At 35.1% G+C, this 72,089-nt stretch overlaps 3 protein-coding genes across 5 annotated transcripts in view; 1 reads left to right on the top strand and 2 right to left on the bottom strand.

The window, feature by feature from the left end:
• Positions 1-12,345: 12,345 nt before the first annotated feature.
• LOC148943565 (actin maturation protease) lies at positions 12,346-16,990 on the bottom strand. Of its 3 annotated transcripts, none has more exons than XM_089101064.1 (2): positions 16,883-16,990; positions 12,346-13,736 (listed from the first exon to the last, which is right to left on the bottom strand). In XM_089101064.1, the coding sequence occupies exon 2, from the start codon at positions 13,651-13,653 to the stop codon at positions 12,820-12,822; it is 834 nt and encodes a 277-aa protein (XP_088957190.1). In that variant the 5' UTR covers positions 13,654-13,736; positions 16,883-16,990; the 3' UTR covers positions 12,346-12,819. The 3 variants fall into 3 exon arrangements, with proteins under 3 accessions (XP_088957190.1, XP_088957193.1, XP_088957192.1); XM_089101067.1 differs by having other exon boundaries at positions 16,946-16,967; XM_089101066.1 differs by having other exon boundaries at positions 16,876-16,939.
• A 98-nt stretch (positions 16,991-17,088) lies between these two features.
• LOC148943564 (uncharacterized) lies at positions 17,089-48,341 on the top strand. The gene is made up of 6 exons (XM_089101853.1): positions 17,089-17,220; positions 36,858-37,046; positions 40,079-40,217; positions 41,983-42,147; positions 46,052-46,177; positions 48,088-48,341. Exons 1-6 carry the CDS (start codon positions 17,094-17,096, stop codon positions 48,245-48,247), a joined length of 906 nt encoding a protein of 301 aa, XP_088957979.1. The 5' UTR covers positions 17,089-17,093; the 3' UTR covers positions 48,248-48,341.
• Positions 48,342-62,184: 13,843 nt separating this feature from the next.
• Positions 62,185-72,089, bottom strand: part of LOC148943563 (ras-related protein Rab-11A-like) — a 16,188-nt gene continuing 6,283 nt past the window's right edge. Inside the window, exon 3 of the mRNA XM_089101167.1 lies at positions 62,185-65,493. Coding sequence (XP_088957293.1) covers positions 65,366-65,493 — 128 coding nt within the window. The 3' untranslated portion in view covers positions 62,185-65,365. The remainder of the gene's footprint in view (positions 65,494-72,089) is intronic.

Below are 72,089 nucleotides of genomic sequence, written 5' to 3'. Positions count from 1 at the left end.
CGTCTCAGAAATGTGTATCTCACCCCCTGAGTGATATAGGGTTCTATCTGATGGTATTTTTCTTAGGGTATTTCCAGCGGGAGTCGCATACAATTGCATGTCTGAATTCGAGTGTTGTTTTACCGCGATAGATCTTGTCTGAATTCTCCCTTTTCCACCATTATTTCAAGGTTTACTTAACGTCTTCCGTCCACATGAAAATCCTTTTACCATTGTCTCTTTTATCTTTTAGGGAAAAATTGTTGTGTTTTAATTTGCCGATTCTACGTGCGCGGCACAGCCTCCCTTGTCTCACAAGTTAATTATTCGTTTGGAATATTGATTCGTAAATTTTATTACTTATTATTATCTAACTAGGCACAGCCCGGATAAAAAAATATCTCTGTGCGATTTTTTTTATGTAACCACAATAGGCTACTATGTAGGCTAACTCAACTTGCCTCTTCGAAAACGTGGAATTCTTTTACTATTAGGTTTACTGATAGGACCTTTTCTTGCGGCCACCAATGTTAGTGTTGATAGTCACCAATATTATACCGGTAGGCCACGATGCCACCAGTGTTATAGTGATAAGATACAATGCCCCAATATTGGCGTGGCAATGTACGGGTGTCACCACTTATTGGAGGGGAAAGCCCCGGCCCCAAATTATAATGTGATGCCCACGTCTACCACACCGGTTCTGCAAATATCAGGTTTGGTACTGCCCTATTTACAGTATACCCTGTCCCAGCTTTAGATAACGTGAACGAGTGGTCATATGACCACTTTCTAAGGCCAAGTGTACCCGCCCTGGGATACCACTGAAAATCTCTAACTCTCTCCTTGGAGGTAACAAACCCCCCTGTCAATATAATAATGACGGTATTTCGTAACTCTGCTCCTACCCTGTCTGGGTTCCGTAAAAACTAGTACACAATTTATATAAAATACCTTATTTGTATTCTTCCAAACGGTCACATATAACAACCAAAAAAATATGCCTCCCTGAACGGGGTCTAGATGCAGACTAACTAAAAAAAATATTCTTTACAGCAACTGTTCATAGGGGTGGACTTTCGCTTGGCCCAGCTAATCCTCTCCATCCCCATTCAAACCCATTCTACTTCCTTAGCTTTATCTTTCAATGACTCACCAGAAAGTCCAAAATAGAATTTAGTTCAAAGCTTACTTATTGCAAAACCACTGTAGCAACGAGACCTTAAATTGTCATTGAAAATTATACTGTGGGCAAATCTACGCAAATGTAATTACGGAACAAAAACAGGTTATTTATCTGAAAAGAAAAGAAACAGGGGTCGAACCCCAATATACATGCTACTAAAATCATACTCGGTACAAATTATTTGTTTTAGAGTCTGCTCTCTATTTGCTAAAAATACCCTCTGTCCGTGAGCACAGATAAGAATTTATCTTCAAATCTGGACCCTCACTACTCGCCAGTTAGAAGCATCGTTTGTTGTCGCCAACTTCTTGCGCAAAGCGTCTGCCTACCCAAAGCTTGAATAATAAATCGAACCGTCGAGATGCCGTACCAACCGTTTTACAAATTACTTTTTCACCAGTGCTTTTAATCGTTCGTAATTCATGAACCTGACGTTGTAAAAAAATACCGTAATTTAGTTATGGCTTAGGCCAAAATTATGAGAGCTTTTTTTATTAAAAGAACCTTGAATATTTTTTAAGCCCATATTATTGACAGATTATTCATTAAATTAACGGCTACATTGTATACCAGCCAGGCTGACGTGAAACAGGCCCTTCCTAGTAATTTAAATTATAGGAACAATCTGATTATAACATATAAGTTTTCAAAAACGATAGGACAAGTGATTTTTAATTATAATTTAATACTTAAGAATTTTTACACGGATAGTAATTGGAAACCTATTTGTAAGTGTGACCAATTGTTATCATTTGTTAATCCAGCTTACGAACATATTATTACAGGTGATTTAGCAATAATAAAACAAATTGATTTGCAGAATATAATGAAAATGGGGGCTAAATGCCGTCTTTCAAATCATCTAAAACCCTCGAATCTGCTTAGTGGGTTAAATAATAATCTAGAAATATTTATCGGTAATTGGTACAAAAAAGAGAAAATTAATAAAAATAGTTTTCAGAATTGGAAAAATTTGATTATTAATAAGGTTAGAAATAAGATATATAAGAGGACAAATAAACATAATAATGAGGTCGTTTTTTATAATTCTAAGATAAAACAAGCGATTGCTAATATAAAGAAGGGATTTATAATTGTACCCATTGATAAAGCGAATAATAATTTTGCAACAATTTGTCAGAAGCTATATTGTGATGTTTTAACAAAGGAGCTTAGTACAACAAATACATGTAAAAAGGTTCAAGATGTTAATAATAGTCTATTGAATGGAATAGAGGATACACTTTTTAAAAAATTTAATATTAAGATTAATGATAATGATAAAAATTTTCCGTTTTTATATCGGACGGCGTCCTGGGGATGTGCTTACGCAACCAGTAAGGCGTTAGAGAAATTATTTTTACAATTTGGCGTTCCAAATAAAGTTTTAAGTGACAACGGAAGCAATTTTGTTTCAAAAGACTTAATGAGTTTTCTTAATATAAACAAAATGGTGACATCTCCGTATCACCCACAAGCTAATGGTAAAATAGAAAATAGGCATAAAATAATTTCGAACGTATTAAGCATTTATACAAAAGACAATAGGAACGATTGGGATCAATTCTTACCTTATTTAACTAACGTAATCAATACTGCTTATTCAGAAACAACTAAAGATAATCCATTTTATTTGCTTTTTGGTCGTGATTTAAGAGTCCCGTATGATGAGATTATTGAATCTCGGCAGTATTATAATAGCTCGGAAGATCACAAACAAGAATTCATCAATAGGATGAGGAAAACTAATAAAATAGCTAAGGAAGAGTTGGAAAAATATAAAAGAAACCAAGAGCTAAGAAACCAACCTAAAGTAAAGGGGAGTATAGATTTCAAAGTAGGAGACTGCGTCCACCTAAAGAACGAGGCAAAAGCGGAAGGCAAAAAACTTTCCAACAAATATTCTGGACCGTACAGAATAGTCAAAAAGTACGATAACGATTACACTTTTAAAATGGTGAACCCCGATAGCGGAAGAACTTACAAGACACATGTTAGCCGAATAAAAAGAACCAAATTTCCGGAAAGACGGGTACCGCGTCTCTCCTCTACTGATTCGTAAGATGCAGAAAATAAGCCCCCTAGAAAAAGATTGGCAGAGCTAAAACCCTTTAATTTCAAGCAAGACTATTTCGAGGATGAGAGCGATGAGAAAAATTTTGAAGAATTTTTAGCAATGAAAAATTTAGTTGTTCCTAAAGGAAAATCTCTACTACCAGAGAGAATAGAAACACCAAAAAATTCAAAAAGTTCATCATCAGAGAGCGCGGGAGATTGAGATTATACAATATCTCCAAAAACCCAATTTTTCCCCGATAGAATTTCGACCCCTTGTCCCCCCAAAAGATTTCCAGACGATATGGTTTCCCCCGCAACACCAATAGAAAGGCCCTTGTCTTTACAGGAGGAATTAAACAGAGCTGTAGAAACCCCCGGTATTATTGTAATGAAAACTCCTCCCAAAGATTCAACTAAAACAAATCTGCGAGAAGCTAGGGATTTAATAAATTTCCCCATAAAAACGAGTCAAAGTACATTGCCCGAGAATAAAACCCAAGGATGACCAGCAAGGACAATATCATGATATAACTGTGTCCAAGGTCAAACCTAATCAATGGACTTTACGGAGGGAAACACTAGTGCAAAGAATCCCCCGTCCCCCCGAAGACATGGCATTCAAACAGTAGAGGAAACCCGCAAAAAATCTTGATTCCTCTCAAAGCTCTCAAGAATTTTTCAAATCTCCCGAGTTGAAAACTCAAGGCGAGGATTTAGAGAATAAACCTTCTACTTCCAGAGGAGTAGAAATTTACGAAGCAAGGGGAGGTGATACCTCAAAAACGCGAGGTGCAACCTCTAAAAGTTCTAATGCGGAATCATTGAAAACTAGTTCCAAAAAGTCTGTCGGTGAATCAGAACATATGGTAGTCAAAGGAACATGAAATTCAAAACCGTATTCAGCAGACACTATCAAAAAGGAAACGAAATTTAAAGGGCAATAGTTTTTGAAAAAACAATACAAAAAGTTTGATAGTAATTCGATAACGGAACCGAAATAGAAAAAACCGCAAGAAACAGAAGAGAAAGTAACGACACAGTCAGGTAAAACGGTTTAGAAACCGGACAGATTAAAATACCCATAAAAATACAAAAAAAAAGATTTTTATGGATAGGCGTCATAAAGGAATAATAATTTAAAAAACTTTTAGCTCACAAGTAAAAATCATACAATTATAAAAAATGCTGTAGAAAAATTTTGTTCAACGTATATCATGGCTTCGCATGAATCAAAATCGTCTGATACCGTATGTTCAACATATATAAATTCCCGAAAATAAATTCTAATTAAAATCCAACACTGCATATGACTAATTTGAATAATTTCCTTTAATATAAAAAGTGTACCTTTTCTCAGTCTACATCGTTATAATATGATTTATCCAGTCCAGATAAAAGAAGCCGTGAAAGGAATTAACAAGCGAGAAATCTTCATACACCTTAGAAATGTCATTTCGCTATTTTCTGTTCCAAGAGAAACTGTTGGAACTATGTCTTGTTATAATAATACAGAAAGATTAGACCCAAGTTACAAAACAGAATTACTGTTACAAAATGTGGGTACGATAACCATAAGAAAAGGATTTTGATTTACAACTAAGGTGTCAATTGTTCGAACGCAGTTGATTACCACGAGCAAAAAGGTAATAAGTCCCAAAATAATCAATTTCAAAGCAATTAACCTGTCGTACACTATTCCCAATGTAGAAAACGAGGAAATAAAAACCTCGATATGGTCCAAAATAGAAAAGAACAAAGGGGCACTAAAACTTACAAAAATCAGAGAAGCATTAGACTCACAGATCCTCGTTTTACGAATGAAGACCAGAGATTAACGTATGTGGATGATAGATACGGGTTATTCTCAACTAATTTTTTGTGGAACATACTATTGACCGCATGTTTCGTATTCGTGATATCCCTGACCATGAGAACCTTACTGACTTTTAATTATAGAAAAATCCTGAGACTAGAAGGTGAAAACCAAGAGAATAACACGAGGAAATAGCTGAAATGCAGATGTTAAACCCGGAACCCCATGAGAACGTCTAAGCCAAGAAAAAGGGAAGACATTAGAAAACGAGTGGGTATAGAGGTCTCCATTCGTCCTTGCTATGTCTTGTTCCCTCATTGTAAGGTTGTTTGCGTAAAACCGTGTGGTTATGACGCTGCAACATGCATTTCTTAAACAGCACGGACTTGCGTGAACAATGCAGGCATGAAATTTTGTATAAAATTATACTTCAAACTTGATAATATAGAGTAACTTATGTTTAAAGGATTTTTTTCAATTTCAGGTAGAATTAAATATGTGTTAAAGAATAAATAAACTTTTTATCGGTGTTTCCTTTTTCAAAACAAATTTGTATGCATCTTTGTTTTAGATTTCACAATAGGACTTCTACGTTTATGAAACCAATATAATAATAATGTTATTTTATGTAGTAATACAAGTGTATCCTTATATCATCTTGTAGGGTAATCTTCACCCTGAAATGCACCTACTTTTATTGTCTATTATATATTATGACTATTTGTTTTAAAGAGCGTGTGATTCTGCCTCGTTGTTTTTATTACAGGAAGTGGATTGACATATTGGAAATCGATTATTACAATGCGTAGTCCAGCGCAGATACAACCTAGTAGCATCTATTTTCATCATACCTCAACCAACGAAGAGTAATCACCATAGACTCCAGCCAATTTTCATCCCAGCTACGTCCACGGAAATTACAGTTACCTTTTGATCGTTGTTCCCTCGACCATGAACCATATTACGTATCAGGTAACATTATATTTGAATCTCAGTATCCAGTGCATTATCGAACGATATAATCACATAAATTCTGAGAACAGTACAAGATATAAGTACATAAATATCGCCTTTGATAATCATTATGGACCCATATACCATATGACCGTATAGTTATGATATTTGATGACCCCAAAAATTATTTATGTGTCACAGACTCACGTGTCGAATCCCTTTCGACCATCTCTCGGAATCCATCCTAGCCCCTCTTTGTGGAATGTTCATATATCTGCTATCCCATAAATGTTACGAGATAATTTCTGAAAAATGGACCTGGAAACCAAAATTAACCCCAGTGACTAACCCCTCAGTGACATACCCCTCCCACAAGTTAAAGACAATATGTTGAAGGAGTCAATATAGTTTGATGTCGACCTGTTCCAAATCCAAACTTCAATTCCCCCGTGATTAACCTAGGAATCACCGCAAAGGTTAATAGACGCAAGCGATGAACTAACAATTTTATAAGAGACACAAATGAACAATGTTATACGAGAATACATTCTCTGTGCCTCAAAATATCCCAAAAATGATATGCTGAGAAGAAAATAAACGCACTCCCAGTGTTCGACCCCTTGATGATAAGGCACCCTATGAACTATCAATAAGCAGGTGAGAATGAACTCTGATAGCATATTCCCACATCTTTAATTAGAAGCATCATTTCCCAGTTAACAATTAGAGAAAGCTTATCGTGTCAACACAATTGTGCCTGAGCTGTACAATGAAAAAACCATAGCGTCAGTGTTTAAAAAATTTTGCCAAAACGAAAAGAGTGAAGGACAATAATTTAGAGACTCGAAGGTGATGAAATAGATGTGAATTTACATATGTTACTTCTTAATAACTTTGATAACTCAAAAATTCCAATATTCTATCATTAATATTACATAGGAAACATCCCCAGTGAAAGTGTTTTAATATTATCAGTAAACATGGTAAACCCAATATTGTGTGTTTTAAATCGTACTTGTATGTAGTGTTAGATGTCCAGATAGAGTTAGGTGTAGCGTTGTCGAGCTATTGATTTAATGTGGCGTAGAGAGAAAGCAGTGTGCCCTATAGACAGCAAAAAAAAAAAAATCTTATATAAAGGTAGAATAGCCCCAACCTTGTTTGAAATGTAAAATTAATCAGTGTTAGATGTAGAAAAAAAATCTTTAGTATAGTAGCTAGCCTAGAACCATGAATAATCTTAGTCCGGTAAATGAATTTTAGACAGGGATGTAGAGCAAAATAAGAATGGTAATAGAAAAAATTTTTAGCACTCCTGATTAAGCCAAAATATAAACATAAAATAAAACAATGTCAATTAAAATTATGTACAATAAATAGTTTGTAAATTGTGAAAATTTCAAAAGCCCAAAGGCAAGCATGTCCTAATGACGGGACGTCATTAAATAATGGGAAGGGTAATATGTACCGTGAGTAATATGCGATATATTTAAAATACAAAAATTCATTCCTTCTGAAGATAATTCCGACTTCCTCTAATTAAGTTTAAATCCAGTTTCAAAAAAGAAAAGTTCTTAATCAGCAAAGAGAAAAATTGCAGTTTGGCCTCAGACAAGAACGGCGCTATCCAGCTTTGGATTTCGCTAAGATAGTGGGCAATAAAAAAGATGCTACACACACAATGTTTCTCAGGAAGTTTAAATTATAAGAGCCGTGTGAACGTTTGAATCATCAGAAATATTTAAGACTGATTATTGGACGGAGGGTTTGGCCCGCCTCAGGACTTGGGCCAATTGTGAGTCGTCAATTAGAGCGCAGGACAAACCTACGTTTGATAGTGGGGTAAAAGTGCTTTTTGAAAAGATTCGTAAATCAGATTCAGAATCATTAAGAGGAGAATTATATTGGCGTTCAGGCATTGCGATTCAAATTATTATGCAGTCATTGTAGAGACTTGGTTATTATTTGCCGTCAATTGAAGCGAGCATTACTGTACACCTAAATATGTAAGTCATAATAAAACTATTATCTTTCTATTTGCGTTCATTATATTTCATATGTCTGTATCTAGTCGCACGACAGGTAGCTAGTTCGCATATCTCCAAGGTACGTTCCCAGGGATCTGATCTCCAGATAGCTCGAGGAAAAGAGGTTACACTTATATAGCTACACATCTTATTTTCTCTCAATAATTGAGGGTGGCGCGGTAATAAATTTACTTTACTCCCCATTGCTGTGGCACGATCATAAACTTAATTTTCTCATTATTTTTATAGCCTGCCTAGCCTTTTAAGTAGCCAAAGAAAAATCACCCCGGAAGAACTGGTGCGATCGGTACACCGCTTTAAATCATAATATTACATACGGCACAGTCCTTGGCGCTATAAGTGGCGCTATCAAAGAACTTATAAGGCGTAAGTTCACAGCTTCAAAGTACAATTTTAGACTTGACCCGGTCAATTTTCATTACCGCAATTGTCTCAGTCCTTTCTTTTATCGCTATAAATTTTTTTTATCGCTACAATACCTATCAAATACAAGAATAACAAACACATAATAATTTGTGTTTTAAGGAGTATTTCGACTCATATACTTTATTTGAAGCACGTAACTACATACATCTCTGTTATAGTTCATATTTTTTCTGACGGTTTTGGTCTTTATTCGAATACTTTAGGATGAGTAGAAGAGGAAATACTAACGAAGAGCTCTAAACTGACAGGACTCTAGACTGACAGGACTAGCCATTATAAACGTTCAATGAAATATTGAGGTAGACATTGACCGTGTAATAAATAGATATGGTGGGAAAATAAATAAAGAAATAGACTTTTTCTTATAAAATTGTGAATTCTGTAATTTAAGCAAAATATATCAAACTTTAAAAAATGGAAAGATACGCAACAACACTATTTTTAAAAAGAAATATTGATTAGTTAATGCGTTATTGCCTATACTTAAAAGTCTCGTTTTAAATGTCTTCTATGTATTTCTATCTCTTTGTTCTTTTTCTTGTTACACCCCTAAAAGAACTGGTATTTAATGTTTAATACATCTTTTACGAATATACAAGTTGTATCTTAATCCTCATTTCCTACTCTTCATTGCTATCATAATTACTAAGCGATGTCACAAAGTTAGATGACATGCTAAATGGTTCGACCTATACAAATATTCACAAAGAATGCATGATCCCAAAAGATGGTTCAAGACCAATTTTTTTTTTTTTTTTTTTTTTTTTTTTTTTTGACAATACAAAGCTTAAATCACTTGCTATAGTGGTCAGAAGTACAAAGGCGAAAAATGATGCAGACAATATTAAATATCATAATTTTTTTTAGATGGTGAACAACTTTTCTTTTAAGGCGGGGTGGTTTTTCTAACTTACTATTTTTTGTATCAGTATATTTATACCATTTTAATTTCAACAGATTTATTAGAACTTTAACCCTCACCAGATTTTAGAGTAAATTGCCGACCATTTCCACTACCTACCTACGACACACAATTGTCGAAGTTCCGTTTAAATTGCTGGTATTTCTTTGTTTACAAGTTTAATGAAGCAACCTATTATGCGCCCCTGCTAAAAATAAAATCCTGGATCCGCCCCTGGCTCCAGCAAGCTAAACGGATTGCCACGAAAGTCAAAGTCGGTTCTTTGGTGCCTGGATTAGTTTTTGAATCTAATGTCATGTCAGCATGTTGCTGATTTTGGTACCCAAGAAATTTAAAACTACACAGAATCAAGGATGCAAATAGCTATTTTAGTGCTCAGAATAGCAGGATAGTACCTCTATGTAACAAGGTACCAGTGGAACCATTGCTAGGTAAAACCCTTACGTTATGGAAAACGAAAGCGTTAGTATAAACAGAAGAAAACTGGGTAAAAGTCTTCATTCATGTACTAACTCCATTCTCCCCACCCAAGAGTCAGAAATGTAAACCCATACAGGGTTGCCAAAATTTTGGCGGCCAAAGTCTCAAAATGAGCAAAAAAAAGACACTTTTAGTGTCCCTCCATAAAGCCAGCTTGTCTTAAACTGGCTGCTTAGCTTGATTCAAGATCAAGACCTTTATTTCTAGCTGCTTGGTTACGTTTTTTTTAGTGGTCAAAGAACGCGTTTCTTCAAGTTAAAACTTTTCGATAGGGTAGGCATCTTATGGAAAGCAAGGAAAAATGAGAACTTGAGAAACCTTGAGCTACTTGATATCATTGACCAACTAAAACAGCACAAGGAGAAGAAACAAATAATAAAAGCCTCTACTGAAACTCGTTTGAGTAAAGAAAAGAAATGTAATTTGACAAGGATTCACAGAAGAATGAACATCAGACTTTCTAATATATGTTCCTCATAGCAGGGCCTGATAAAGGGCGATTGGAACGATTGGGTCGAATCGGCCCTGTTCTGCCATCAAAATGGACAATTTTTTGAAATTGTGAAATATTCTTACCAATTCCAATAATCGTTGCTGTTGGAGAAAGATCATTTTTCATGTTAAAAGCGAAAAAAATTATCTGATATCTACAGTGAATCATGACAGATTCATTAATCTAGCAATTATGTGGATTGAAAGTGAAAAGTTGAGGAAATTAGATTCTCAATCAGTTTTATAAGAATTTACAGACAAAAACTTAGAAATATAAAAACTCATGTATTCATATTCGGTGATATAAATTTCAAAAGGTATTTTCAACAGCTTCATAATATGTAGAGGACAAAGACATGATTAACGTAAGCTCAAAATGAGGACAAAAGAGGACGAAAACATAAGCTCAAAATGAACAAACTGGACCATCAAATGACACAAGATCAAGAGAACAACCTGAGAAATGTAGATGTGTGAAACGGATGAAAATGAACAACGTAGACCATCAAAAGTGACAAGACCAGTCCAAACAGCTAAGGGAAAGGGCATTGAAAAAATGTCTGAAGCAATGATAAACGAAAATGAAGAACAAAGAAATATGTAGTTAGAATACTTGCGAACACGACAATTACAACGAGTCAAAAACGAAGTTGAAGAACAAAGAATTATGTGGTTGAAAGATAAGCATCAGCAAGAATTACAACAAATCAAAAATGAAAATGAAGAACAAAAACATATGTGACAAAGAGGATCAGAACGAATCGAAATTTCAAATAAAGAACAAAAAAAAGTATGGGTTAGAAGATATACGACGGCGAGAACAAAGAAACATGCAGTTAGAAGATAAGCGGCAGCAAGAATCACGAGCAACAGCGGGAATCCAGAACATGTCAAAAATGAAAAAGAAGAACAGAGATTCGTAGGGTTAATAGACACGCGAAAGTGAGTATCAGAACGTGTTAAAAATGACAGTGAAGATCAAAGAATTATTCTGCTCGAAGACAAGCGACAGCGAGAATCAGAACGAGTAAAAAATGAAAGGGAAGTAGAAATAAATATTACATTATAAGAACAATGCCATCGTGATCTTCGATGCCAATAAACTGTGACGCAAAGCCCAGTTAAAACCTTCAAAGACGCCGTCAACTTCGCTAGTGTTAATTACAAGTCATTGGGATCTTCAACATTGTATGTATTCACTGTGGAGTCCTCCGATGTTCCAAGGAAAGAGTGGTCAACAAATGTAATTTATTTGGAGGTTACTGCCTGCTTTGTCGAATTGCATTGCCACCTCCACAATTTCCAAATGAATTGGTTTGGCCAGTTATAGGATATCGCTTGCTCTCCAAAGAGTTCCAAAAACAAATACTTCTTCTTAAAATGCAAAACCTGAACTGATGTCTTGTGTTAGTTTCATTCAACGAAAGCGATGATTGAGCCAGTAATAGTCGTAATGTTTTCAGCTTCAAAGTAGTTGGACGAATTTATCACAAAATCAGTTTAGCAGCACATCCATCACAGACTCCTGAAGGTGATTTTGAATCACACTAAAATAGCCAAATGTACTTTTTAGACCCCAATGAAGCTCTTAAAGAACACCTTGCACATCCTTTAAATAATGGGATCTCTCGTAACCCAATGGATCTCTAGTAAGAAATATTTCAATACAAAAATAACTATACTAAAGGTTACATGAAAATGCAAGAAGTGGAGGATGATTTAAAGCAACCTGTTGCTTTACTGGGTCAACAGGCTTGGATAGAAGACAAATAAAAATGCCTGCCGCGTAGCGTTCGGCCCCCCGGTACTATAAACTCACATACACACACACTCACTATAGAGAGAGTCCCGCAGAAAAACTTCCAATCAGGCGCCGCACCTAGTCAATCTGGGCCTGCCTCAAAGCGCATGATGCCGATGCCAATCATTTTTAAAAGTACTCATTTTTTTCTGTTCAGCCTTAAAAAAAACAACGCATTGATAAGATTTTCTATAATGGAGTCACTTTATTTTCCAGAATCATAACAGCAAAAGTCAACAAGCCATTATCATCAATGAAAGATCATTAATTGAATCCACTACTGTGATCACAATACCAGAGGGATCAGTCATTTTTGTCTTTTCTTTTAAAGCTAAGGGAGACACATGGTCAGAAAAAAAAAATCACAAATCCAATTATTACAGCCCAGTGAGACTTGTGACCTTTTTTTCAAAGCAGGTTTATGATTGTAGTCACAGTCTTATGGCATAAGAATAATTTCTTTATTGAGTAAGGAACTCAAAATTGTGTCAACTTTTTCAGATAGATTTAGACTATTTTTCAAATTACCTGCTTTCTCTAACAGATTGTGCATCTTAAATAATTTTGCATACTTTCCAATCGTATGAACAACAAGTTGTAATTTCTTTTCTTATTAACAAATATTAGCAATAAAAAATAAGTTTTAATATTAAAATATATCTAGCCCACAATTTCTTTGCTTATAACTACAAATGTGTCTTTCAGAGCTATGTCTATACCTTCACTGGGTAAGATATAATTACCGTCTTCCAAAAGGGAAGGTGGATATTCCACTAAATTCGAATTACTTGCTAATAAGCTCAGCAAAGGCCAAACCCCCAAATGTTTACTTTTTCCTTGTCTACATACAACATATATATATTCCTTGGATATACTTGAAAGATCATCAACTGAATCCACTACTGTAATCACAATACCAGAGGGATGAGTTATTTTCGTCTTTTCTTTTAAAGCTAGTTGAGACACATGGTCAGAAAAAATCACAAATCCAACTATTACAGCCCAGTGAGACTTGTGACCTTTTTTCAAAGCAGGTTCATGATTGTAGTCACAGTCGTATGGCATAAGAATAATTTCTTTCTTGAGTAAGGAACTCAAAATTGTGTCAACTTTTTCAGATAGATTTAGACTATTTTTTAAATTATCTGCTTTCTCTAACAAATTGTGTATCTTAAATAATTTTGCATGCTTCCCAATCTTATGATTAACAAGATCAACAATATACTGGGAGGAAAAGAGTTCTCCTTGCTTTGTATAACCTTTAGCCTTTGCTTCATCAAACCATTCTTGTACTCTAACTTTCTGCTTTAGATCTAATATTGCTACAGCTGTAGATAAAGCCACAAGTCCACACTGAGGTCCATTTTGGACTAAAGGCATGCTTTCGTGAATGCATATCACAGGATTCACACAGGAATCACTACAAGCTTTTGAGTAATAGTTATAAGCCTTTTCTGTGACAAGTGAAATCTCCTTTTCAAACTCTGGTGACATAGCAACTGAAGAATTCCTAGATATTATGAAAATATATATAAATGGACCATAATATAACTGGATTTGGACTTGCTGATAGAAACCTAAAAGAAACATAAATTAAAATGAATAATCCAATACAACTTACAACAAAACAGATATTGCCACAAACAAAATCTATACTACTACTCCCTCAAATCCTTCTAAAGAGAAATCATTTTCTGCTTTACTGAAACTAAATATTTGGACAGATGTCCTTTTTCATAACCATAAAAAAAAAACTAAATCAAAATACTAATCAAGTTCACAGGAAACAATAAAATATCTTCTTTTAAATCCATTCCATTTGAAAGCATAAAAAATTGACTCCTAAACAAAAGTTTCAACTGATAATTTTTGAACAAATGATGTTAATGCCTTTATCTTTTGTAGAATTTTTTCAATTAGTTATTTTAGTTTATGCTTGTCTTAGGTATCATTTCATCCATTTATACATTAGCTTCAATTTGATTTAAATTTTACTTATTTTGTGATTTTATTTCAACTTGTCTTTGGTTTTAATTTTACTCTTTACTTTTCTTTCAAAAGCCTTCTTTTGGTTTTGATACACATTGGTCAAAGGAATATTTAGAATGTGTGTTTTTTTTTATATATTTTTGCTTAAGACCAAAACTATTTGATCACAACTTAAAACTGACATAAGATTTGAGCACAGAATCAAAATTTTTCAGTCAGTATCTAGCTCCTGTTTGTACCAAGTCAAAACTTTGATGCTTGTTTTTGTACTGAATTACAAATCAGCTTGTTCTTGCCCTGGGTCATTTTACAGCAATGCTGCAAAATTCAGCACTTGGGTTGTTAGCATACCAATACAGTCTTCAGCAATGCTGCAAAGTTCCTTACAATAACTTGGACTATTTCCTTAAGGGTCATCATATAGATGGATCCTTTTCAACAGTTAAGGAAAGACTATTTTGATTGAAAACTGAATTTTAATGACCTTTTAAGGGGAAAAGTTTCTCAGAGGGCAACTTCCTCCTACCAGGCATTTTGCCCAAAGCATTAAATAGAAATTTTGAAACAGCTATTTTCCTTGGAATGGTAAGTAGATCCAGAAATTCAGCTCCAGGGGACATGACCCCTTCAGCCCAAGGATCAGGGCCATAATTATGCAAATGGCATATTCTTCCCAAGAACATTGTAGCATAAAAAGTGGGCATGTTGCACCTTGTTGAAACTGGAATAATGGAAATAGCTTAAGCTTGTGAGGCTAAAATTGTACCATTTACAGTAATCCTTCAACAACATATCTCCCCTCTACTGCCATGCATTTACAAAACAATGCATCTTGTTCAAACTAGAATCATGCAAGGAATTTCAATTGGTAGGAATGGATGGCAAAAGGAGGTCCCTGGAAACTTGCTAAAAAATAAGTCATGACTTTCTGCAAGGTGAAAGCTGGAAACTAACTTGATGAAAACCAGCTATTATTATTGTTAGGAGGGGTGGACCTACTACCTGTGGGTTGAGGCTCAGAAGGCCCATTGCCTCTATACCCCAAAAACTAAGCTCTATTTATGGTTGGGTGGACCAATGATGGGCTTGGCCTCCCCACCTTTACCATATATCTTGCCAGCTGTCAGACTTCTCCTTCCCTTACTATGTCCTCCAGCTTAACAATAACATTATGAAATATCTCAAGCTGGTGCCTAATCCTAGCTAGACATTCTTCTATCATATGCCTTCTTGTTTCCATCAGGCTCCTCTCAAATTTTTGGCATAATAGGATTCACCCCTCCTTATTCAGGAAAGATCTTTCCCAAAATTTCCCAACTTCTGTTATGGCTTTGGTAACCATTCTTGTCTTGGACCTTTTTAGTCATGGCAAATGTTTAGTCAGGGTGGGGTTGAACTTTGGGAGTAATTCCTTTGTTTCCTTACACCCAGCTTCCTAGGCTAATTTGTTCTTCTCTCTCATTGCTCTAATCACTCACTGCCACCTTCCAGCAACTGTGAGAAATTGGGCTAAAAGGTTCTGGACCATAATATCTCAATGATGTCCCAGTCTTAGCTGCTTCATCTGCCATCTCATTACCCATTATTCAAGAGTGCTCTGGGACCCACATCAGGCTAATTTGGTTTCCTGTGGATTCCAAGCTATTTGGGGCTTCATAGCATTTCAATTCTCTATTTTGCCAGCTCTTTACATTCTGAAGAGCCTTTAGGCATGCTTGATTGTCAATAACATTTATCTTTTACTGTACTTCCCATTTCCAACAGTCTATTCAGCTACCTGTTCTATTCTAAACCTTTCAGCCTGAAAACTGTAGCAAATTTTCCCAGGTGATAACTGATTACCTCCTTGTCCACATCAGGAGTATTCTGATATAATACTACTCCTGTCTCCAATTTCCTATCAAATTCCAAGCCATCAGTATAATGTATTATTGTGTTAAACAATTAATAATAATCCTAATTAACATACTTTGAAAATTAGAACAGTCATGAAAATTAGGATGGTCAAAATATATCTTTCTAAAATCTAAGGTCAATTTTGTTGTCTTTTTATTTTTTGAAATGAAAAATTGGTGCCCATAAGCTGAATTTTAGTGATGTATAATAGAAATCTCAAACAAAATACAAAATATAGGGCAGCATCATTCAGCCAGAGGGGGCTGGAGCCCCCACCCCCATGAATGAAAATATGTAAAAAGAAAGTGAATCTTTCAATGAAAATACCAAAAAACAATATTTTAAAACCTGGAGCAGGAGGCAGCATAAATATTAAGAGGATACAAATACCCTCTTCCCATTGATGCTACTGGCACAAATATCAAATCCTGAAAAGCTTTTATAAACTTAGCACAACTAATTTTATTTAAACAGTGAACAAATCATTTCTATGAATCAATTGTTTTTCTAACATAGTTAAGTGAATAAGACTTTCAAGAATGGACTTAGAGCATAAATTATGCAGGGATGGCACTTTTGTACTCTTAAATTTACTCTTCTCCTATTTCTGAATCCTGGAAAATTACATCTAAGACAAGAAAAATAAGCTCTTTTCCTTAGTTTTGGTTTGAGTCTGTTTGTAAATAATTAGGCCTAAAATAATAAAAAAGCAATACACACTACTGTAATAACAGCCTACTCTCAGGGTAGGCTACAATTCAGGTCTGGATTCTTATGAAAACCTTATTCAACTAGCCTACCTCAACTACTATCCTTGATAGGAAAAAATACCTCTAACATGAATACAAAATTTAAATTTTGGCTCTTTTGATGGATTAATTAGAACAATTTTGCTTTCAACTTTATCGTCTTTTTTGTTAATTCTTCAGAACTAAGAGGAGTAAAAAAACCACCTTGATTCAAGTTTGAAAATTCTGAATTATAGTCCCATCTACAAACACATTTTCGTCATTTCTTAGATTATACAGCAAAGGATCTAAAAAGTAAAAATGCTGCCAAGACTTGTTTTAGCCAGTTTCTTAGTTGCTGTTTCTGCAAATATCCCACTGGAAACTATCACAGAGAAAGAACTTTCTAATTTAACAGAAAATGAGAAAAACGTGATAGTTCTGTTTAGTAAGGTTTTCAATATACGTGAAATGCACCAGGCTTGGGCTTTCCTGCACCCACCCAACTTATGAAGTTCATTTGCTGTTGTTTTTAGAAATCATTGTTCTTTTTAATTGAAAAACAGGTAAAATTCTACTTCAGCTACTTTTGGTTATCTTGGAAAGAGGCTATGTTAGGAAAATGAAACCTTCAGGGATGGGCCTAAAGGCTAAAGTATGTCTTGGGAAGGTATTTAGAAGTACCTACCTCTACTCCTTCTTCCTCTAGAGGGTCCTGACCTTTGAAGACCTTTAAAAATATGTGAGTTATCAAAGTGAAACCTTACTAAAATAGATCTTCTGCTTAAATGAAGTACAAAAAAATTGTTTTCAGCTTCACAACTTTGCTCAATCCCAATTTATAAGGTTTTTAAAGATATGCAAATACATTTCCTAAATTTTGGAAATAAACTATTTATATGTCTTAAAATTCTGCTCAAATACCTGAAATTGCATTTTCAGAGCTAAAGCCAGAGAAAAAGAAACTGATAACTGAAAATTAAGGTAAAATGTTGTTTTGTCAAAATTTCAATGGGTACAGATATGTCATGTAGGCAAATTTCATGACCCTCTAGAGGGAGAAGGAGTGGAGGTAGGTACTTCAAAATACCTTCCCGGGACATACTTTAGCCTGTAGACCCATCTCTGAAAGTCTCATTTTCCTAACCTAACCCCTTCCCAAGATAGCCAAAAGTAACTAAAGTAGAATTTTACCGAAAAAAAAACTGTTAAGAACCTGTATCTTAGGTATTTTTGATTGAAACTTTAGGCAGGCGTGTAATTTGCTCTGGACCAGGGGGCAGTTGCCCCCCCCTGCTGAAATTTTGTGTTTCCAAATATTTTGTAAAAACTAGGATAGGTCAATATATACGAAATCATATTATTGAGTTAGGACTAAAGTGAATACACCATTTGATGCCTTTTTTTATGCTGATTTCGAATATAATAAGCATTTCTATAGGAAATTAATTTCAGCCCCCCCCTAGATATGCCAATTAAGGGTTAGGTTAGGTATAGCCTATATAGGGGGGGGGGCTGAATTTCATTTCCGATAGAAATGCTTATTATATTCGTAATCAGCATAAAAAAGGCATCAAATGGTGTATTCACTTTGGTCCTAACTCAATAATATGATTTTGTATATATTGACCCTAGGATAGGCCTACATAATTCAAGAATCCACAGAAAAGGTTCAGGGGAAATATTTTGTTGTTCATATTATTGGCATAGGCTACAAATAAAGTTAATATAGCTTAGACCTACCACTAGATGCCATTTTTTGTGCTCTTTTTGAATATAATAATTTGGTAAATTTTTTACCAAATCATATTATTGACTTACAAATAAAGTGAATATACCACTCAATGCCTTTTTGGTAAAGTTCTACCAAATCATATTATTGAATTAGGAATAAAGTGAATACACCATTCAATGCCCTTTTTTATGCTTATTACGAATATAGGCTAATAATCATTTCTATTGGAAATTAATTTCAGCCCCCCCCCCTATATATGCCAATTCTTGGTATATATTTCTACATTAGGGGGGGGGGGTAAAGTTTATACTTACCTCCCATTTGCATCACAAACAAAATTTGCCCCCAGCCCACCCCCTAATGTAGAAATGTATACCCTGAATTGGCATATATAGGGGGGGGGGCTGAAATTCATTTCCAATAGAAATGATTATTATATTCATAATCAGCATAAAAAAGGGCATCGAGTGGTATATTCACTTTTCTTTGTAAGTCAATAATATTATTTGGTAGAAATTTACTGCCTTTTTTTATGCTCTTTCCAAATATAATAATCATTTCTGTCAGAAATGAATTTTAGCCCCACCCCTATATACCAATTCAGGGTAGGCTATATATTTGCACATTAAGAGGGTAGGGGTAAGGTTTAAACCTACCTCCCATTTACATCAGAAATAAAATTTGCCCCCCACCCTAATGTGCAAATACATACCCTGAATTGGTGTATATAGGGGTGGGGGTAACATTCATTTCCAACAAAAATGATTATTATATTTGGAAAAGAGCATAAAAAAGGCATTAGGTGGTATATTCACTTTATTTGTAAGTCAATAATATGAATTGGTAAAATTTTACCAATAATTGTTTCTCTTGCAAGTTCAAGTTTAAGCCTGTTTTGAACCCTTGAAAATGTCCAGAAAATTTCTAGTTTTTGTGTATAAAAAAGGCCTAAAACATTGGTTTCCAACTTACTAGGCTATTTGATTATAAATCTATTTTTTAAAATCTATATAATCCAAAAGCATTGATTTATAATGATTTAAAACTGTTTCTCCATTTTTCTGTCCATCCATCTTCTGTTGGGATTGATAATTATTTATGTACATATAAAACAGCAGGTTTTAAGCAGCCTAACAGAATAAGAAGAAAACAAGTCAGATTTGTTTAGAGTGTTTTTTTTTATTCAACTCAATCTTGACAAATCAATGTTTGTGAATTATATAACTTTTACAAAATGGATGTACAATGAAATAGCAAGTTTGAAACAAACATTATAACCCATTTTTAGGCCTACAGTGGCGGATCCAGGGGGTGCAAGGCCCCCCCTCGTGTAGTCTAAAGTAGTGTAATATCCTTAATTAACTCAAGTTTGCAAAGTTTATTGGATCAACTTATTTTGCACCCCCCTTAAATTTTTTTTATCAGATCAACCTATTTTGCACCCCCCCCCCCTAAAAAATACTGGATCTGCCTCTGTAGGCTTATATCCAAAAAATACAGAATGATATCATTATTTTCAAGGATTCAAAAAGGCTTATAATTGAATTTGTGTGAAAAGCAATTATTTTTTCAGAAAGAGCATAAAAAGGGTGCCTAGGTATGTTCACTTTATTTGTAAGTCAATAATATGAGCAGCAAAATATTTACCCAGCTCAGTGTTTTTAGTATACTTTTAACTTTATGGTACTAAATGGCTCATTTTTCAAGGTTAAAATTACTTGACTAGGGAAAATCAGCTCCAACTCCCCCCCTCCAGGATTTTGGTGAAATTATTCCATCAGTTTAAGGGAAGAAATCAGGTAGGAAAACAAATGTAGCCTATGAGTAAATTTTCTATTCAGTGCTCTTTCCAAGTGGGCTATAATAATTCATGCCATCACAATTTTGTCCACTCCTCCCCCCCCACCCACCCCAAACTAATGGACCCGGTTGTGTACCAAATTTGGCTGATTTTCTGGTTTTGCCATTAGATTTTGTGGCTATTTCTGATCAACACTCAGTTTATAAAACCAATTTAAAAAAAAAGAGAAAACAAACTTTACATTGCCTAGGGCTAGGATACAATTAAGCAAATTTATAGTTTTTACATTACTTTGCTATGTAGCAGGTGAACAAACAAATTGGTGTCTCTCTTATGCTCATTCCAAATTTCAGCAATATCTCAAGAATGACTGAGGGTGCAAAATTGAAATTCTCAGGGCTACTACTGTTACCACTTCTGCTTTTACTAATGAACTAAATAAAAGTATACAAGTTTATCCAGGTTGTCAAAACAGAATAGATAAAATGTGTCAGGAACAGAATAGGGCATTAAGTTTTATTTTCCAAGGAAAGCTGAGGAGGTGTCAAACTAAATCAAAAGATACCATGCATGTCCATATTTTCAAAATGGCATACATTATTCAAAATTAGTAAAAAAAAAAAATTGAATATAAATTGTAAGCCAAAATATGGGTTCTTATAGAGAAAAACCAAAAATATTTAAAAAATTCTTTCATTTACAACAAAAAAGACTATGTCAATCAAAACAATTAGAAAATAGCTTTACAAAATTTTTCCACAAAAGAAGTTTCTCAAAGAAAAATAAACAGTAACATCAACCAGAGAAGAGCAGAAATAAAACCAAATAATTTTACTAACATAAAACTACCAAAATTCAACATCTAGAAATAAATAAAACCCAAACAGATAATTACAATAAATGATCAAGTTAAACTCAAAACAAGTAGAAACTAAGAGGAGTAAAGCTGATGCTCTCCATGCCTCCTAAAGATCAGAACATAATTTGTACTTTACTGAAACAAAACACATTTTAAATGTTGTCTCTTTTTTAATTTTGATAAATCCAATATTATCAAGACTTTCAGGAATGAATATCAGTATATGTATATGCTAAATTATCTATCCATATTCATTTGTTTTTTCAGTAATCTTTGTTGCAATGGGGATTTTTTTTATACTATAAGAGATAGAGACACCCAGCTCTAAATGAGGATTGTTTTCAGTAAAGTGCCAATTATGTTCTGGTCTTTAGATTAAGAGTTCTGGTCTGGAATAGATTCAAAGTTCCAATTGAGCTAATAGCTCAAAGACTTTTAGGCAGATTGGAGACATAAATTTCTATGCCCCTACATCTCCTCCATCTAAACACAAAACATGAAGGCTCCTTGCCTCCTGTATTTCCCCAACACTCCAAAAGTTTTGGATCAATCCCCACCTGTCATTATCAAGATGTCACAGATATGTCATTTGGAAGACCTAACACACATATTTTCTTTTGACTTACCTCTGCCCTTCCCCCAAGTGAAATTTCAACCCCTCCTTACCAAAAAACCGAAAATTTCAACTCAATTGTCCAAGCTATTCTTGTGATAATGGAGGTATGCTATTTTGATAACCAGGTACCTAGTTACCAAATCCTCTATTTTCATCACTTGGTAACACATTTTGTCTTTTGATTTATCCTGCTGCTTAACTTTAAATAGATAATGGGTCTTATAGAAGATTATTGTGTAAAAATATTTAGGTAGATTATAGAAAATGTGTTTCTGGGCATCCCATCCCTCCCCCAAAGTCTAAAATTGAGGCTCACCTAGCCTCCAGAACACTCCTTGGAAGTTTAAACTTGATGTCTGAAGCCATTCCAGAGTTACTGCACATATGCTATTTTGATAACCTTGTAGCATATTGTTTCCTTCAATTTACCTTGCTACTTAAACAGAAAAAAAAATATAATTTTCATGGTGACTTCTAGTGCTCATGTTTAGATGGATTGGAGACACAAATTTCAGCCCCTCCCTCCCCAAACACAAAATTTAAAATCCCCTTGAAATGCACACAGTTCTTGAAATTGTGAACTGCTCCTAAGATATTGCAGGTATGATCAAAATTTGAGGTGCACATGACTGCACAAAAGCTTCTGAAAGTTTCAGGTATATCTTTCCAGTCATTCTTGAGATATTGCATATAGCCTACTCTATTTTGTTAACGTGGATGAATATAGCAATTGTTTATTTCTAGTTTGATTGATTTCTTTTTATTTGTCTTTTGTTTTATATTTTCTACCTTCTTCTTCTATTTCACAACAGGCAGGCTTTTCAGTTTATACTATTTAGCCCTTTTCCTTTTGCTTCACTCTGTGGGCTACAGAGCTACTGGCTTGGTTGCCTCTTATTTATTAGATATCCTCAGATATCTTTCAGTAGATCTTTCGACTCAAGGAGTTCAAATATAAGATGATAGATATCGATTTCTGGTCTCTGTGTGCAGGTATAGTTGGCTAGGCTCTTGGCTGATAGTGAGATTTTTCTGGTGTTTGATGCACTTTAACAGTTTACAATGCAAGGTATGCTTTGCAGACGTCAGGGTATTACATTCAAATAGGCAGTGGTCAATTGTTTAATTTTTCATATTACAATACCTGCAAAGAGGGGACAGGGGAACTGAACCACTTGAATTAGGAAATTGATAGGAGAATGCAAGAAAATTTAGTCCATTTGTTCCAGAACGAATTCTTTGATAAATTTTAGAAAAATGCTTATAGGGAAAGGGGGAAAGAATAGGATTATTCTTACTAAACATAATATCTGATAGTCTCCATCAGTAAATATCTCTAATGGGGATTGGTCTCCCACTTGGCTGGTCAATATTTATAGCATTTTTTGCTATTTCATCAACCTGATGATTACCACTTATACCAGAGTGGCTAGGAATATACTGAAGATAAGTTCTTATACCTCTTGAAGCAAGATTATCTATAACACTAAGACAATGATAAGTGTCAATATCCAACTTATACTGAGGAGCTGAAGACAGCAACTCAAGGCTTGACAAAGAGTCAGAATAAACTATAGTATTATTTGAATTAGCAATCAAAGGTTGGTTATCCATAAGGTGTTCTAATGCCATGATTACAGCATTTAACTCTGCAGCTATTATAGATACATTATTATACAATCTCTCACCCATTGCAATATTCAGGTGAGGAAGGAAAGCACCACTTGCTACCTTCTCATTCAGTTTGGACCCATCAACAAAAATTTGGAAATGGTTTTTATAAGTAATTGCATTAAGTTCAGCAAATTTTTCTGGGCAAAATCAATGGGGGTTAAATCTCTAGTCCACTTTGAGAAATCAGTATTTATTATGGGGATTGAACAATTCTATGGAGGGGATTGGGGAAAGTAGGTGCAATAGACTTTGCGGGTACAGGGAACTTCTTCTGAATATTGGCATACTCATCTGGAATGCCTCTATACATGGCTGGATTTCTTAACCAATTATGTAGAGTGTGTGAGCTATTTGATTCAATTTTTGTAAGGTGTTTTATCAAGAGAAAGCTATGTCTCTCCCTTATTGTTGTTAATCCACTCTCCATAAGCAGAAACTTGGTGCTTGTGGGTTTCCTAAGACCAAATATGAGATGTATTATATCATTTTGTATTGTTTCAATTTTTTGCATCTGGGTCTTTGCACATGAGGAGGCAGCTGAGGACTGCTCCCTGAGGAAGGCCTTTGGTTATTGTCTTTTGGGGTGAAGAGGCTGAACCTACACAAACAATGAAACTTTGCAATTCTATGAAAGATTTTATAAAAGATACTAGCTTGGGGTGTAGTCCGAGGTTTGCAAGATTATTTAAAAGGATTTAGTGGTTCAAATTGTCATATGCCCCTTCAAAATCTAGGAAAGCTGCAACTAGGACATTATTTTTTGAAAATGATTCATTTATTGCATTTGTTAACAATATGAAAGCATCTGTTGAGGAATCGTGTTTCCTGAAACCAGTTTGAGTGTGAGGGATCATATTATTTTTTTCAACAAACCAGAAGAGTTGATAATAAGACCATTTTCTTCATTATTTTCCCCATCACAGGAGTAATCATTATAGGTCTATAAGACTCAGGGTTATTTTTGGGTTTATTTTTCTTTAGGATTGGTAGGAGGGATGAACCCTTCCAGATATTGGGGAACATAGATGAGGACCAAGCATGATTATAATAATTTAGAAGTTTTTGTTTGTATGAAGGGGTGAGATTCTTTATCCATGTAGGGTGTATATTATCATAGCTGCTGCTAGTTTGGTCCTAATATGATGTATTGCATTATTCATTTCCTGGATTGAAAATGGGCTGGTTATTTACTCGGATCCTGGGAGAGGTTGGTAACTTAGGTTCTTAGGAATTGGTGAGGTTTTGCTGCAATTATTTGATGTTAGCTTATTAACAAAAAGAGTGGCAAATAGCTTAGCTTTTTCATTATCATTGTCATAATGGGAATTATTATATATGAGCTGATACAGGAGTGGGTTGGGGGAAGTCTTTTTCCCACAGCTGGGGCTTATGACTTTATGTATAATTGGTTCATTTGTTTCTCTGTAGCGATTATTGGCAAAATTATTCCAGTAGTTATATTTGGCATTTATTATAGTCCTTTTCAGATTAGATTATGCTTTTATTTTTCTTATATATGAAGTAGGTGATGTTTTTTTTTTATGAATGTTCTCCTAGCTGCCTTTTTTGTTCTCCATTTATTTTGGCACTCATTTATCCACCATGCTCTGAGAATGTGTTTAGGGAAGGTTTTCCTGGGTGTTGTCCTGGGGATAGCATGATTAGTTGTATTAATTAGTAAAGATGCCAAAACTTCAGCATGTGTGTCAGCTGTTGCGTTTGAAATGCATGAATTTTGGGTGAAACTTGTAATTTCATCATTTAGCTTATTTTGGAACATGGGTCAATTTGCTTTAGTGTTAATATATTTGGAGGTATGTAATACATATTCAGCAGGTTCATTTAGGGAGCAAACTTTGGCAAAGTGGTCAGTACATAGACTATGAATTTTATTTATATAAATTTTATTCAAAATATTTAACGACACAATTTGTTGGTCAATTGTAGAGAAACTGCCACTTTTGAGGTTGAAATATGTATTCAGGTTTGGAGGGGTAGCAACAGCTAATTCAATATTATTTGAAGTCGTACGCTCAATGAACTTACCAGCTTTATTTGCTGGTTTATTCCCCCACCAAAGGCTGTGGGCATTAAAGTCTCCACAAATGATTATGTTTTTTAGCATTTTAGAATTATTTATATAACTGAAAAAATCTATGGCATCTGTAGTTTGGCCGTTAGGGTAATAAAACCTTATTATGTAAGTTTTTGTATTATTCAGCCAAACACTGATACCAATTGCATCAAAATCATTTACAAAATCTGGAAAGTTGATGCCACAGAATATTGTATTATTATTAATTATTAAAGCTACTCCACTTCCTTTTCTCTCTGATGATCTATCCTTTCTCAGGATAGTATATCCCAGAGACTTAATTTGTTGATTTTGGATTAAATGAGTTTCCTGGAGGCAAGCAATTCAATGGAATTATGATTCATAAAAGATATTAGTACATTTAACTTATTTTCTGTAAGGGATGTTACGTTCCACTGAAGTATTGATATGTGTTGTGTTGTTGATTTATTTTTCATATGACTGTGTATCAATATTCAACTTTGTTAACAGTAAAGCGAGATCTTTTTTTGCTTGAATGAGCATATGATTAGGGATGTAGATTTTTGCCAATTCAGCAATGATTTTTGTTTTCTGTTGTTGTTGTATATTCATGGCCTGAACTGCATTCCAGTTTAGAATGAATAATCATATATTTGGGGTTTCCATGTTTGGTTGTGCATCCGGTTTGTCAGTTAAGGGATTAATTCCTGATAGTGTTTCTGGTTTGTTTCTTCTTGGGAGTGGGGCCAGGCAGACCTCATCTCACTGGACGAGGAGGCTTGTTGGCTTGGTGATTCTTTCTGACAGGGATGTGAGCTAGGGGGCTTAGAGGATGGTGTTGTGTAAGGGGTACTTGATGCATTGGGAATGTTTGACTTGGGAGTTTTGGTTGATTTCATTATGAGCTTTCTTTGGTGTTGTTGGACAACATTTATTTCTACAGAAGCAGAGGAGCATGGAATGGCCTTCTTTGTTGCTATTTGGAGTATTAGTGCTGTCTTCCTATATGCAGGGCACAGTGATTTGTTGGTAGATTCATGTGGGGCCTTTACAATTGATATTGATACATGTAGGCTGAGTGTTGTTGCAAGTTGTCAACTCTTTAGGATGGGAGCTTTTACAATTACTACAGGCAAGGAGAATTTCAATGCATTTATTTGTTATGTGTCCCAGTTTCAGACACTTCTGACACTGGATAGGCTTTGGCTTGTATTCCTTGTGCGGTTTGATTTGCCCAAATAGGAATAACTTTTCTGGGATACTAATTTTTTCCTTCAGTGTAAATAAGAAAGATCTGCTTGTTTTTAGGCCATTAGAGTTGGGTTTACCCAGTTGGGTGACATCTTCAACAGGGATTGTGTTACCAGCCCTATCTGAGAGCCCTTCTTTTAACTCCTGAATATGTATTTCTGGGGGAACATTATATACTACTATTTTTGTTGGGGATTGTTTTGGGTTCCATTTAGGTGAATTAAATGGGGTATTCAGAAGTGATTTTAGATTAATTATTATATCTGCTGATTTCTGATCTTGGACAGCTATTAGCAAAGATCCATCACGGTGAATGTTAAGGGAGAATGTTGATTTTAACAATTTGAAAATTGCAACTCTTATTGTATTAATCTTTGTTATTTCAAAGGGGGTATTAGGAGAAATTTTGAGGTAAATTCCTAAGTTTTGGGAAGGAGAATCTTGGACAGGGGGAGGGGAGTACTTTTGATTGGAGAGGTTTTTTCCTTTTTTTGGAGCTCCTAGAAAGGACCCCTTGAAACCCATTATCATCTATTGTGACATTAGCCCCAACACTGATAATTGTCCTATTCTCAGAATTTGAGCTATCATGTGAGCTTTGTGATAGTGAGCTTGACCAGCCAAAGATGGGGAATAAATGGATCAATTTCATTAGTATTTGGGGTGGGATCCGGGGGGGACTTTTTTTTAGGGGGAGTTCTTTGCATTGCCTATTGGAATAAGCTTTAAGCTAAACAAGAAAGGATATTACTATGATACCAGACTGTCTGCACTTTTACTGTGGGGAAAACTTCACCATCCACAAAAGAAACACCACAGTATGGCCCTGAGGAGGATTTTGAGCACGATTGGTTCGGTACAACTACTGATAAATCGAGACAAATGATTCACAAGATATTTATTTGTAAATTTCTTAAAGTGTTGCTGGTGCTGGTGCTGGTGTACTGAATTCTACCTTTTTTATGTAGTTTAGTTTTAAATTCTGTCTTCTCAATGCTGGGACATTATGTTTGATACAGGCAAAACGTTTAGATTATTGTTTCTTTTCTTTTTCTTTCTATTTGGCTTTCTTTTTTGCAAAATTTCTGTCTTTGTTTTGTCAGGGTTGGCGAGTTTGGCTTTAAGTCTTTTATATGTCATTTTGATAATCTGCAACAGATAGTGTCTTTTTATTTACTGTGTTGCTTAATTGCTTTTTTGAATGATCCCTAGGATTTTTTCTACTAAAAGCTATATGTAAACAATGAGTAATTTATGTACTTTAGGGCCATTTTTCATTGGGATGCGGGGGTTTGGTTGACCCCAGAGGTATGGGCTACTTGTTGGACATTTTGATGCTTACAAACAGAATAAGTCAAAATATGTATAAATATTCCAAAAACTTAGATTAAATATAATGTAGACTTATGAAACAACTGGTAAAAGGAATGGGTAGAGGAGGGAGGCTGGTTGCCCTCAGGTCACTTTTGACCCTTAAAAATAGCATTAGAACATTCAGTTTCTAATTGAACGAGTCCCCTGTCAAATTTCTATGACCACTCTTCAATGAAAAATTGGCTAGGGAAAAAGTTTTTTGGTCCTCTTCAGGACCCCGAAATGGGCTCATTTGTTCTTATTGGGGGGGGGCATGCCCCTAAATTTTTTTGTGTATATTGTGTTTGTATTAGCCCAAGGACTTAAGACTGCAAGTTTCAAACTGATCAGGGACAAAATGGTTTGGACAACTTACCCCCTCCTCCCCCTGCCAACAAAATATTCAGTCCTTTTGACCCACAGAAAGATTGCTGGAAGTTTCAAAACAATTGCACGCCCAACATTAAACAATCCCCATTTTCCATTTAAAACTGTTTAAACAAGTAGTAATTTCTATAATTTACTCCCCTTGTCCCAGGGGGTATGGGGGTCGTGTTGTCCCCATAAACATATTTATGGGACCTCTTGATTATTTTGCATAATAGCCATCTAAAATTTTGATCAGATGAACTTAAAAAAGACCAGAATTTACAATGAACGATTAAGCTAAACACAAAAAAACATAAATTTCCCAAACAGAGGGTCGCGTTGCTGCCCTTCAAACCAGTCCAAAAGCTAGAGTGTCATTTATTCTTTAATGAAAATAAAATTAATTTTGAATATTTTTTTTTCATTGTAGCATGTAAGAATTAAATATTGCTCATACTATAATTAGTTCTGTTTTTAGCAGAATGTTTGTGATAATAAAATTCATATTAGTTTCTAATGTGTAATAAATTTTTATCAGTGTTTTCTTCCTATTAAGCCATTTCTTTCAAATGTATGTTTTATGGCAATTAGCCACATAAAACTCTCAATTTAAGATTCAATTTAAGTTGTCAGTCTCTAAAGTGCAAGTGAAACTCTAGGTTTTGGGTGGTTTGAGGGGCAGCAACACCCTAAAAGTTTAATAAGAACATATTACTCATAACCTGTTATATAATAGGAGAAGTGAACTAACACAAGGAAAAATAACATATAAAACAAATGAATATATAAAAATTCCCTCAACAAAACTTCAAAAGCAAAAGTATCAAAGCAATTGAAAAGAGGGATAATAAAGAAATAACTGCAAATCTTCTTCTTTTAATTTTGAATGTGACTTTTTTTAGACTTCAGTATGTCAGTAGCACCAAACTTGTGAGCATAAATTCTTGCAAAAAGGAAAGTGCCGAACTTGTCTTATACATGTTGAATATTAAACAATGAGTTCAAACATCTGATAGAAAAGGAATTGAGCTGTTGCAATGCATTGAATAAAATCTTGCTAAGGCCTTACAGGAATATCAGCTAGGATTCAGGACAATCTTACCATAGCCAACTGTTAGTCTATTCTTAACATCAGTAAGAACAGGTTAAAAAGGAGCTGATAAAGAACAGCAAATATTATTGCCAAGCCACCACGGTATAGGAACCAACCTAACTAAGAAGGAACCACAGTTAAGATCAGTGAGATCATAAGATTGTTGTGACAGTGAGTTGTTGCAATGAGTTGAATAAAATCTCCCTAAGACCTTATAGGAATATCAGCCAGGATTCTGGATAGTTTTACAAAAGCCAACTGTTAGTCTATTCTCAACATCAGCAAGCACAGGATAACCAGGAGTTGATACAGAACAACATATATTATTGCCAAGCCACCATGGTATAGGAACCAACTTGACTGAGAAGGAGCCACAGTTAAGATCACTAGTCTAGTGATTTGAGTTAAACACAAATATTCACATTTCTTGGTATTTGAATTAAGGCCAGACAAAGCAGAAACATGCTGAAACGACTTAACTAAGCTAATTTAAAAATAGCAAGTCATCAGCATACAAGTAAGGCAAATTAGTTAAGCCTAAGAAACGCAACGGAATAATATGTGGTAAAATTAGAAAAAGACATGTATCAAAAAGATGCGATGATAACCCTCCTCCCTTACATAGCTCCAGACCAAATTGAAATATTACCTTAAAAGGCATCTCTTGATTGTAGTCAAATATAGGAATTAGCATGCCAAAAAACTAAAACGAATATTGCACACGAATTTACTTGAAGCTTGGTAAGGTAATGCCATAGCTGATGACAGAACAAATTGAATGCTTTAAACATCTAATGGACAACAATACTTTTTAGGCTTTCTGTGTTTCTAAAAATATCATATTAAGGGCTTGGTAACCATTTCAGCATCCAATATGTAATTTAAACCAAAAATAAGATGACACAAAATCTACTTAGAAAGAATTTGTGGATACATATCCAAATATCCTGTTTTGTGTTGATTTCCCTTTATTTTAACTTGGTTTCACTGTTCCTTGCAATTTAGCTTGTTTCGGGGTTCATTTCTTAGTTCCTAGGAATTTCTTCTTTTTTAAAGTTTTCATTTACTCTTTGCTTTACATTGAAGATTTTTTGTCTTAATTTAATTCAATTGAAAGGCTAATGCGATGCCACAAGAGGTCAGCTAATCTGGAGGGTCTACGTCGTAATTTGGAAAAGGTCCAGCAGTGTTTTGAGGACAAAACTAATCTAAAACTTGGGGATAAACTGAACTGATTTTATAAATTAAAAAGTAAATTTCACATATGGTAGGCGATTCTTGTGTGTGAAGTTGTACCATATTTTAATGATTACATCTGCATAAGTAGCGACGAAAACGACACTGTCTTTTCATCATAAACAATAAGTAGAACAACAGGGAAATTTTTATACAAGACAGTGGAACGCAACTTTAAATGAATATTTCGACCCTATATCCAAGGGCCGTCCTCAGCAAAACAAACGAAGAAAAAAATAATATAAAAGAAGCTGACATTAAAATTCGATCATTAAAACTGAAAAAAGTTTTTTAAGATTTTCAAAACAGCCCTAATATCGTTACTTCTAGGAAGTTCAACCAGGACTGGTACACCAAGCAAAGGGGAAACAGAACAATTCATTCAGATGGAATAAAAAGTACTTTCAGACAAGCTCTTAAAGCTAATCTCGCCTTCTTGGCAGCCAGCCTGTTGCGGATAGACTTTCTAGGCTGGCTGCCAAGAAGGTGAGATTAGCTTTAAGAGCTTGTCTGTAAGTATTTTTTATTCCATTTGAATGAATTGTTCTTTTTCCTTGAAGTAATAATATTAGGGCTGTTTTGAAATTTTAAAAAACTTTTTTTCAGTTTTAATGATCGAATCTTAATGTAAGTTTCTTTTTTTTGAGAGAGAGATTTATTCTAAACAAACAAACAATTTAACATCAGTTTATCGGCCACCCCAAGAAGTAAAAACTTGTCCAAGGGGGTGGCAAAAACACAATAACATAACAAAACAATAAAAAAAAACCTATCTATATCACAGCACCACAAACCTTACACCTTAACAATTTCATTAAATTTAATATCATATTCATAATCATAATCATCACCTCCAAGAGCCATAAATAATTACCAATATATTAAAAAAAACACTAAAATTCATACTTACTAAAAAGCATTCCTTTAATTACTATCTTAAACAAAGAAATATCACCTATATTTTTTATATTTTGATCAAGATGGTTCCAACTTCTGATCCCCCTATGAAGCAAAGAAAACATCGATCGGGCCGAAACAACCAGCGGAAAATTAATCTCTACAGATGACCTAGTATCATAATCATGGACGGAAGATCTCACGTTTGCTAAGCTATCAAAACACGGGAGGTTTATAACCCTCTGAATCCTAAAAATGAATAAAAGTGTATACAACTCCCGTAATCCGGAATCTTGCAATATCTTTACGCGCTCATACGCGTTTCGTACCGAATCCTGGGGTAAAAATAAAGAAGGCACATAACAAAATGAGGAAAAAAATGCTCCAAGTTTTCTCATTATACCCAGGTTACGAGACACAGTTTTACAAACATACTGTACATGGCGCTTGAATGATAAAACTTCATCAATATAAACCCCCAGATACTTATAAGAACACACCCGCTTTAAAGTTCCACACTGTGTTACAATATCCTTAATCCATGGATAAAAATCTGATGAACGGAAAAAAATAACAAAATTAGTCTTACCCAGATTAATCTCTAACCTATTTACCCTCAACCATGAATTTAACCTTTCAATAGTATCTTTCATCGATGTCTGAAGCAATTCTTCGGTCTTCGCGGTACTAACAGCAACTGTGTCATCAGCAAATAATGATACCGTCTCATTCTGGGGTTTTTTAGCCATATCACTAACATTAAAACAACAACTTGGGATAAGATTAGGCATATCATTAATGAACAATAAAAAAAGAATCGGAACAAGAACTGACTCTTGCAGGAAACCATAAACCACTGGGCGGGGTTCTGATTGTATACAAGTCATCTCTACAAACTGGTACCGGTTACTAAGGAAACTCCGTATAAGGTCATGAGCTTTAGCTCGGATCCCATAGACCTCGCATTTTTCCAGGAGTAGGCCATGGTCAACTGTATCAAAAGCCTTCTGTAGGTCTAGAAACACTGCACCAACCTTAAATCCTTCATCTAAAGCTATGTTAATTGTACTCGTCAAAAATATCAATGCATCCTCTGTCTTCCTATCTTTTCTGAAACCGAACTGATTATTATTCAACAAATTAAACTTCTCTAAAAAATGGATCAACCGATTACTAATAAATTTTTTCAATAAGACGAGAAATAACTGGCAAGACTGATATTGGGCGATAATTACCCAAATCATTTCTATCACCACCTTTATAAACCGGTGTCGCTCTTGCTTTTTTTTAAACAATCTGGAAACCTTCCTTGACGGAAGCAATCATTAATCAGTGATGTCAAAACACCAGATATAGAAGGGAAAATACATTTCAGAATTTTTAGGCTCACCAGGTCACTACCGGACGAACTATTTTTCATACTATAGATAATATCCCTTAACTTATCAAGTGTAATCTCATCTTTAGATGTAGTGGTACATTTGCTGGAGATGGTAGAGTAGATCCAAAGGGTGGGTCTTCTGGAGATGAGGAAATCATCTCGGCTATTTGTAGGCCTATTGAAGAAAAATGATTTAGAAACTCATTACATATCCCAGTACCATCTGCAATTATAACCCCATTAACAGTTACTTCAGTTGGTAAAATATTAGACCGCTGACCTATAACATTATGGATTATTTGCCAAGTTTTCAAGTGGTTACCTTCAACATCCTTAAACTTCATACTAAAATATTTCTTTTAGCCTCACGGAGGAGATTATTCAAACCATTACGAAAAGCACAGTATCGCTCTTTATTCTCATCCGTAGGTTTTAAAGCTTGTGACTTAAACAGTCTATCTCTTACATTTGTTTTTCGAAGAAGATCATGCGTTATCCATGGCTTCCTCCCATAATGTTTTCGACCTTTCGAATTCTTCACTGCTCCCATTTCCTTAACCATTTCTAAAAGCTTACCATAAAAGAGTGTAAATTTAATATGTACATCACTCTCATTTCCAAACAGAGATACCCAATCAATATGATCCAAATTATTTTTTTGTTTCAACAGGGCACTATGATCAAAAACTACAACTCTTTTACTCTGTTCATTAGTTTCTCGCTTAGGGATAGATACCTCAAATTCTGCAAAAACACCAAAGAGGTCAGATTCCAGATTTACAAAAACTGCTGGCGTTCTAAAATGTGCATTGGAAAAAATTATATCCAAAAGCTTTGCAGGCGTCCTAGAAACTCTATTTGGGATGTTATTCGTTCGGAACAGACCATAAGACATACACAATTATATCAACTGAGAAGTCAGTAAAGACTCCATATCCAGCATGTTAATATTGAAGTCTCCTAGAACGAAAAAGGGTTATTACTAATTTGTACTTTTCCCAGCTGTTCATGAAAATTCTCAAAAAATTCTTGAATAGAATCAGAAGGAGGGCTGTATACAATTACTAAATATGTATCAACATTATTCAATTTAGCTTGTAATACTAGTGTTTCACACACCATTTCCTTATATTCACTTAGATCGTCTCGGACTCTTGCATGGAGATCTTCACGAACATATGCCGCAAGACCTCCGTGTTGACGTGCCTCCCAGTTCCGAGTAAAGAAAGCATAGCCAGGTATGTCTAAAAGAGCAGAATTTTGGTCCCTCAACCAGGTCTCCGTCAAAGCAAGCACATGGAAAAGATTAAGTTTAGCTAAATTCGCTAAAAAATCAAATGTCATATTTAGGCCCTGGCAATTCAAATGAAAAATCTCCCGATCCACCATGCCAACACTCAGCATCCTGAAAATCATAAATAAAAACAAATTTAGAATCCTCAGGGGGGTCAGAAGCTGGAACCACAAAGTCCAAATTTCTATTAATATATTCATTAAAATAATTATAAAAATTTACCTTCTGATTTTCTAAATCAATTATATTACGAGCCCCCAGAGGTAGAACAAGATCTCTAACCACTATCTATTAAAAATCCAAATGGCATGTAGTGACGAATAGGGCATGTACCAATCATTATTAAAAATAATCTCTCAATTCTCACAACAAACCATGAAACAAAAATAATCAAAAGAAAAAATGAAAAAAAAGCACAAAAATAAATAAGGCAAAAATTCTAAATAAAGGCAAACGAAGAAACCAATCATTATTAATCACCAAAGAGTACAATACAATCACACACGAGGATATCCAATCTAAACTCTAACAGCCAATTAAAATTACGTAACTTTACTTCACAAACTATAAGAAAAAATATAACTCTTTCTCAATTAACTACGTACAAGCAGAACAATCACTTCTGCTTTCCGAATCGACCTCTTTGACTACGCTCTCCATAGTCATGGCTAATAACCGGTCTAAAAAGTTCACTAATTACATCATTCTGAAAATACTTAGCGATCGATCCGTCAGGGCGTTTGAATTGAACACAAGGTGGGAAAGATTTAGAAACCCATGCATCAAAACCTGCATCTCGTAACTGGGCTCGCTTATTAAATAAAATTTTTCTGGCCCGACGTAACTCAGGCGTAGCATCATCACTAAGAAACAATTCCTTGAATGGGCCAATGTTCTTATTCTTTAGTTTTTTTTTTGCACTGCGTAATAGGCCAATTTTTGTTTCCTTGTCACTCAGTTCCACTTTGAAAAATTTGGTATCCTTCTTGCACTGAATAATTTTGAATGGTGGTACAGTAGACTGTTCTAAACCCACTTTAACAATATCCTGGAACAAAGCAACAACAACATTTTAACTTTCGCAACCTGCATTCCAAACAATTATGTTTTTATCCCTCTGTTAAATTTCAAGTTTAATAAACCTATCCGACATTTCCAAAACTGCATTACCTGGGCCTTAGCTTCATCAACAAGAACTGAAAATTGTGATTTTAAGGATGTGATCTCATTTGTTAGAACTTTGATTTTACTATAATGAATAGCAACTTGAGAGCACTGGTCTGACTGGGTCGCCTCTAATTTGGAAACAAGATGTCTAGTGTTTTAAACTCATTGTTCACCATGTCAAGTTTTCTACCATTTTCTTGGACAGCTTCAAGTACTTTGTTAAAATTCTGTGATAAAGTTTCCACGGTAATTTGGGTGATAGAACTTCCGGTACTAGTAACTGTAGAATTCAACGGGTTTTCTGAGTCCTCAGCGGGACGATTACGTTTGCGATTAAGACCCATACCAATTAAAGTAAACAGACTTCACCTACCTCCAATAAGATCAATTATTTATTTATCCTCTTTGATCTTAACGTGCTGTTCGCTTTGGCCGTTAATTACTGGCACGGCTAAAAATGGAACCAGGCCAGGCAGGCGTCAATAATGGCTAAATATCAAAACGGCAACAGGGGAATATGGGCTTCAAAAATTTGTGAAGTAATCTAGCTCCGCTACTGAACCCTGATAACAAGCACCCTCGTGTAAACTATTCTGTTACTCGGGCAAGAGCATAATGATAATTCTAAACATTAAACGAGACTTACTCGCAAGGGGGTGTTTGACTACCCCCTGAAAATTCAGAAAACGTGATATTTAATAATCCTTTATAATCCAAACGTTTCGCAATTATAATCCTTTTTTTCACTCAAATGTAATTACGATAGCTATTTGATCTTCGCAGTACGGGGGTTAGATTCTTACTGATTCTTACTAGATTATTACTTTTATATTGTTTTCTTCTTCGTTTGTTTTACTGAGGACGGCCCTTGGATATAGGGTCGAAATATTCATTTAAAGTTACGTTCCACTGTCTTGTATAAAAAAAAAATTCCCTGTTGTTCTACTTATTCTTTATTACTTCTGCAGTAATTGAAGTAACCTTATCCTTCAGAAACAAGATATATGTTTTGTGGAAGCATGAGCCTAGGCTCAGAGGAAGCAAGTTTCAGTGTCTCTTACGTATTAATTTGATGTAGGCTATGGCATTATTAATTTAAACTTGTTTATTCCTTTTATTCGTCGGTGCACCAGACTGTGATTACTTCTGCAGTAATTGAAGTAACCTTATCCTTCAGAAACAAGATGTATGTTTTGTGGAAGCATGGGCTCAGACTCACAGGAAGCAAGTTCCAGTGTCTCTTGCTTATTAATTTTATGTACTGTTTTATTAATTTAAACTTATTTATTATTTTTATTCGTAGGTGCAATTGATTGTGAGGAATGTGCTGTACTGGAAGATGAATTAGCAGCCATAAGAGAAGATTTGGTTGATAATCTAAATGCTTGGGTTGTTAAAATTGTTACAACATCTGATTTCACTAAAAAATACTGTCCAAAAGGTGAACCAGCAATTGTTTATTTCAGGAATTCAAAGCCCCTGCTATATGAAGGTAAGAACCAAGTTCTATTGACCTCTTCTGTCATTGGGCCCAAAACTAGAGGACACACAAATGTAAAATTTTGTGAATCGCAGAGGGGATTTCAGACAGGTTTTCAAGGAGACCACTTGTGACATTGCAACTTGAAACTAACATAAATTATTCCAAATATAGGGGGGCTGCTCCCTCCTCAAACTTCCGCTCTTCACACTAAAGTTGGTATAATTGTCCCAATTATTTGAGAATGCCTGCTCAAGCACAAGAACCGTTGAATCAGTGGCGTCAATTGCAGAGGGTACGCATTTCCCCTTCCTTCCTAGATTTTGAAAAACACCTTTTTTGCAATTGAAATTGAAAATTCGCCATTTTGATGTTTTCATTGAAAATAATAAAGCCTCCCCCTCAGATTTTGAAAAAAAACATTTCCCCTTCCCCACATTTTCGTAAATTGACGTCTCTATACTGAATTTGAATAAAAATTATTTTCAAAGCCCCACGCTAAAGTTAATTCTCAGTCTCAAAGCTCTACCCCTCCCCCTCCTTCCGTGATGAGGTAAGAAAAGTTACTTTCCAAAAAAGAGCTAATATCCTCCAAAGAGCCCATCTACTGGATCTTTACCCACTATGTGCATTTTCAGAGGTAGATCAATAATTCAAAATGAAGTTGCCAATGTCAATAATAATAATTATTCATATCACTGAAAAGTCGACCACTCATTGCTGACCAGCTAAAGATACTGGCAATTTTAGTAGTTGTCAGGGTTCTGTCAGCTTAGAGTCACTTTGGAGCTATCTTGGTGAGTGGTTTCAGGAGATTTCTTTTGGGAGAAGTTTACAGAAGAGGAAGCTGATGTCCATCATTTTGTTAAATAGAATGTACTGAAGGAAGTTGAAAATAATTAATTGGATTCATGTTCCCCTTTAGCTCTTTTTAAATAACATTAGAAAAAAAGCACTGCTTCTATTGTAATAACTCGTGAAAATACTTTAATGCCAATGGCTATCTTCATAAATAAAATGAAAATATATAGATATGTAAATAACTAATGGAGTTTTCAGTTGAGGCAATGAAAAATAAACTAAATAATATCCCTCTATTTTGGGCTCACGTCCAGAAGCCTTTATCAACAGAAAAAAACTTGGATAAATTGGCTAAATAAGCAAAGAAATAACATAAAAAAAAGAAAATAATCATGTGCACAAAGGCAAAAATAAATAAGAAAAATTTTCATGTCTTTTTTACTCATTTAGTGTAGTTTTTCTCTATTTCTTTTTAAGTTTTTCTATTTTCTAAGCCTTTCCTCGTGATTGTTGAAAGTCGTTTAAGCAGTATTCTTATTGTTTGCGTTGTTAAAACAACATAAATTTGGTTTTAGAAGTCAAGTTTTGACAGCAGCCATGTATTAACTTTCTCATTTCTTCGATGTATTTCTGTTCAGTTCAGTTGATTTTAAAGCTAAACACAGTTCAATCACAATCAAATAAGAAAAAAGAGAGAAACTCAATTAAAATTATTCTTCTTTGCCTTTAGAATAATCTTGTTGAGGGAACGCCAGAATATACCAGAGAAATAAAACAAAATACTAAAGGTAAATAAATATTTAATAATAATAATAATAATAATAGAAATCTGAACTTAACTAAAAAAAAAATTAGTTAAAATTCTGTTTTACATTTTCTTTGCAAGTAATTTATTAAAATTTGTTTTAAATAAACATAATGTTTACTTTCGTCTCAATTTCTCTGGTAGAGAATTCCACGCACGGACGCATGTGATGAATCTATAATCTAGATTCGTTAGAATATGGTCTGTGTTTCTGCAAAGAGTTGCAAAGGATAGTGGAGGCCACTGTATTAATGTTCGCATCCTTTGCTATGCTTTGCACAAGATCAGGCCCTTTTTAATGTAAAATAATGCCTTGAGCCACTTGGCTCTTTGCTAAGCGCCCCCTTCTAGGAGCACTTGACTTAGACACGGAGATGTAAAGAGAAAAAGTGGGAAAGTAATGAAACGTAATAAATGATGAAACAACTCGATTGTTTATTGCATCAAAAAACAATATTGAAGTGTATAAATTTGGTAGGGTATGGATTTAGAGAATAGGACCCAGATAGACAGGACGGGTTCCTCCACCTTTTTCCTCCTCTCTCTACTAGATTTGTGGATTGAACCTTGACCAATCATGCCTAATCATGGAATTGTTTTTGGCATGCTATGGGAAATTTCACAGTCTCTCTTATGCTGGTTTTAGGATTAGAACAGCTTACAAATAGTGCAATAATCTGTTATCGTTCTGTTTCAAAGTCTTTCAAACCTTTTGCAGAGTTTTTTTTAGGGGCTTTTACCATCTAACACAGAGAAGGACTTTTTTCACCGCCGAGTTTCAAAATTGGCCAAATCTTCTGTAAATGTTACATACACATATATTATTTGTATCTGCGCACGTACAAATTTACGCTTTTTTAAAGACTTTTTTGTCTCTATATTGTTTCTTTTGTATTCTCTTTTCTAGAAGAAATCGTCTTGGAGGGCACAGCCGAGGTTCCCCAAGCCTATTATAAGGTTCTCCTGGTTCTCTCATGCTTGATGAGTTTTTATTGTTATAATGTGTCATTTCGTGTCATATATCAAAACCCCCAGTCTATGATGAAAACAAAAAGATTTGCTAAAGCTTGGCTGTACTAACTGACACCGAAATCAATTTTTCCGGTCAGAAGGAAAAGATGGCGGTAAATTAGTAGAAATGCTCAATTTGTATTGCAAAGAGAGCAACCTTTTTTTTGAAAATAAAAGAATAGTTTTACTATTCATTTTAACTATGATGATTTGTATTGTAGCAGTATTAGACAAGTAGCATTTATTCAATCTCACTTTATGGGAATAACTTAAATTCACCGACTAGATTGACTTGTTAAAAGTGCAGGAATAGAAACTAGTTTTGCTAAGATGTATTAATTTCTTTTTTTGCCAAGGTTTAAGTTTCTAATTCAAATGGTTAAGCCAGTTTCTTTTAGAATAATTTAATAAGTGCTTCTGTCTATAGGCCCCAGTAATGAAGAAGCTTTGCTTGAGGCTCTACTTGCTGCAAGGGATACCAGTGTGAAGTACTTGGATGATGACACTTTTGAGCACTTAACTCAAGCCTCATCCGGGGCCACCACCGGGGACTGGTTTGTTCTATTGTACGTATTCTCTGGTTTACTTTAGTAGTTTTCTCGTAAGAAATGCAAACGAAGGGTCTGATAACCAGAAAGTCTGCTGTCTAAGTAGCTCATCTTGTGCTCTAATTTATCATTATAATTCTTTATTCTAGTCTTTAATTTATGGAATGGATTGAGATTCTTTCATCCCTGTGTGCAACTATATCTTACTCTCAGTCACTGCCAACTCAAGTAACGCCTTCAGATTGTAACTTAAGGGCATCTTTATTTGATGAATTTCGTATAAATTCTTAGAGACATCATGTGCTACCACAATCATTCATTTTGTTTTGATTAAGTTTTGTTTGGTTGATTTTGTTTGTGTTTATTTTGCTTATCTTGACTTTCAATTGGGTTGAATTCAGCCGGGTTGAATTTTCCGTGGGTTTTAATTTTGCCGGGTAGTGCTTTGCAGGATTGGACCTCGCGGGTTCAGTTTTGTAGGATGGGATATCATACAGCTCTTTTTGATGTTTCTTTATTGACTGGCTATCTCATAATATTTTCTGATATCAGTTGGTTTTGTGCCACAAAATTGTGGAGGGTGGCACTTTGACATGGCGTGATGTCTTTGGTACTTGAAAAGAGCATTCGATCTAAAATTTCGCGTTCGATTAAGCTTTCCCCCCATTTTTGTACGATTTTTAACTAGTTATTTAATATTTTGTTTTCAAGTCATCTTGTTTTTCAGATTTTCTTGCTTGTATTCTTATGATTATTTAGTGTGCAGTATGTGGGTTACTGTGATTAATTACGGATGCCAAAATGTTTGCTATGTTATCTTGCCTTTTTTCTAACTTCTTTGTTGAAAATATCTGGAAACACAAAATGAAACACATTTCTTTTCTCAGATGGAAGTCAAATTTAGTGTTAAGACTCTACAACAAAATAAAAAGGGACATTTATTCCCACTTAAAAGCCACCAGTGCGATCGGGAAAGTGTATCACACCGTTGTATTTAGATAGCAGCTGTGCTGCATAAACGAAGTCGAGCATTATGAGAATCAAATGGGTATTATAAAGGGTATTATACAAATGGGTATTATTCAAGTCAAATGGGTATTATAAAGGGAATACACTTACGTTCGATCCAAGTTCTTCACTTCGACCACAGTAGCCTATAGATATATATATATACGAACAGTAGCAAAATGTCATATACTCTCCATTAAAGATATTTGGAACACATCAATCTAGACATCTCTTCATGACTCCGCCTCTTCACACACGCGCAATGGCAAATGTTTAGCACATTACGACGGGGGGAATTATCTGATCGAATGCCAAGTAGCAACTGAAACTGTTGCTCTGACGTACTGGGAACTTCCCATTCAGCGCGTTATGATGTGTTTCATTTTTGAAGAAAATTTTCGCTACTATTCGTATATATATTTATGCTATGACGTGGACTAATTTCAGCAAGGTATTATTATGATTATGAGTATTATAAATAACACTTATATGTAGTAAATAACACTTATAATAACGTAGTATTATGATTTACTACGTCTGCAAATAAATAACACTTCAAAATAGCTATATTTATGGAAAGCGGCCAGTTTTCTGCTGCACATTATCATATTATCCGCTCTGGTAATTAGGAAATTTGCATAATAGTTGTTTACGAAAATTTGTTTAACCAGAATGATATGCTTTTTTCAATATTGTTAAAAGAATTTTTATTAAATTATTAACTAACTTTAATTAAAAGAACTTAAATTTTCTCTAATTAATTTTTTTGTCCTAGTTGTCGTCCTGATAATGAAGATTGTCAGAAACTTGAAGCTAGGTGGGAAGCAGTGGCCGCCCGACTGCACGGACAGATGAATGTTGCTAGAGTTGATATTGTCGAAGGTGGTGGGATTTCAACTGCCTCAAGATTCAAGGTTTCCAATATCCCAGAAATCATTTTGTAAGTGACCCTCTGTTTGTTGAGGCAATTCCTTGTTTTGCTAAAGTATTGACAACTAATTACTCTAACTAATTAAATCCATCTTCCATCCTAGTATTTGCATATGACGAATTTTCATTGATCATGGTAATGTCTGCTTGAGATGTGTACGAATGTAAAGCACAAAATTAATATTTCAAGTCTTATTGAAAAGATTTTGAGTCAAACCGGATTTCGAGTCGAGTTGGATTTCGTTTCCCTGATTGTGTTTGCTTAGTCCTCGAGGTGTTTTTTGATAGCCAACTTTTCGATAACTATTTGTTCTGAATGCTCTGAACCATTCAGATCTATAAGCTTGAAGCTTCTTGGTGTTTGACGCATTCAGGGCATTATGCATCAGTTCTATGTTTTCGCTTCGCTTATTTAAGTTTACTGAGTTGTTAGACCAATTAGTGGTGAAGGATGATGCTAGACAGAATAGATATATACGAGCTAAATGATTGTGAGACCATTTGCCTGAAATTTATTTTTAAGGGAATTAGAAGAGATTCGAAATCCTTGGGTTGTAACTGTCAGTTCTTTTACTGTAATTTGGATTGACCAATTGTGTAATTGTGATTAGAATGTACTCTAGGCCGTGTTACTTAATAGGCTATTAAATGCCGCAGCCTAGTTATTAAAACGCACTAAATTGGGTTGAGGAATGACTAAGACAATTTGAAACTGCTCTACCGAATAATCCTTTTAAGCTTAATATGCAGCTCGTACATTTTATATGAAAGGGCTCAGTTAGGAGTCTGCTATATCCTTACTCCTAGATTTAGATAAAATAGAGTCTATCTAAAGGGGCTTTAAATCTAATACGAAAAAATACACGTCCAGTAAGATAAATCATTTTATTAGATAGTGAAAACAGTTATAAAATCAAAGATTTTCATCTGCTAATGACGATCACTGTGTATGTGATTGAAATATCCAGAGGTTTTATAACTGTTTTCACTGTCTAATAAAAGGATTTATCCCTATTGAACTTTTATTTGTTTGTCATAGAAAGGCAGTGTGGTCTTTGAAAATACTCAAAATCTATTAGTGTAGGATCTTGCAAGGTCCTAATCTGGTCTTGAATGTATTGTAACCGTGCTTAAGTGAGTGGAAAAAATTGGAGAACAACTCGAGAATTCTTGAGTCTAACTACTGCGATGGACTTTCATGCAATTTTGAAGGAGCAAGGGAAAATTTCCAATTTTGGTTCATTGATTTTTTATTAGAAAGTTCCAACACTGATTTCAAATCTTAGAAACTGAACTTGGTTGTCTGGTTTGTTGATTACTCTTGTTGTATTAACGGAGTGTTCATGAATAGGCCTTATCACAGGAAAGGAGAGTTCAGTCGGTCCAGTTATGCCATCTCTTACGTTTTTTCCTGTATTGATTCTTCTTTACACGTTTTATGGCTTACATTGTTCTCCCCTTATGATGAACGGTTGTATGCATCCACAAAGCCGTATCCAGGGGGGGGGGTAGGGGGTTTGATGCGTTTTTTTATTTTTTTTTGTGCCCCCCCCCCCCCAAACAAAAATCCTGGGTACGTCCCTGCGCATCCATAAGATTATTTAAATGTGTTTTACTCATGGGCTGGAAGTAGTTTGTGATGCATTTTCGAAGTCTTTCTCTTTCCGTACAAAATCTGGGGGCTTCGTTTACTTGAGCATTATTTTTAAACCCTTCATATTTGAAGGCCCTTTGTGGCTGTTTTATCGTTTTTTTTTTTTGTTTTTTTTTTTTTTTTTTTTTTTTTTTTTTTTTTTTTTTTTTTACCCAGAAGGGGTCTGGAAAATTGGAAAGGTTAGGTATCTGAAATTTAGTGTTAATAAATTATTTTCTGACTAAGAAGCTAACTGACAATTTCTGAAAATATTGTCTTGGTGAGTTAGCCACTGTCGCATCTTAGCCGCTATCACAAATGCTATGTGATAGGAAAACACAAATGCAGAATCATTTATTAAGGTTTAGGTTTTTGATATACCTCTTTATGCTTCTTTTGAGCCTCAGGAACGATTTTTTTCTAATTTCTGTTTTAGTTATCTTTTGTATGAAATTAAATCATTTCAATTTGTTTTATGGTCATAATTTCATACTTAATAAGGTACTTGCTCTGTTTCTTTTCTTTTATAAAAAAAAAAAGTTTTTTCAACTGAAAGTAAGGAGCAACATTAAAATTAAAACGAACAGAAATTATTACCTATATGAAAGGGGTTGCCTCCTCATCAACACCTCGCTCTTTACGTTAAAGTTTGAATTTTGTCCCAATTCTTTTAGAACGACCTCTGAAACTTTATGTTTGTTTAATCAGAACAATAAGAAGCTTTTTTCTAACAAATTTAGCGTAAAGAGCGGGGTGTTGAGGAGGAGACATCCCCCTTCATATACGTAGTAATTTCTGTTCGTTTTAAGTTTTAATGTCGCTTCTTAGTTTCAGATGAAAAAACTTGTTTTTTTTAATTTCTGATTTTTTTTTAAATAATGCCAGGAAATCTGGCTACTTCTCCACGGAAAAATCCCTCCTCCCCAAGGATTTATTCTCTAGACAATTCAATCCTGGTGAAAATTTACTCCAGACAATTAGTCTTAACATCTCGATGCGTAAAATTGAGACAGAAAAGAGGTTGCAAGACATAAGCAGGATTTCGTATAGGACCTCTGACAAATTCCCCCAGTGTAAAATTTTCCCTGAAAAATTCACCCAATAGAAAATTATCCCTGAGGAAAATCCCACCATCAGAAAATTCCCCTTCCCCCGAAAAATGTATGCATACTTTCTAATAACAAATGTTATACGTAAACAATTGGCAAATTTTGTAACTTAACAACCTATCCCCAGGGGCAGTGTCAGGGTCATGATATCCCAAAAGGCATAGTTATTCGGCCTTTCAAAAATGCTGAACAAAATGGCTATCTCAAAATTTTGATCGGACGATTTTGAGAAAAAAAGGCGTGGGAGGGGGCCTTGTTGCCGTCCCATTTTTACTAGATCACTTAAAAAGGGCACTAGAACTTTTCGTTCGAATGAGCCCTTTCACGATGTTCTAGGACAATTGGTTCGATACGATCACCCCTGAAAAAAAAAGAAAAAACACACGCATTCATGATCTTCCTTCTGGCAGAAAATACAAAATTTCACATTTTTTCAGATAGGCGCTTGAAACTTCTACACTATGGTAATCTGATTCGCTGAATCTGATGATGTGATTTTCATTAAGATTCTATGAATTTTAGGGTCTCCCCCTTTTTTTTAAAAATCGGGAACATTTTCTCTGGCTCATAACCTTTGATGGGTAAGATTAAACCTATTGAAACTTTGAAAATTGAACCTATTGAACCTATTGAAATTTGAAACCTGCATAAAACCCCGATTCTTTTTATACATGTATTGGTATTGAAATTCCGTTTTTTAGAGTTTCGGTTACTATTGAGCGGGATCGCTCCTTGCTTACAGTTCGTTACCACGAACTGTTTGATTCAATTGGGCAATGTTGCACCGCCCAAGGTCGCTTCTCTGCAGAAATTGACACACGATGCATTGCTAGAGTTGGTGGTTATACACGCAGGCTTGAATTTGTCAGGCGAGGGGAGGGTGGTATTTGTTTGGCAAACAGTACATTATGTGGAGGTATTATACAGACTTTACAGATTTCTGAAGAGAAGGCACCCTTGGGTATATGCCCTGTAGGGATTATCCTTATTTCTTCTCACCATACTAGGTAAGGTAATTGATACAAAAAAAAAACATTATCTACAGAAAAGTGGCCTAATAACTGATTTAATGTATTTTATTGTCTATTTAAATATATGAATCAATAATTTTCTGAATCTATTTTATTTTATTTAAATACATGAATTAATAATTTTCTGCTTTTTTTCGTCAGGGTCCGGCAGGGAAAATACTACCGATATGGACTTCCAAATCAAGATGCATCGTCGTTTGCAGCATTTGCAACTGGATTTTATAAGAACTTTCCAAGCGAGACTGTACCAACTCCTCAAAAACCATTGTGAGTTTTTTTTTATTCTCTTATTCTTTCCTTCTTTGTTGGAAAAATTAAACAATTTTTTGAAAAAGTAAATCGAGAGATGATTTTGGATACAAGTCTCACACAGCTCAACCACATCAAAAACGAACATTTGTAGTTAAACCTCACACAATCTTCTACTCTGTCCCATAAATTTTAGTATATGTATTTCTTTTCTTTTTTATGCTATATTTATCTCTCTCTGTCTCTCTCTCTCTCTCTCTGTCTCTCTCTCTCTATCTCTCTCTCTATCTCTCTCTCTCTCTCTCTCTCTCTCCCCCCCACTCTCTCTCTCTCCCTCTCTCTCTCTCTCTCTCTCTCTCTCTCTCTCTCTCTCTCTCTCTCTCTCTCTCTCTCTCTCTCTCTCTCTCTCTCTCTCTCTCTCTCTCTCTCTCTCTCTCTCTCTCTCTCTCTCTCTCTCTCTCTCTCTCTCTCTCTCTCTATATATATATATATATATATATATATATATATATATATATATATATATATATATATTAAACCTATTAAAACTTATATATTTGAAACCAGCATAAAAGTCGCTTTCTGTCGTGCACAACTTGGAGTGCTGGGGTGAATTAGTTAGTATATAATAATGTACAAATATGTAATAATTTTTTTTTAGAAAAACTATGGTGGGTGATATGAGACCGAAGTCTGTGGTGGATTAGAAATGTATAGATTTATTTGTATTATGTTGCTTTATGTTAAGTTGTGTGTGCGTCATTTTATTTAACTGCGAAATTCTATTCGAAATTCTTTATTCTTTAAATTATTTTAATCGATTTAAAAATCTTTGAGAGACTTTATTTGTAGTAATTAAGTTATAATTAACTGAAGATAGAAAAACAAAAACCCAGTCAAAACTTTTTTTGGCTATCGTTATTTTGCAATTTGACGAAGTCTTAAGTTAACCCTATTTCACTTCATCTTAAGCAGATTTTATTTTGGTTACAAGAATTATAATACAAATCAGAAGTAAAACTTTCTTTGGTGAAAACTTTTATTTGCTTCCATTCCTCGTCTTAAAAGGCAAAGTTCTGAATAAAATGCAAAGTAGAAATATTGCGACTATAAATAAAAGAGGACTAACTAGCATGGGCTTGCACTGTGTCTCTGGATTTAACATTAAATGATTAGTTTTAAAAAATGTATTCAAAAACTGCAGTGAACTTGACTTTTAAAGGGGATATATATATATATATATATATATATATATATATATATATATATATATATATATATATATATATATATATATATATATATATGTATATATATATATATATATGTATATATATGTATATGTATATATATGTATGTATATATATATGTATATATATATATATATATATATATATATATATATATATATATATATATATATATATATATATATATATATGTTCCAGTATTTACTTAGTTGGATGTTAATACTTATTTTTAAGGAATTTTCAGCTGAAGACTCAGGGTAATATAGACCAACAATTTTAAGACTTAAAAGTGGAAAAATTAATTAGAATTAATCGATTGGACATCTGAACGGCCTACCTATCTGATCAAATGTTGATATTAAAACTAAAAAGCCATTTTAGTCTCTTAATCTCAAGCTCGTCAAAATTTTTGGGCCGAGAAGGATTTGGGTGTCAGCCCGGGTGTTTATGAATGTTGATCATCATATTTAGGGAGTTTTTTTTAACGATCGATGTAAAAGTCAATCAAGCATTTCGATGCAGAAATCTAAGGGTAACTTACCTGGAGGTAATTGATTAGCCATCTGAGTGGCTCAGCTGTCTGACAAACGTCATTTTCGCGTTTCTTTAGATGTTAGAATTTCAGGTTTTTTTGTTTTTTTTTTTTGTTTTTTTCATTATAATAATTATTTATTTTAGTGATGCTTTGGTTGATCGCTGCGTCTTTTGGTTCAAAGAAAACCCAATTTATGCTATATCTTCAGTTGGTGGAGTTCTGCTTCTGCTTCTTGGAATCGTAGCTTTGAATGTGATTCCAGGTGAAGCCAAAAAGGATAAGAAAAGAAAGAAGAAATCATAAAACCTGCTAATTTTATAGGTTTTGAAATTCAGACATCTTGGGATATGTGGTTCTTTGATTACTTCTATGTTTTTTAATAAATTTGGATGAAGTATATTTTTACTTTAAGTTAGGGCTCACTCTCAGCTACATTTAAACAGACAAGGTTTTTTTATGGTTATGTATCTTGGACCTTAATTACGTGTTTTTAATATTCGTCTATGTGTCAGCTAATTAGTTTTCATCCGTCTCTTAGTTGACCCCCCACCCTGTAAACCATCTGTGCCAGATCCAGATAATTGGCTTCAGCTGGTTAAGTATTATTTAAAGCTGTGTACCATATTGTTCAAAAAGCCCTGGTGAAATAATTTTATACTTATTGACTTCTCATTTTTATCTTCAGCAGTAATGTGGAGCTGAGCAATATTTGATTTAAAAGGTTCGTATTTTTCTGAGTTTTATGCTTGAAATGTGAAAAACACATATTGAAAACTTCCAATAAACCAGAATGCTAGCACAAAATTAGGATTTGTTGTCTATTTTAGGAAATAGTTTAGTTGACAATCATCAAGTGCATTCATTTCTTCTGAGCATACCGTAGTTTTGTAAGTTTTTGGGCAACGGAGTGCAAATTTCTCAGCCAAAACGACTCACCAACAATAACGGAATATGCTTTTCGTCTTTGCTCAGGAAAAGTATAATTGAGAAGCGGCTCATATGAGTTTACTCAGAACTCTTAGGCGGCGTTTGATTTCTTTTCTCTCCCTTGAGGTTCTAGTCTTGCTAGATTTTGGTAGTCTTTTCAGCGCTCCTGATTCATTGAATAAGCTTTACCAATAGAATAGTTAGAGATATACATGTTTAAGTGACTATTTAGTAACTTTGAACAATGATGCCGATATAAAAGCATAATTTAATCAAGCGTTTGTAATTTTGGATTCTGAAGTCTTTGCGGAAATTTTTGAAACAATCATTATGTAAGCAATTTTAAAGAAAGGTAAATAGTCTCTTTTTTCAATAAAAGCTTTCAAGGTCGAAAACGAGCGACGCAAGATGAAACCATTTACGTAAACGCTACACTATTTTTGAAACCTCTTTAACGTTGCACACAACACTACTGTTTAATTAGCTTCCTTGCTACCCATAAATCTTCCACGGTGGTCTGAGCGGAAAAATTCTGCTTCTAGCTAAGGTAGTCAAGGTGAATTGTTCGGCTTGAAAAACTTGAAGCTAACTGTCATTTAACCGAGCTTCAGTTCGGTTTTGTGTAAACACCGAGTCAGTTTAAGTTACAACTGGGCTCTAGAGATACCGACCATGTGCATTGCAAATGCAATATTACAAATCCAATAATCTAAATTATTGAGTATAATAGCCCAATAATCTAAATTAGGTTATTGCAATTGCAATAATCTAATTCTCAATGCGTAGTTATTATCATTTCTTTGATAATAAAAAAAAAACGATATCTATATCACCCCAACCGGAGAAGTTATTTTTGAACCTCACTAAAGGGGTTTCATAAAAAAAAAAAACTTTGACGTTAGTTTCTTGATAATTTTTTTTTAATACTACTACTACTAACAACTCACTGCAGCACCAAGCCGCTTGAGGCCAACACAGCTACGCACGCTCCTCCTCCATCCGAATCTATTCAAATCCTCCCTCTTTACACCCTCTTAGGAAGCTCCCATTTCCTTTGAATCTTTCTTTATGAAATCCTCCCATCCCAACCACGGACGTCCTGCTTTCCGTTTATCCCTAGACGGTTGCCCGAAAAGGACAATCTTCGGCAGTCTGACATCCGCAGAAGGTGCCCTAGCCATCTCAACCTTTCCCTCATTATAGCCCTAGAAAGCGGAGTTGAACCCCACTTTTCGTAAAGCCTACTGTTTGAAATACGGTCAGTCAGCCGGGTACCCAGAACAATCCGTATGCATTTTCTCTCGAAAAAATCTAGCAAATCTTCATCCGCTTTTCGGAGTGCCCATGCTTCAGAGCCATAATTGACCACTGTCATCAACGTAACTTCCAAAATTCTAATCTTGGCTTGCAGACTTATCTTCCTATTCTTCAAAACATTTTTTAACAGTGAAAAAAACACCCTGAGCCATGACAATTCTGCTTCTAACATCTTCTCTGCTCCCACCGTCTTTACTAATAATACTACCAAGGTAAGTGAAGCTGTTCACCTGATCAATCTTCTCGTTACCCAACTTTACCTTTTCATCTTCCCTTGTTCCTAGCCTTAGTGACTTAGTATTCTTAACAGTCGTTTTTAAACCAATTATAGCACCCAGAACTCGCAAAACATCTAAAAGTTGATTCATCGAAATGTTGAAAACTTCAATTTTTTTAAATAGTTGTAATTTATTCTCCAACTTTTTTTTTTTTTTTTTCTTGTTTTTCTTTTTTTTTATATTTCAGTATTGCATGGGAAACGAGATAATATGCTTGATTTTGACTTTGAATCGTAAAAAATTGATAAAGTATTATTTACTATTTTTTTTCTGTATTAGCAACTGGAATGTGTATTATGCTCATAGTAATATTATTGCAGTTACATAAATAGAGACGATCATCAAAAATCGAATTAGGCCCCCTTTCTACATCACCATCAGAAACTGCAAAATTGTTTCAATAAATGCTACGCTTTACTTTAAAAATAAAACGAGAAACAAACGTACTTTCAAAAGAATTGAGAGGTGACAAAAATTTCTTTCCGTCATCCCCTTTTCAGTTTTTATGTTCTTTCTTAGCAAGGTGAATGCAAATGAAGATGGGATTTCCAAACATTGGCTCTGGGTATTGCAGGTGATAACTCCGATTAGATGCAACGAACAGTACATAACAATCCTTTTACCGTCTCTGGCAATTAAATTCTTAGTTTGTGTACTGTAGAGCCTCTCAAACTTTTTGATTGTAGACCGCTTTTGTTTTTTAAAGTATCTCAAAAGTCTACCAAGGGCTCCAATTGTGGAGGGAGTGGCATTTGTCCCCCTCAGACTTTGAAAAATACCGGTTTTGGTATTTGCATTGAAAAGCACTCTTTTTTAGTATTTTCATTAAAAAATCCCGCCTACTAGGTTTTGAAAATATATTTTGTACCCCCCCCCCCCATTATTTTCATGAGTTTGTGTCATAGAACTCAACAGTTTCTAACTAGACATGTGCAACAGTATGTAGTTAGTTATGTTTGAACTTTAGTTAACAGATTGTAGACCTCTTAAATGTTGCTAATGGACCCTTCAAGGGATTTCTGAACGAATTTTTCCGAATTCATTCCAACTTCATTCGGATAACAAATACAGGTTAACTATGCAAATGTCATAAAAATTATGAAAAAATCTGATGTGACTGGTTGTAATACTTTTATGGTTTCTAATCGGAGGAAAGGAAGTCATAAAAAAGCCCGGAATAAAGAATATTTTAATAACAGATTACAAAAAAAACTGAGATTTATAAAGAAAATTTTCGTGCTGAAAAATCTGGCACTGGGTCTTCTTGACGTTAGGGCCCCGTGATCCTTCTTTAGTCGTCTCCGACTCCCTTTTTAAATATCTTTAGTTCTGATTTCCTTCATATTCTTTTGGTCTCCCATACGCTCCAACTTAGCGAAAATCCTGCTACTATTCTATATTCAGTGGAACCTTCATCCTTAGTAATAATGGTTGTATAAGAAATACATCTGTTTCATAAATAATATGATGTATTTTTATTCTTATTATGCGTCGCAAATTTTCAACGTTTTTTGGGCTTCCGTAAATCTGAAAGTAAATCTCGTAATAAAGACACGATTAAACTGAGCATTAAATCCAAAACTGAAGATCGTTCGAGTTTTGAACTTGTTTCAAGTCAGTCTCGATTAGTTTGAAATTAATTTTAACTTTAAATGCTAGTTTGAACTACATACATTTGTGAACCGGTCCACGAGTTTTGAAAAAACAGTTGGACATGTGATAAATGTTATACTGGCTCATTCACGTTGTGTATTGTTTTCTTTTGAAGTACCTGCTGTATTTTTCAATTACCAGCTGCGACTGTTTAACTCGTTTTTTTCACAATAATTATTTAGCCAAAAAGTAAACATTGATCTAGGTTTTTGAAGGTAATTAGTAAAAAACCCAAATGTGATCCCTGTAAAAGCATTAGTTTTATTTGTTGATTATACTAATTTAACGGTATGCACGAGAACTGAAAAAGAGTTGATCCGAGCAGTTGAATATGATATAAGTTTGATTGAAAAGTGGACTAGGTTGAATAAACTGAAAATAAATTTTGAGAAGCGTAATTTTGTGTTGTATGCTTGTTCTAAAAAGTATTATCCTTGGGTAGATAAGTTGAGGTGTGGGAATTCATTTATTAATAGAGTACAGTCGACTAGGTATTTAGGCATTATTGTAGATGAGACGCTTAGTTTTTCAGATCATATAAAATCTAAAATTGCCCGTAATGTTGGAATTATTAGGAAATTGAAGCACATTTGTCCGAAAATAGCCTTTAGAGTTTTGTATTTTTTAATTGTACGTTTGTACCTTTTATATTGCTGTTCGGTATGGTATTCAAATTTTCAGTCCCGTCTGAAATAACTTAGGCTTTTTCAGAATTCTGCCACTAGGATTTTATCGAATTATAGACCGAGAGATTCAGTGAGAAATGTGCATTTGAAACTGAGTATTCTTCCTCTAGCAGGTATATTCCTTTTTTATCGATCTATGCTAATGCTTGACATTATTAATAAATTTACCTCAGAATGTTTTAATGGTATGTTTATAACTGGTGTGGATCTTCACAATTATAATACAAGAAATGCAGATGCATTTCGGCGGCCGCAGTGTGAAACAATCCAGTCACAGTTCTCTGCTCTGCATGATTTACCGAGCTCCTGGAGTCATTTACCAATTGGGGTTGTGCGTGAGCATGACCGAAGAAGTTTTCGGGGAAAATTGAGGGATTTTTTTAATAATATTTATCAATTTGTTTGATTTTTTTTTTTTTTTAGTAGTGCCATAATGGAATTTTTAGTTGTGTTGTTTTGTTATCCTGTTGGTGGGGGATATTGTTTTGTTTATTTATATTAAATTATGTGTTGGAAGTTGGACGTGGCCTAACGAACCGAAACGTTCCTTGGCGTTTGTTTTTTGTAAATTTTGTGTAAATAAAATTATACTCCTGAAAAAAAAAGTAAGTTTCAATATAAACACTGTAGCTATCCGCTTCTAATCCCGTCTTGTATTTGTTAGTTATTTTTCCTCTGCTATATATTCCTCTTTTCTGTCGTCAGTGCGAATGACCCATAGATTAATTTTAATCATGCCAATCAGCACATACCAGAGTACGGCGGCAAGTAATTATTTATTCTTTTACAAACGCTCAGAAGGCAAGGGGTAAGCGCGGATCTTATCCCTGCTCAGAGGACCACCAAAAACTTGAAACACTCGGGAAAAAACTTAAAAATTTCTATCAGAGTTAAAACAAAACTCTGATTTTTATACTTCCAATATGGAACTGAATTAGCAGTTTTTTTCTGCTTTATGTTAACAGCTTCAAATCCCAATAAGCTGATTCCATAATCATATTTAGTTCAAAATCCCATTCTCTAGGAAATACAAGCTTTGAGTAATTAGAAGCTTGAACTACTGGATTAAATGCCGAAGTGACGGAAAGCATTGTGTCAAATAAGATTGCAACGAAATGAAAATACCTAGCAACTTCACCCACGTCACCAATCGATAGACAAGAACCGATAATTATTTACAGCATATCTAACCATAAACTGTGAGACAGAATATGCATTTTTTTTGGCAGGCATGGCTAACCCAGTTTTTACTGACAAAAAAAAAAAAGAAAAAAGCTAACAACTATGACCAATTTAGAGCTGTTGTCTGTAAAGAATGCGGTCATAGTTCGCGGCTAATACCCGGGAGCTGAAACAATTCGAACCAAATTGCCGTAATTAATCAAGTTTTTACAATACAAACACTGTATATAAATATAATATAGTATGCTCATTCCCTATCTAAACCATTATTAAATAAAAAAACAAGTTTTTTAAACTGAAAGTAAGGAGCGACATTAAAACTTAAAACGAACAGAAATTATTCCGTATATGAAATGGGCTGTCCCCTCCTTAACGCCTCGCTCTTCACGATAAAGTTTTGTATTGTTTAAAAAATAAAGTTGTGAGACAGAGTCAAACTTTAGCGTAAAGAGCGAGGCGTTAAGGAGGGGAAAGCCCCTTTCATATACGTAATAATTTCTGTTCGTTTTAAGTTTTAATGTCGCTCCTTACTTTCAGTTTAAAAAAACTTGTTTTTTTTATTTAATTTCTGATCGTTTTTTAGTTAATGCAGCTTTTATTTTGGCTCACCGCCATCGAATAAGTAAACAAAATTTGCATAAAAATTTTACTTTTCTTTTGCTAAATGGCTGTCTCTAAATTTGCTTCTGACGTAATTTACAAATTTACTTACGTAACGAACTTCTATGTTCGTATATTTTTCTTCTGGCAAAAAATACAAAGTTGCAGATTTTTGCAGATATGAGCTTGAAACCTATGTAATAGGGTTTTCTGATACGCTGAGTCTGACGGTGTGATTTTTATTAAAATTTTTTCACTTGTAGGGGATGTTTCCTCTCGATTTAAAAAATAAGATAAATTTTCTCAGGCTCGTAGCCTTTAATGAGTAATACTAAACTTAAAAAAATTTATTTATTTAGAATCAGCATTATAAGCCCATTCTTTTGATACATTTATTGACATCAAAATTCCGTTTTTAAAAGTTTCGATTACTATTGACCCGTATCACTTGTTTTTTTTTATTACGTATATGTTATTACGTATATGAGGGGGTTCTCCCCTTAGTCAATACCACGCTCTTTACGTTAAAAGTTAAAATTCTTTTAATTCACAAACCCCTGAATCACAAAAGCTGTTTAATTAGAATAGATAGCTCTTTTAAAAGCACTAAAAAAAACTGTAGCGTAAAGAGCGAGGTATTGACTTGGGGGAGAGCCCCCTCATATACGTAATAATTTCTGTTCGTTTTAAGTTTTAATGTTGCTATTTACTTTCAGTTGAAAAAACTTGTTTTTTTTAATTTAATTTCTGATCGTTTTTTAAATAATGCTTGGAAATCCGGCTCCCCCTTTATAGAAATGCCCCTTATCCCAAAGAAACATCCTCCACGGAAAGATTTTCCCGAGTAACCTCCTCCTCCAGCCCCCCCCCCACCAGAAAAAAATCCTTCCTGAAAATGTCTGTATACTTCCCAATAACCAATACAATATGAAGCAATGGGCAAAGTTCATAACTTGCAGCCCTTCCCCTGGAAACTGTGGGGGATTAAGTCATCCTAAAAGACATATTTATTAGATTTTGACTATGCTGAACAAAATGCTATATCAAAATTTTAATTGAGTGACTTTGAGAAAAAAATGAGCGTGGGAGGGGGCCTAGTTGCCCTCAATTGTTTTTGGTCACTTAAAAAGGACACTAGAACTTTTAATTCCCGTTCTAATGAGCCCTCCTACGATATTCTAGGACCACTGGGTCAATACGATTACCCCTGGGGAAAAAAAACAAATAAACACGCATCCGTGATCTTTCTCCTGGCAAAAAATGCAAAATTCCACATTTTTGTATATAGGAGCTTGAAACCTCTACATTACGTTTCTATTATAAGCTGAATCTGATGATGTGAATTTTATCAAGATTTTATAGCTTTTAGGGGGTCTTTCTCCCCTTTTTTCGAAAATCAGCCAAATTTTCTCTGGCACTTAACTTTTGATGGGTAAGACTAAACTTGATGAAACTTATATATTTGAAATTAAAATTAAAATCTGATTCTTTCTGTTTTTTAGAGTTTCGGTTACCATTGAGCCGGGTCGCTCCTTACTTACAGTTCGTTACCACGAATTGTTTGATACAAAGCCGGGTCGAGATGCAAGTGCTCCGGAGAATATTTAAACAAGTATAAACATAAGCGACATTCGATTTTTTTTTTCACGGGCAGACGCGTCAGATTTCTCTTGAACACGAAACTTGGCTTCACCTTTGTAACACTACATTTTAAAGAATCTAATTTTAAATTAACTTATTCCAATACAAATATAAAAATTAGTAATTAGTAGTGCAATGTTATTATTAGATGTTTTTAGGAATTAATCAAAAAACTTTTTGCACAAAGTAAGTTTTTCAAAAAAAAGTAAAGAACTCCATTAAACCATAAATGAACAAAAATAGAATCAAATAATTTACCAAGCATACAACTACCACAAATCGGTATCAATAAATAAATAAAACCGAAAACGAACAGAAATCAAAATGAAGTCAAACTCAAAACGAGCAGAAATTAATCTGAGAAGGTTTCCAAACCTTATGCTTTCTAAACGCCAGAATATAATTTGTACTTTACTGAAAAAAATTCAGGTGAATTTACTGAAAAAAGGGGCATTGTCAGTTTAATATACATATGCTGATATTTATTCAAAAATGTATGCTTGGTAAAATTATTTGATTCTATTTTTGTTCATTTATGGTTTAATTGAGTTCTTTACTTTTTTTCAAAAACTTATTTTATGCAACAAGTTTTTATGATTAACTTCTGTTTATTTTATATTGACGCAGTCTTTTTCAGGGAGAAAGATCGAGCCTTTTCTGAAGTCAACCAACCATCCCTTCCATAAAAAATTGAAAGGGCAATAACCCTTTCAATTTACAATCAAATGAGCTCTTTTTGAAATTTTTACGACAGCGCTTTCTATAAAAACATTATATGCCCCCAGGGCATAACTTACAACCTTATCCTTGAGGGCTGCGAGGGGTTGTCATCCTCAAAGACCTAATTTCCAGAACTTTCAACAACAATCAACAAAATGGCAATCTCAAAATTTTGATTGGATGTGTTCGGGGAAATGGTGGGCGTGAGAGGGGGGTTAGTTAGCCTCTAATCACTTTCGACTATTAAAAAGAGCACTAGCCCAGTCAATTTCCAATTGAATGAGCCTCTTTTGAAGTTTCTACGACAAAACTTTCTATAAAAAAACCTTATACGCCCCCAGGGCATAACTTACAACACTTGCCCTGAGGGCTCTAAGGGGGGTATCATCCTGAAAGACCTAATTTCCAGAATTTTCAACTACGTTAAACAAAATGGATATCTCAAAATTTTGATTGGAGGTGTTTGGGGAAATGGTGGGCGTGAGAGGGGTGTTAGTTGCCCTCCACTCATTTTTGACGATTAAAATGGGCTCTAGCCATTTCAATTTCCAATCGAATGATCCCTTTTTCAAGTTTCTACGATAAAGCTTTCAATAAAAACCTTAGATGTCTCCAGGGCATAACTTATAACCCTTGCCCTGAAGACTGTGGGGGGAGTGTCCTGCTCGAAGATATAGTTTCCGAACTTTCAACTGCGTTGAACAAAATGGATATCTCAAAATTTTCATTGTGTTTGGGGAAATGGGTATCTCAAAATTTTGATTGGATGTTTGGGGAAATGGTGGGCGTGAGAGGGGGGTTATTTGCCCTTCAATCAATTTTTACTATTAAAAAGGGCACTAGCCCATTCAATTTCCAATCGAATCGGCCCTTTTTGAAGTTTCCACAACATCGCTATCTATAAAAACCTTCTATGCCCCCCCAGGGCATAACTTACAACCCTTGCCCTGAGGGGGATTATCATCCTCAAAGACCTAATTTCTAAAACTTTTAACTATATTGAACAAAATGGATATTTAAAAATTTTGAGAGGATGTGTTTGAGGAAAAGGTGGGAATGAGAGGGGGTTAGTTGCCCTCCAATCATTTTCGACTATTAAAAAGGGCACTAACCCTTTGAATTTCAAATCGAATGAGCCCTTTTTCAAGTTTCTACGACAAAGCTTTCAATAAAAAACCTTATATACCCCTGGGCCCTAACCCAAAACCCTTTCCCTAAGGGCTTTGGGGGGAGTGTCATCTTTAAAAATATAATTTCTGGAATATTAAAAAACATTGGACAAAATGGCGATCTCGAAATTTTGATTGGATAAATGGTGGGCGTGGAAGGGGTGTTAGTTGCCTTCCAATCACTTTCGACTATTAAAAAGGGCACAAGCCATTTCAATTTCCGATCGAATGATCCCTTTTTGAAGTTTCTACGACAACGCTTTCTATAAAAACCTTATATGCCCCAAGGGCGTAACTTACAACCATTGCCCTGAGGGCTGTGGGTTGCCGTCTTCAAAGACCTAATTTCCAGAACTTTCAACTATGTTAAACAAACTGGCTTTCTCAAAATTTTGATTGGATGTGCTGGCGGAAAAGTTGGGTGTGAGAGGGGGGTTAGTTGCCATACAATCACTTTCGGCTATTAAACAGGGCACTAGCCCTTTGAATTTCCATTCGAATGAGCCCTTTTTGAAGTTTCTATGACAACACTTTCTATAAAAAAATCTTATATGCCCCATGGCATAAATCACAACCCTTGTTTTGAGGGCTGTGGGGGGAATGTCCTCCTCAAAAACATAATTTCTACCTGGAAAGCAACTGCGCTAAACAAAATGGCTATCTCAAAATTTTGATTGGATGTGTTTGGGGAAATGGTGGGCGTGCAAGGGGTGTTAGTTGCCTTCCAATCACTTCCGACTATTAAAAAGCGCACTAGCCATTCCAATTTCCAATCGAATGAGCCGTTTTGAAGTTTCCACGACAACTCCTTTGATACGAAGTGCCCTGGCCAAAACAAGAAAATAACATTGTGCCGACATCGTCCTCTTTAAAAAAAGAAAAAAAGAAAAAAGCTAACAACTAAGCCCTATTGCACTGCCTATATATACAAATAATACATAAATAGATAATACTTTGAAGGCTTATGGCTCTTTACTCCAGGCCATGGCCTTAAATTTTTATTATAGCCAACTCTTGTTCATGTAATGTGGGGGAACAGGCATATACGCTGGAATTTATTGTGGGGAGGAAGTTTAAAAAATGGAATCATTACTTAATTAAATTATGAAAAATTGCAGGAATTTTAGAAAAATTACAGTGATTTCGGGGGGTAGCCAAGGCTCCTTGTGTGACTTGCCTAACAGACCTGCTATTAGGCAGAGGTCAATTCCAAAAATAGTATTTTGAAAACACATCATGTAGAATTACAAAAGAACAATTACATTGAAGCCAATAATTTAGAAAAATAAAACTTCCAAGCTCTTGTACCTTTTAAAATGCTTCTATGGAGCGCATTGGGGGAGGCGGGGGATCTTTTAATGTCTTGTTTAAGACTCCCTCCCTGTTCCAATTGTTCAAATTCTTGAGTCATTAGTTAGCAAGGCTGTATTCAGGGGATTTGACCCCCCCCCTCCCGAAATGTTTGTACGTAAAAACGTAATAAAAATGCATTAAGATATGATGCTTCTTTTTAAGTTTTTATCTTAAAGCCCGCCCGAAAAATACCCCCCCCCCTCCCCCTGAAAAAAAAACTGGATGCGGCCCTAATAGGTAGTGTAAGCGGCTTGATTGCCAAATGTACAGGTTAACAACAGCTTGTAACTTATTGCTTTGTTGTCTGAATCGCGGTAAAAATACGTTATCCCCTCATGAGCGCTGAAATTCTTGTACCTTGCGTTCCTTTTGATTCGGCTAGATAGGAAAAAAGCTGTCAACACGTCAGTCAAATATCAAGCCACATCTCAACAGATTATTTGAGTATCGAGCTCATTCTTGTTATGCTGATTTGATAGTGACAGAGTATTTCAGTGGCAGAAAAGGTCAATAAAAATGATGAGTCAGAACAAACCGCATTTGGTAGTTTACTAAGGGATGGTTTACCCTCCAAAGCACGTATACTGGAGCTCACTTTTAAAAAGGGGTTGTCCAGATGGGAAGGTAAAATACCTCGTGGTGTGAAAAATGGAGACTCCTGCTGGTAAGGTAACTTGTGAATGTTTTGGTCCGATGCTCTGTTCATCTCTCGGTAACTGTAGTTGCAATTGATAAAACTCGGGCTTTGGACCCTATGATCGGCCAATGTCCAAACTTCATGAACAAAGTAGGTTTCGAAGTCTCGAGTTGGTTTCTAAGGCATTTTGAGAAAATTTCTGCGACAATACGCGTTCCAGGGTAATATACACTGAACCGCTGATGGCAGATTAAATGGGAGATGTTTGTACGCGCCGAGAATATAGTAGCCAAAAATCACTAAGGCGTGATCTTACTGTATATATTTATATACAGTGAATACAACAGACTACCTTTAAAATTGACAGCGAGCACTTGCACGGATCTTAGGGTTTTTCCCGCCGTCAAAACTAGACTGTTAACTGACATTTTAGAGAACCTTTCTAACAAACCGAATCATCGATATAGAATTTGAAGCGCGATATTAAAAAAAATATCGAACAATAGTAACGCAGGATGAGTAGTTCCTGTGCTTATACCATTGATAGACAATTGGGAACAGTTCATATTTCTTGACGAATAAAAGATCTAAATCCGAACTGACCAACCATGACAAAACAAAGAAATAAATCCGCAAACGACAAACGGATCTATGGGCAGTGTGAAGGCTAAGAAGAGAACAACAATCAAACGAGTATTTCGCCCGTATACAATAAGGAGTCCTCAGCGTAGAAAAAAAAACGAGAAAAAAAATATATACAAAAATCTAAAAGTAAAATAATATAAATAAAAATATATATATAAAACTAAAACAGCCGAACTAATTATAACAATTAACACTCACATATACACTTACCAGCTACGTCCATTAAACCAGGAGTTTTTTTTTTATTTCTTTCTACCCCGAAGATGCCTTGTTGTATGCAGGCGAAACATTCTCTTGATTGTTGCTCCTTATCCTTCATACTGGCCATAGAACCATCTGTCATTTCCAGATTTATTTCTTTGTTTTGATATTTCTTGACCATTTTTTGGGAGAAATCCAAAACAAAAGTTTGTACAGCGAATTAGAGGCAAAAACATTTCCAGCTATTCTACTTGATCAAGGCGTTCACCATTTTTTTTTCTGTCTTCAGGCCCTTATGTCCCGATAAACAATGCTCGGAATTATCAAGCCTTGTGTTTCTTGAATTTCCGCCCACTTATTGCATATCAGTGAATTGTTGGCTAACAATTTTTGTTAACAATTGGACGGCGAAAAAAAATTGCCTTTGGGAGTGGAGGAGACACAAATCCCATTTTCTCCAACTAGGTGCCTGATTAACGGCGTTATTATCGCTATTATCAAAGCATCTACAGTCCTTTTGGAATAGACAGATGAAAAATTTTCATTAGATTCAAACAATTCCACTTATACGAAGACCCTTAGCAAAACAGTAATAAGCGTAATAAAAGGGGAAAATCTAATTTGAAGTTAGCATAATTAACAAATAACATAACTAATTTGATGTCACATAAGGTTTGATAATCCGAGTAGTAATAATACACTGAGTTTTTTTTATTTCTTTTTTAATCAAGAAAGCAAGTGTTAGGGTATGATTTCAATATCCCCTCTATCCCTATTTTGTCAGACACACTATCTTAAAGGGGAACTAGAAACTCAATTGCAATACCCTAGTGGTTAAAGCACAACAAATGAACCTAGAGGTCATTTGCAACTTGATTTCTTGAGTAAAAACTAATCTCGTTAAATTATGGGTCTTTTGAAGGCGAATTTTCGAAGTAAGGTTGGTAAATCCAACCTTGAAGTCTAAAAATTTGATAGAAGACATTCATCAATACACCAAGAGATAGGAAAAAGCAGGGCCATGAATGTACGATTAAACCCAAAGGAGAGTCAATAATCTTCTTTAACCTGTCGGTAAATATTTAAAATTTTAGTGAACTGAATAACCCAATGATCTTTGAGCATTCTTTCTTATCAACAACAAAACAATAGCTGGACCTTAGCATATCTTTGTTACATAAAGAATTCACAAACCATATGAATCACCTAGCAACAAGATAAAAACAGAAAAACCTCTTCAATCCATTTATTAATTCAAAAACGGAATACAGACAAAAACAATAAAACAGAACTCATTGAAATAATCCACTGCTTAAGTATGTTGAACTCAAATATTTACATTATTACACGCCATTTTCTGCAAACTATTTTCTAGTCTATACTCCGATAGAAACCTTAAGAAACGCAGAAGTTGAATACTACTCTATGCAATCTTTCTTATTGCTCAAAAATAAATTATACTCTAGATAAATTAACTGAAAAATAATGCATTAACTTCTATAAATAAGGCTCAAATATATTGATGTTAAGTTACAAAAAGGATGGCATACTGATTTTTTACAGAAATTTGATGAAACAAACCTAATGCCATATTGATGGTACCGTAAGATTTTTCCTTTCGAATTTGAAACTGAAACATAATTTCGAAAAAGATACTCTGGGAAGGCCTTAGTAGTTTATCTTCAACTAATCCTTCTAAGTCCGTCACTTTCTAAGAGAGGGCAGTAATTTTAGAGATAATCATATGTGTGCCATGAAAAGAGTAATCAAAGGTTTTTTTTCCGAGAGGGGGATCAAAACATCTTTCCGGGCCACAATTTTATGCAGAAAAATTCTTCAAACTGACCTTGAATTACGGGAGGTGCTGGATAGTCATGCAAAGCCCACATGTCAATGGCCTTAGATCAATGAATTAAGACATGCCACTATATAAATTCCGTAAACGTAATTAAAGCACAAAGTGAGAGATATAGTGACTATCGCACTTGGATGTTCAATATATATATATATATATATATATATATATATATATATATATATATATATAATTTATTGCCTAATTTATGGAAGCATTTAAGTTCAGAAAGCTCACTCATTGGGATATGTAGTGCCTGTCCTCTAAGAAATACAACTACTACTACTAGTGCCTGTCCTATAAGAAATACTATACTACCTAAAATACGGGTTTTTCCATTATATAGTAGGTGTTAAAGGCCTTTTCCATGGTTGACTCGTCTGAACTGTGATTCTGGCTACACTGTTACTCATCCAGTAAATCGAATTGTTCAAATTTGCTCCAAAAATTCAAGTACTTTAAATATACTGTACTCTATAAATCCGATAGATACTACATTAGAAGCAGATATGGTCGTGGAACAGCTTAATAAAAATGTAAAAAAATATATGCATATTTTTGATTTACACAGCAGGATAATTAAAGCTTAATTTCTTGCAAATTGATAACACACACAATCCATTATTCAAAAGACCTTAATGACTTCGTATTCATATGGCTGACGTTTTGAATATTGAATTCTATATTTAGCTTTAACTTGTCTGGACAGTTTGTGTTCGACTAAACTTTGAGGGCAAAGAGTTAGCTTCTAAGTAAGAAAGTAAACATACTCAGGATTTAATTTCAGGCGTTTTCTGAATAGAACATTTTCGATGACAGTCAAGTACAATGTGAAGGGGGATATTTGGAATCTGGCTCAAATCAAATAATAAAAAAGAAAAAAAAAATCTGAATTGTAAAACGCTGTATTGACTGGCTGATTAATTCTTTAGAGGATGACCTATTTTCCGAATCTAGAAATCTTTAAATTTTCCAGTACATAAACACGGAAGCACTTCTATTTTTTTAATGTAAAAAAAAAATACAATCGGCGCAACTCCTAGTGCAAATAAGTTAACAAACAAATAAGAGAGAAAAAAAAGACCAGTTCCAAAATAACCGGAATTCAAAGTCGTTAAATTCAAATATTTAAATTTAAATGTAAATAAAATCACAAAGAAACGTTTACCCACAACAATTTTTTACGGGGATGGTAATCCAACTTCTGAAAATACTCTACTTTTCCACATCATAAACATTAGAACTACCACGTTCCCACCCTTCAGGAAGGGCTGACCATACGCCCAATCAGGAGGTAGGGTCCCTTTTCTTAGGAGCGTCCAAACTTCCTTTTTAAATCAACACTGATGTACATGAAGACTTACTTATTTATCCTCTACATAAAAAACCGTTGATTTCCTCCTGTCCGTTTCAACAGATATGGACATTTCTTTTCGAAATTAAGTACAGATCCTGTCGATTATGTTAATCCAAAGATGATGAAGGAAAATTTAATCTGACATTTTTTTGGCAGGTAAAACGTTACGAATAAAAAGGAAGGACGGTTCCATCACAAAAAAAGACATAGTGAATACAAAGCCATCATTTTAAAGTTCCCAGCCCTACGAGAGAAAACTATAAATAATTGAATCTTATTCTTCAGGGCACTTGCATAGATTCTATTAGATGACGAATCTATGGTCGTTAAGTAAGTGCAAGGACTTTTGACACATATAGTAGGTTAGGTGCTAATAGCACACAGAAGATCGAAAAAACTACTTTCGAATATAGGCCCCTCTCTCCAGCTGTGCTTTTACGAAAGATAGACGCAAAGACGTAAGACCCAACACATGTTTTTGTTCTAGTTTAGTTGCCTCCCATCCATCAGTTTAAAGTGCATACAATTTCACTTCAAGATTGTTATCACGCAAGTGGTACAAAATTTTTCAAAACAGTCACTATGCTCCTTTAATTTGCTCAAAATTTGTGGCTAAACTTTATAAATGAAACAAAAATCCTTAGAGTTACGTAACTTGTAAAGCAATTGTTAAAACAACAGAAACAATATTCAAACATGTATGAAACGTTAAAGTCAGTCATGACCTTTGACCTATTTGACCACTGACAATTATTTTCAAATCCAGAAAGAAAGAACTTTTTGGCATAGAATTAGAATTGAATAGAATTAGATGAATATTCTTGAATATCTTAGAATAGAATTTGAATTGATATAGAATTTCGTAATACCTTTGGTAGGTAGTGTTTCCTTCTTTTCTTCCTCTATATATTGCTTTGAGCCATTATAATCTACGTCATGACTTGCCCAAAATCTTACAACTCTGACAAATTACTCTGTTATGTGCCAATTATGGTAAAAATCACCCCCTCCCCCTTTGAAAAAGAATAAAGATCATATCACTGGAATGCATTTTCTAAGAACTTAAAAAAGGAAAAACTGTCTTCAAGATACATTCCGGCAAAAAAAAAAAAAAAAAAAAAAAAAAAAAAAAAAAAAAAAAAGGGAAAAGGAAACATCCGTTAAAGCACCGTACGCTATATACAACTGAAACACATTTGGCTATTTACAGCAGTTGCTCTGAGGACTTTGATGATCATTGGTCTGCTGGATATGAATTGGGTTGATTCGCGATTCCTGACGGGGATCCGGCTCTTCAACTTGTCTCTGGGATACGATTCGATATATCTCTGAAATAAATACAAGATACGTTAGAAAAATTCCTCCAATTTAAAGTATTAATCAACAAATCGACCATTAATGAGCTAGTTTAATATTTGGTCCAAGAATCACTGCTAACTGTAAGAACAAAACGAAAAGACAATCCCTTCAAAATATTACATTTCCAAATACAGCATGACACTAACTCAGATCCGTTGAAGGTAATCTAGATAACTAAATTGGCAAATCCTTTCCTAGAAGATATTTCCATGTGCTATAATAATTTCTTGGATTTGATCCATTGTACATTGTATTACTTCTTTTCCAACGACCACTTTTGCTGGAATCTTAACTTAGTAAACAGGTCTATGGTTGCAAGCAATTTCTTGGTGACTTTCACTGCCTATTAGCTTTGCTGGTGAGATTTGACTGTAAAAAGAAGAAAAAGAAGCCCAAAACAATTAAACCTTTCCCTTCTTTATTTATGACACAAGATATAAAAGAAAACAAGACAAGAAACGTTTTTGTTTCGAATAAATATTTATAACGCCTTATATATGTTATGCAAGTGTTATGTGGAACTAAAAGCAAATCTTAATGTGAAACAAATCAATTTATAATACAAACGCAAAACACAAAACAACATACTAAGAAAAGTGTGGAAGTGTGAGAGAGAGGGTGATGGAGAGAAGGAGAGTGAGATAAGAAGATAAAAGAAGTTTTTTGACATGAGGTCTGATTCAAGTGAGTTTGAAGATAAAAAATTGAGCAAATTATAATATGAATCTGGAAAAAAATCTTTTTAAAAAGGGTAAAAAAAGGGCACAAGTGAAATACCATAAAACTACAACATTTAAACAGATTAAGATTTTTATAAGAGGGGACTGAGATGCCAAAATGTTTTTCAGGGCGTGATGTTTATGTTTTTAGGAGAGAATCCATTGAAAAATATAGCTTCTATAGAATACCCCCCCCCCCTCCCTTCCTACTGGTAAACATACGATATGCCATTTATGACAAGAAAAAGACACCAACCCATTTCAATAAAAAATAATAATAAAAAGTAAAATAATAGTATAACCATCTTTTTTAAGTAAACAGATTTACATAGAAGCTTTGTTTGATTCTAACATTGTCTGTTAACATAAATATGGCATTTATTTATGTTGAGAAGGAATTCGACAAAGACAATTAAAAACTAAACCGTCAACATAAATGTACCACACTCAAATTCTCTATCCTGCCTCCATGCTACATAAAACGAGCAAGGCTAAAAACTAGCCTACATGCTTAGCCCAAATATATCATAGGCAGCGCAATAGCGCTGCCTAAGTGAAGAACAATGTGGGCTCAATGTATTATTTTTTTTTCTTCTTCTTTCTCCATACCCGGGCACTTCGTATCGAAGGAGTTGTCGTAAAAACTTTGAAAAGGGTTCATTTGATTGGAAATTGGAGTGGCTTGGGCCCATTTTAATAGTCGAAAGTGATTGGAGGGCAACTAGCCCCCCCCACGCCCATCATTCCCCCAAACACATCCAATCAAAATTTTGAGATAGCCATTTTGTTCAGCGTAGTTGATTTCCAGATAGAAAATATGCTTTTGAGGACACTCCCGCACAACCCTCGGGGCAAGGATTTTAAGTTATGCCCTGAGGGCATACAAGAACGATGTTGGCACAATGTATCATTTACTTTTTTTTTCCTTTAGAGCAGGACACTTCGTAACGAAGAAGTTGTCATAGAAACTTCGAAAAGGGCTCATTCAATTGGAAATTGGAGTGGCTTGTGCCCTTTTTAATAGTCAAAAGTGATTGGAAGGCAACTAACACCCCTTCCACGCCCACCATTTCCCAAAACACATCCAATAAAATTATGAGATAGCCATTTTGTTAAGCGTAGTTGATTTCCAGATAGAATTTTTTTTTTTGAGAAGGACACTTCCCCACAGCCTTAAGGGCAAGGGTTGTAAGTTATGCCCTTGGGGCATTTAAGGTTTTTTATAGAAGGCGTTGTCATGGACACTTCAAAAAAGGCCCATTGAATTGGAAATTCAAAGGGCTAGTGCCCTTTTTAATAGTCGAAAGTGATTGGAGGGCAACTAGCCCCTCCACGCCCATTATTCCCCCAAACACATCGAAGCAAAATTTTGAGATAGCCTTTTTGTTCAGCATAGTTGATTTCCAGATAGAAAATAAATTTTTGAGGAGGAAATTCCCCCACAACCCTCGGGGCAAGGGTTTTAAGTTCTGCCCTGAGGGTATATAAGAATCATGTTGGCACAATGTATCATTTATTATTTTTGTATTTAAGAGCAGGGCTCTTTGCATCGAAGAAGATGGTAGAAGCTTCGAAAAGGGCTCATTTAATTGCAAATTGGAGTGTCTTGTTCACTTTTTAATATTCGAAAGTGATTGGAAGGCAATTAACACCCCTTCCACGCCCATCATTTCCCAAAACACATCCAATCAAAATTTTGAGATAACAATTTTTTTCAGCATAGTTGATTTCCAGGTAGAAATTATGTTTTTGAGGAGGACACTCCCCCACAGCCTTAAGGGCAAGGGTTGTAAGTTATGCCCTGGGGGCATATAAGGTTTTTATAGAAGGCGTTTTCGTAGAAACTTCAAAAAAAGCCCATTCGATCGAAAATTCAAAGGGCTAGTGCCCTTTTTAATAGTCAAAAGTGATTGGAGGGCAACTTGCCCCCCCCCCACGCCCATCATTCCCCCAAACACATCAAATCAAAATTTTGAGAAAGCCATTTTGTTCAGCGTAGTTGATTTCCAGATAGAAATTATTTTTTGAAGAGGACTCCCCCACAGCCTTCAGGGCCAGGGTTGTGAGTTATACCCTGGGTGCATATAAGGTTTTTATAGAAGGCGTTGTCGTAGAAACTTCAAAAAAGCTCATTCGTTTGAAAATTCAAAGGGCTAGTGCCCTTTTTAATAGTAGAAAGTGATTGGAGGGCAACTAACCCCTCTCTCACGCCCACCATTTCCCCAAACACATCCAATCAAAATTTTGAGATAGCCATTTTGTTCCACGCAGTTAAAGGTCCGGAAATTATAACTTTGAGCAGGACACTCTCCCCACAGTCTTCAGGGCAAAGGTTATAAGTTATACCCTGGGGGCATGTAAGTTTTTATTGAAATCTTTGTCGTAGAAACTTGAAAAAGGGCTCATTCGATTGGAAATTCAAAGGTCTAGTGCCCTTTTCAATAGTCGAAAGTGATTTGAGGGCAACTAGCCCTCCTCTCTCGCCCACCTTTTCCCCAAACATATACAATCAAATTTTTTAGATAGCCATTTTGTTCAGTGTTGTGGATTTCCAGATAGAAATTATGTTTTTGAGGAGGACATTCCCCCACAGCACTCAGGGCAAGGGTTGTAAGTCAATGCCCTGGGGGCATATAAGGATTTTATACAACACATCGTCGTAGAAACTTCAAAAAAGGCTCATTTGATTGAAAATTGAAATGGCTAGTGCCCTTTTTAATAGTTGAAAGTGAGTGGAAGGCAACTAACACCCCTTCCATGCCAACCATTTCCCCAAACATATCCAATCAAAATTATTAGATAGCCATTTTGTTCCACGCAGTTTAAAGTTCAGGAAATTATACCTTTGAGAAGGACACTCCCCCCACAATCTTCAGGGCAAGGATTATAAGTTACGCCCTGGGGGCATATAAGGTTTTTTTATTGAAATCTTTGTCGTAGAAACTTGAAAAAGGGCTCATTCGATTGGAATTTCAAAGGGCTAGTGCCCTTTTTAATAGACGAAAGTGATTTGAGGGGAACTAACCCCCTCTCACGCCCACCTTTTCCCCAAACACATCTACAGGGTTCGGACAGGTCGGTTCGTTTCAAATTATAGGCTCTGTCCTATTTTTATAGGAATTCCCGGGCCCAAATATAGGATTCGGAAGTCCTCGGGATCAGATATATGGTAGATGGCGTGGGATGCCTGGTAACATAAATTCGTCATTTCCCGTGTTTTTGCATTCATTTTTTTTTTTTTTTTTATTTCAAATACAAACTGCACAAATAGTAAAAAACATTAAAAAATCATATACACATACTGTGCCAACGATTGACTGATACAGGTAAAATATTTGGAATCACTCTTGCTGCTTCTTGGGCATCAATTTCGATATGAGATCAGTTTTTCTCTTTGCAAGAGACTGCTCCATTCTCGCAGATTCCGCCATCTGCTCTCTTTTACTTGTTCTGGACTTCACAGCTCCTTCGAGCAAAGAAACAGTTAAGGCAATGTCTATGAAACTCTTGGACTCGGCAGCCTTCTTCATTCTGTCGGTCGCTTCCTGAAGTAAAGTATCTGCTACTGTTCTCTTTTCTTGCTCTGATGCTCTAAGTTTTTTCCTTTTGCTTTCCAGGTCTTCTTTTCTTTCTTTTTGTCGTATAACTTCCTGCAACTTCCGCTTGCTGTCCTCTTCGAAAGCTGCTTTCTCCTTTTTAGACAGCTTTTCTTTTTTCTTTTCATCCAGATATTCTTGATACCGAGACCGTGCGGAACGTGCAAGATTCAACAGCTCTTTTGTAATAACAAACCGTTCTGGTTTTCCTCCATAAAGCCTCAACGTGTCATATACCATGAGTCTCGCCTCCAGAACGCGTTCAGACATCAAGGTATGGTCTTCACCGAGAATCCTACCAGAACGCGAGAAGCACCGTTCAACATATGTGTTGCCATGCGACAACGTCGGCACCGCTTTGATAAACCTGGTAAATTCTAGGTGCTTAGTGTCCCCACACTCATTCCTTAGTCCAAAATACTGGGTCCAAGAATGAGCGATCAGAGTAATGTCCTCACGGGGTCCAGTTTCCGTTCGAAAAAGCAGCCACTCAGCCTGGTCGACGTCTGAGCTTACTCCAATCGCAATCTCGCGTGCCATAACCGCTATGTCTGAAATGTTTCTTGAATCTTTCATATTGATTGGACTCAAACAGCGTAAAGCCTCTAGAAAACCATCCTTTTCCAGAGGACATTTGTTCAAAATATGGCGAATACCCGCAATAAAATATTTTCATAGATTGACATAGAAAATGGCCTTGTCTTTCAGTGTTGCTTTCTCACCGAAAGCTTGTTCCACATTTTCTGTAATTATGGGCTTTTCTGCCAATTTTCAGCAAGGTTCTACATTTCTGGTGTGAAATTTTCAGTCTCAGTCATGAAATCTGGAGTAAAGACCCGTTCGCAAAGCGTCACAACTAGTCTTTTGATCTCTGAGTGCAGAACATGAATGAGAGGCTCTTCTTTCTGGAACAGTTGGATGAAAATCATGATCAGTTCTGCTGAGGCTAGAACAAACTCTAGAGTTGGGCCTTCATCGTCGCACTTTTGATATAAGCCACAATCTTCAGAAATTTGGGAGTGGACAAAAGATTCTTCAGTTTTTTCTCTCTCGGTACGAAGTTCAGGAAGTACTCTAAAATTGCTGGCCACTGCTGCATGATTCTAGCGAGGGCACGCCCGATCGTCAGCCATCGGTTTGGGACATGCTTCATGAAAGCATTCTCTGGCACTCCCACTTTCTTTTGGTACTTTCGATAGTCTTCACAAAGTGCAGGCCAGCCGTCAAAAATGAATGCACAAGAATAACAAAATCGGAACTTTCTTCTCCGAACACCTGAAGACCTTTCAAGAAAGCGTTATGAATTATATGGATGTTGCAAGTACCAATGTTCAACATTCCCTTTCCCATCACTTTCTTTTTTTCGGCATTGAACTTGTTCCAAACGCTTTTGTTGAAGTTTGGTCCGTCACTACCAAGCATGATCAGTTTTTCAAGTAGCAGCTGATTCTGTTGAATGGCTGACATAATCTTCCTATACAGGTCATCCCTTGTCGCGTGGCCCATAAAACTTGTGCATAAATGTCTGCTGTGGATTTCGTTTCCGTATGAGGACCCATATCGAACACGTATCTGTAACTCTTTCATACCAGCGTTGTTGGTTGTCTCGTCATATTCTAGTACAAAATTTGACTGAATGTTCTTCACAAGCATTTGCTTACAGTAAGGATGCAGCGCATCGGTGATCAGATACGTGAGTTTCTTCGTACATAGGGACATTCCGTCGGGGATCTTACCAGGGAACATCGCATGGAAGGTTGCAACAATATGGTCTGAAGAGTCAGTAGACATGGAACTTTGTACCGTCTGAAGTGCCCATACTAACTCAGCTTTATAAGCTGCATCACGCTCGCAAAACATGTTTGTACCAACTAATGGTTTATCCTTGGTTGTTTCATCAACTCGAGATTGTCCGGTCAGGTGAAGCTGTAGTGGATGTAGGTGAGCAGTAACTGCAGCTTTGTGTTCTACGGATCACATATGTTGGTTTAGCTGAGCAGCCCCAGTTGTGCAACCCAGATTTTTCGAGCACACTTTTCAAAAGAATGAGTACTGGTCGTTCCCAGTCTTACATTATTCGCCAATCTTTCTACCGCTGCAATCCGTTTTAACAAGCCATGAACTATTGAACTTGGTAGGCCCCATACTTAATTTACCAAGCATTACCTGGAAAATAGCTTCCCGCGATTAAAAGGCCATAAAAAGAAAAATGTGGATATGTCCGAAACTGGGCCGTATTCGCATCAGCTT

Source organism: Artemia sp. Qi Xiang Cuo, chromosome 15, assembly GCF_049724085.1.
Source record: "Artemia sp. Qi Xiang Cuo chromosome 15, ASM4972408v1, whole genome shotgun sequence".
Taxonomy (NCBI): domain Eukaryota; kingdom Metazoa; phylum Arthropoda; class Branchiopoda; order Anostraca; family Artemiidae; genus Artemia; species Artemia sp. Qi Xiang Cuo.
This window is presented reverse-complemented; position numbering and strand designations above follow the sequence as displayed.

Coding starts and splice junctions, on each gene's coding strand:
- LOC148943565 (XM_089101064.1), bottom strand. CDS start 13,653: ATGTCACCAGAGTTTGAAAAGGAGATTTCACTTGTCACAGAAAAGGCT.
- LOC148943564 (XM_089101853.1), top strand. CDS start 17,094: ATGCTGCCAAGACTTGTTTTAGCCAGTTTCTTAGTTGCTGTTTCTGCA. Junction 17,221..36,857: donor AAACGTGATAGTTCTGTTTA/GTAAGGTTTTCA, acceptor TTTTATTCGTAG/GTGCAATTGATTGTGAGGAA. Junction 37,047..40,078: donor AAAGCCCCTGCTATATGAAG/GTAAGAACCAAG, acceptor TTCTGTCTATAG/GCCCCAGTAATGAAGAAGCT.